General features: G+C 43.1%; 2 protein-coding genes and 2 non-coding genes across 4 annotated transcripts in view; all 4 read right to left on the reverse strand.

The window, feature by feature from the left end:
- Positions 1-12,219: 12,219 nt before the first annotated feature.
- Positions 12,220-12,291, reverse strand: TRNAG-UCC (transfer RNA glycine (anticodon UCC)). The gene has a single exon. It is a non-coding gene; the product is annotated as a tRNA-Gly (tRNA).
- Positions 12,292-27,531: 15,240 nt separating this feature from the next.
- Positions 27,532-27,603, reverse strand: TRNAR-UCU (transfer RNA arginine (anticodon UCU)). Its single transcript has one exon. It is a non-coding gene; the product is annotated as a tRNA-Arg (tRNA).
- A 2,005-nt stretch (positions 27,604-29,608) lies between these two features.
- LOC141102863 (pyruvate dehydrogenase E1 component subunit beta, mitochondrial-like) lies at positions 29,609-57,681 on the reverse strand. The gene is made up of 7 exons (XM_073591894.1): positions 57,592-57,681; positions 43,420-43,527; positions 35,984-36,046; positions 32,958-32,993; positions 32,595-32,880; positions 32,385-32,496; positions 29,609-29,886 (listed from the first exon to the last, which is right to left on the reverse strand). The coding sequence occupies exons 1-6, from the start codon at positions 57,679-57,681 to the stop codon at positions 32,477-32,479; spliced, it is 603 nt and encodes a 200-aa protein (XP_073447995.1). The 3' UTR covers positions 29,609-29,886; positions 32,385-32,476.
- Positions 57,682-69,324: 11,643 nt separating this feature from the next.
- LOC141103014 (pyruvate dehydrogenase E1 component subunit beta, mitochondrial-like) overlaps positions 69,325-72,089 on the reverse strand; it is a 17,765-nt gene continuing 15,000 nt past the window's right edge. The window contains exons 9-10 of the mRNA XM_073592130.1: positions 71,582-71,723; positions 69,325-69,870 (exon numbers count right to left, since the gene is read on the reverse strand). Of these exons, the coding sequence (XP_073448231.1) occupies positions 69,722-69,870; positions 71,582-71,723 (291 nt within the window). The 3' untranslated portion in view covers positions 69,325-69,721. The remainder of the gene's footprint in view (positions 69,871-71,581; positions 71,724-72,089) is intronic.

Raw genomic sequence — 72,089 nt, forward strand, 5'->3', positions numbered from 1 at the left:
ACGTCTCCACCCAAGAGAATAGATATAAACTGTTTTCGAAATGGTATAGGACGCCAGACAAAGTCCATCACTATCACCCCACCATAACCCCGATGTGCTGGAGATGCAAGGCATCTCGCGGCACCCTACTTCATATCTGGTGGGAGTGCACCCTTCTACAGCCATTCTGGTCAGAAATTCACCGACTCATTTCCCACATCACCACGTACACCCCAACCTTCTCACCAGCCAACTATTTACTTCACCATAACTCCATACCGTGCAGTTCCTATAAAAAGTCCCTGACTCTACACCTAATCAATGCAGCCAATCTATGCATTCCCGCCTTATGGAGGAATCCCACACCTCCAACGGTACAGGACTGGATCCGTAGGGTAGACAAAATAGCCAACATGGAACAACTCATATGCCAAGCCCATGACAACCCGACCAAATTCAATACTACATGGGCGTGCTGGTTACACTATCGGCAATCCGTCACGCAGAACGTTCTACCTATACCATCAACACCGGCACCCTGAAAGCGCCTAACTGTCCTCCAACTCAGGTCCCCTCCACCTTTTCAACCGCCATCGCCCCCCCCCCCCCCTCCAGCCCACACCCTCCTTCCCACATTAATCCGATTCTGTCCCAACCTACGAAACCCCATATCCCTGATTAAACCCTTCATTTTTCTGCAGGCTCTGACGAATTTGACCTTAACCCCCGACTCCACATTTATTATATACACACTTCTCTTATTACCTTGCCCCTCTCACCCTCCTGCGGGAGCCAGGACTATAGCCTGCCACATCGTCACCCCTCTCGATACAATTGCTAACTCTTCGTGCACCCCCCCCCCGTTCACAGTGATGAGCCCATTCGGGGTGAACGGAGAGGGGGCAAGAAAACTCCACGGTGTGGACATATCTTCCTTACTCTCCCCGCCACACACAATGCCAGACTCAATGTACAAGGGGGCAATGTCTATCAGCACTTCCGATCGACTGATTGTTTCTTTTGTTCCTTTTTAACTCTGTTTTTACGCCACAGGCAACTCATCCTGACTTCCCACTTACGTTGATCGCCTACGGCCTAGAAACATTTAACCCGCCTTTCATGTTTTGCTTTTTTTTTTTTTATATATATTATATGTCGTTTATTGACTCCATTGTTACCCTCATACGGTTTGTCAACCTATTGCAAAAGTATGTTTATACGCATCAATCACCTGTATCTTTACTTACTGCAACTGTATGCTTTGTATTACTGGTGAACTTGTAATATGCAATAAATTCAATAAAAAGTTTTGAAAAAAAAAAAAAAAAACTTAATATCGCTTCTTCTGTGTGAGATATATATATATATATATATATATATATATATATATATATATATATATATATATATATATATATATATATATATATATATATAGATATTTATTCATATATATAGACTATATCTATATATAGATATATCTATATATAGATACATCTATATAGATAGATAGATAGATAGATAGATAGATAGATAGATAGATAGATAGATAGATAGATAGATAGATAGATAGATAGATCTATATATAGTTATATATATATATATATATATATATATAGTATATATATTTTAGATGTTCACGTCTTTGACTGGGTTCGCACTTGTGCGATGCGTGAACCAACAAGATTCCTGTGCGGGTTTCCACATCGCACCTACATTGACATCTGCGCACCACTGCGGGTGTCAATGTAAAGTTAATGACACCCCCAGATCATTTCACAGATCGCAGTGCGAACTATGTAATGGTGCAGGAATCGGATCGCATGGGTTTTCACACCCATGCTAACCAATTCCAGTGCGGACCAAATAAAGGGTCCTGTACCATTTTGGTGCAAATGCAATTTGATTTAGGGCCGGTTCCCACTGCTGCGGTGTCCGAGATTGGATGTGATTCGCACCGCACTGCAGTGCAAAATCACATCCGATCTCTGTGCGATGCGATTTCAGCCATACAGATAGTATTGCTGAATTTGCATTGCACTCGGACCAAACTCATACAGGACCCTTTTTTGGTCCACAGCAGAATCGGATCGCATGGGTGTTCACACCCATGCGATTCGATTACTGTCCGTGTTTGCAGATTGCACTGCGATATGCAAACTGATTTGGGGGTGTTGTTAACTTTTAGGCCCAGTTCACACTTGTGCGATGTCGGACATCGCACAGGCATCGTATGTAATTCACAGCACACTGCTATTCACATTACATGCGATGTCTGTGTGGTGCGATATCAGCCGTACAGATAGTATGGCTGATATCGCACCGCATTCAGTGCAAACACGCAAAGGACCCTTTTTTCTGTTCAGACCAGAATCGGATCGCATGTGTGGTTAACACATATGCGATCCGATTCATGTCCGGACTGTCAGTTCACAGTGCGATATGCAAGCTGAACTGGGGGTGTCGTTAACAATGTATTGACACTCCCCAGCGATTCTCATATGGCAGTGTGAACTGACATGCGAGTCGGTGCGATGCGGTAACCCGCAGTGGATTCGCAGTGTTCTCGCATTGCACCAGTTTATCAATTTTTATGTTTATCAATTATGAAATATATTTTATTTTAATTAATTAATAAATATTTATACTTGTATACTTTATTAAAATTATTTTTTTAATGATTATAAATGTATTTTGCATTTATATGAATGGTGTATAGCTGCATTACATTCATTTACTATACACCATTCACATTTAAATAGGCACATGTATGATCTTTAAATATTGATAAAAACAATGTTTTTTTTTTATAATTAGGTTAATGTATATTGTGTAGGGGGAATTTAACTTTATTATTTTATTAATATGTTGGGGAATAATGTGTGCTGATTCGTGTTACACTTTTGTATTTTATGGTTCCTCATACTGTAATCCCGCTATATCACGCGAGATTACAGTGAGAGGAGCCGTTTTGAGGATTTCCCGGCATTTGTAGATTGCTTCACAACTCAACATGAGAAGCAATCTACACACTTTCATAAACAGGCACTCAGAGGAGAGCGATCTACTCTGAGAATGCCTGAGAACTGAAAAGCTGTATTTTACCGCAGTTTCATAAAAGGACACCTTTATCTTCCACAGTTTGAGTGTACGAAGTGCACACAGCTTTAGTAGTAGAGGTCGACCAATATAATACCTATTTTTTAATTTTTTTTTAATAAAAAATTAGGTTACGATGAGTAAATAGATACCCAATAAGTCAAGATTTAATAATTGTGCACGTCTGAGAAACAATTTTTTTTTAAATTTCATTTAACCACTTACCAACCGGCCCATAGCCGAATGACGGCTGCAGGGTGGTTGGATAACTCTGGGAGGGCGTACTATGACGTCCTCCCAGAATTCCCCTCTCGCGCGCACCCGAAGACATCCACGACCGCTGGGTCCAGAGGACCCGGCGCATCACAGATCCCGGTAAATGGCCGCTGGTCGCGGCCGTTTACCATGTGATCGCTCCGTCAAATGACGGAGCGATCACATGTAAACAGACCGGCGTCATCTGATGACGCTGGTTCCTCTCCTCCCCTCCTGTGTATCGATCAGTACACTGTGGAGGAGAGGGGGATGGATGGATGGCTGCAGCGCTGTGGGCTGGATGTGTAGTGCCCACAGCGCTGCACAGTGACATCCAGCCATCCATCCATCCATGCTCAGCCATCCATAATGCTCTGCAATGCTGTGCAATACTCTGCAATGCCCTGCACTACTCTGCAATGCCCCACAATACTCTGCAATACCCCCACAATACTCTGCAATACCCCGCAATACTCTGCAATACCCCCACAATACTCTGCAATACCCCCACAATACTCTGCAATACCCCGCAGTACTCTGCAATACCCCGCAATACTCTGCAATACCCCGCAATACTCTGCAATACCCCGCAGTACTCTGCAATACCCTGCAGTACTCTGCAATACCCCACAATACTCTGCAATACCCCGCAGTACTCTGCAATACCCCGCAGTACTCTGCAATACCCCGCAATACTCTGCAATACCCCGCAGTACACTGCAATACCCCGCAGTACTCTGCAATACTCTGCAATACCCCGCAATACTCTGCAATACCCCCCAGTACTCTGCAATACCCCGCAGTACTCTGCAATACCCCGCAGTACACTGCAATACCCTGCAATACTCTGCAATACCCCGCAGTACTCTGCAATATCCCGCCATACTCAGCCATACCCTGCAATACCCCGCCATACTCAGCCATACTCAGCCATACCCAGCCATACCCAGCCATACCCTGCCATACCCTGCCATACCCAGCCATACTGAGCCATACTCAGCCATACCAAGCCATACTCAGCCATACCGAACCATACTCAGCCATACCGAGCCATGCTCTGCCATGCTCAGCCATACTCGGCTATACTTGGCCTCTGTATGTGGCCAGGCTGTGGAAGTCTCACACATGTGGTATCGCCGTACTCAGGAGGAGTAGGAGAATCTATTTTGGGGTGTCATTTTTGGTATGTACATGCTATGTGTTAGAAATATTGTATAAATAGACAAATTTGTGTTAAAAGAAAAAAAATGCGTTTTAACCACTTCCCGCCTGCCGGCTGTCATACAACGTCCTTGACTTTGTGCGGGGATATCTAAATGATGGGTGCAGCTACAGGCATCATTCAGATATCAGCTTTTTCAGCCGGCGATTCCTTACACCATAAGAATGATCATAGCGGCTGTTCCACTGCTTGGTCATTCTTACGGGAGGCGAGAGGGGATGTCCTCCCCTCCCGCCGCCCTCCGGTGCTTCTACCGACTCACCGCTACGATCGAAGCCAGGATCTTTTTTTTTTTTTTATTTCAGGCTTCCCAACCTAGAGGTGAGATGTGGGGTCTTATTGACCCCATATCTCACTGTAAAGAGAACCCGTCATGCCATATTCCTATTACAAGGGATGTTTACATTCCTTGTAATAGGAATAAAAGTGGTCAAAAAAATGTTTTTTGGGAAAAAAGCATCAAACTAAAATAAATAAAGTAAAATGAACAATAAAAAAAAAAAAAATGTTTAAAGCTCTCCTTTCCCCGTGTGCTCGCATACGTAAGTCCCGCCCACATATGAAAACGGTGTTCAAACCACACATGTGAGGTATCGCTGCGATCTGTAGAGCGAGAGCAATAATTTTGGCCCTAGACCTCCTCTGTAACTCAAAACATGTAACCAGTAAAAAATGTTAAAGCGTCGCCTATGGGGATTTTTGAGTAGCGAAGTTTGGCGCCATTCCACAAGCGCGTGCAATTTTGAAAGGTGACATGTTGGGTATCTATTTACTCGGCGTAACTTCATCTTTCACATTATGCAAAAACATTGGGCTAACTTTACTGTTTTGTTTTTTTTTAAAGCGCAAAACTGTTTTTTTTTTTTACAAAAAAGTGTTAAAAAAATTGCTGCGCAAATACCATGCGAGATAAAAAGTTGCAATGACCACCATTGTATTCTCCAGGGTCTTTGCTAAAATAACATATATAATGTTTTGGGATTCTATGTAATTTTCTAGCTAATAAATGATGATTTTTACATGTAGGAGAGAAATGTCAGAATTGGCCTGGGAGCTCCAGAACGCCTGAAGGTGCTCCCCTGCATGTTGGGCCTCTGTATGTGGCCACGCTGTGTAAAAGACTCACACATGTGGTATCACCGTACTCAGGAGTAATAGCAGAATGTGTTTTGGGGTGTAATTTGTGGTATGCATATGCTGTGTGTGAGAAATAACCTGCTAATATGACAATTTTGTGGAAAAAAAAAAAAGTAAAAAAAAAAACTTGATTTTGCAAAGAATTGTGGGAAAAAATGACAACTTCAAAAAACTCACAATGCATCTTTCTAAATACCTTGGAATGTCTTCTTTCCAAAAAGGGGTCATTTGGGGGGTATTTGTACTTTTCTGGCATGTTAGGGTCTCAAGAAATTAGATAGGCCGTCAGTACTTCAGGTGTGATCAATTTTCAGAGATTGGCACCATAGCTTTTGGACTCTATAACTTTCACAAAGACTAAATAATATCCACCGATTTGGGTTATTTTTTACCAAAGATAAGTAGCGGTATAAATTTTGGCCAAAATATATGAAGAAAAATTACTAATTTGCAAAATTTTATAACAGAAATTAAGAAAAATGCATTTTTTTACAGATTTGTCTGTCTTTGTTTTTCTTTTATAGCGCAAAAAAATAAAGAACCCAGCGGTGATTAAATACCACCAAAAGAAAGCTCTATTTGTGTGAAAAAAAGGACAAAAATTTCATATAGGTACAGTGTTGCATGACTGAGTAATTGTCATTCAAAATGTGAGAGCACCGAAAGCTGAAAACTGGTCTGGTTAGGAAGGGGGTTTAAGTGCCCAGTTGTCAAGTGGTTAAATATATTTTTTTACACTTTAAAAAAAAATAATTTTTTTATTCAACTTTATTGATGTATAACAAACAGAAAAAAAAAGTTTTGACCAGAGATGAACCTGTAATCAATAAAGTGTATCTCATAAAATTAGAATATAATCAAAAAGTTAATTTATTTCAGGGTCAATTTGGTTGTTTTGCAGGCAGGCTGGTAAGTGTGCTTGGAAATATTTTTTTTGTGATGTGTGTTGCTCTTCCATGTGTACCTTACTGCAAAGCCTAGTTATAGGTTGGTGTGGTTGCCACTTTTTTGTACAATACAATGTAAATACCTGGAAAGGTTAGACCTACAAATTAATTAGCATTAATGCAACTAACATGAAAAAATATATCTGGTGCTGTCCGGGTTTGCTTTAATACAATAACAATTATAAGACCCCTTTCATACTGGGGCACTTTACAGGCGCTGCAGCGCTAAAAATAGCGCCTGCAAAGCGCCCTGAAACAGCCGCTGCTGTCTCTCCAATGTGAAGGCCCCGGGGGCTTTCACACTGGAGCGGTGCACTGTCAGGACGCTAAAAAAAGTCCTGCTAGCAGCATCTTTGGAGCGGTGAAGGAGCGCTGCTCCTAAACCGCTCCTGCCCATTGAAATCAATGGGGCAGTGCGGCTATACCGCCGGCATAGCGCTGCTGCAGCGAAGATTTGTGGGCGGTTTTAACCCTTTTTTGGTCACTAGCGGGGGTTAAAACCACCCCGCTAGCGGCCGTATAGCGCAGCTAAAACGATGGTAAATATAGCGCCGCTTTACCGCCGACGCCCCCACCGCCCCAGTGCGAAAGCGGCCAGCTTGCAAGAGATAAATCACAATACGTGCTTGCTGCAAATGCATTATACTTTCTGTTTAATGCTTTGCAATGTATTTTGAGTCCTATGATAATGACACACTGGGGGAAGGCATTCAATGCAATTTTTTATGTCACACAGTATTTGCGCAGCGTTTTTTTAGCTGCAATTTTTTTGGAAAAAATACACTTTAACCACTTCAGCCCCGGAAGGATTTACCCCCTTAACCACTTCAGCCTCGGAAGGATTTACCCCCTTCCTGACCAGAGCACTTTTTACAATTTGGCACTGCGTCGCTTTAACTGCTAATTGCGCGGTCATGCAATGCTGTACCCAAACGAAATTTGCGTCCTTTTCTTCCCACAAATAGAGCTTTCTTTTGATGGTATTTGATCACCTCTGCCGTTTTTATTTTTTGCGCTATAAACGGAAAAAGACAGAAAATTTGGAAAAAAAATGATATTTTCTACTTTTTGTTATAAAAAAAATTCAATAAACTCAATTTTAGTCATACATTTAGGCCAAAATGTATTCGGCCACATGTCTTTGGTAAAAAGAAATGTCAATAAGTGTATATTTATTGGTTTGCGCAAAAGTTATAGCACCTACAAACTAGGGTACATTTTCTGGAATTTACACAGCCTTTAATTTATGAATGCCTATGTCATTTATTGAGGTGCTAAAATGGCAGGGCAGTACAAAACCCCCACAAATGACCCCATTTTGGAAAGTAGACACCCCAAGGAAATTGCTGAGAGGCATGTTGAGCCCATTCAAGTGATTGAATGACAAAAAAAAAAAAATTACAAAAAGTTGTCACTAAATGATATATTGCTCACACAGGCCATGGGCATATGTGGAATTGCACCCCAAAATATATTCAGCTGCTTCTCCTGAGTATGGGGATACCACATGTGTGGGACTTTTTGGGAGCCTAGCCGCGTACGGGGCCCCGAAAACCAATCACCGCCTTCAGGATTTCTAAGGGTGTAAATGTTTGATTTCACTCTTCACTGCCTATCACAGTTTTGGAGGCCATTGAATGCCCAGGTGGCAGAACCCCCCCCCCCCCAAATGACCCCATTTTGGAAAATAGACACCCCAAGCTATTTGCTGAGAGGCATGGTGAGTATTTTGCAGCTCTCATTTGTTTTTGAAAATGAAGGAAGACAAGAAAAAACTTTTTTTCTTTTTTCAATTTTCAAAACTTTGTGACAAAAAGTGAGGTCTGCAAAATACTCACTATACCTCTCAGCAAATAGCTTGGAGTATCTACTTTCCAAAATGGGGTCATTTGGGGGGGGGTTGTGCCACCTGGGCATTCCATGGCCTCCGAAACTGTGATAGGCAGTGAAGAGTGAAATCAAAAATTTACGCCCTTAGAAAGCCTGAAGGCGGTGCTTGGTTTTCGGGGTCCCGTACGCGGCTAGGCTCCCAAAAAGTCTCACACATGTGGTATCCCCATACTCAGGAGAAGCAACAGAATGTATTTTGGGGTGTAATTTCACATATTCCCATGGCATGTTTGAGCAATATATCATTTAGTGACAACTTTGTGCAAAAAAAAAAAAAACAAATTTGTCTCTTTCCTGCAACTTGTGTCACAATATAAAATATTCCATGGACTCGACATGCCTCTCAGCAAATAGCTTGGGGTGTCTACTTTCCAAAATGGGGTCATTTGGGGGTGTTTTGAACTGTCCTGGCATTTTATGCACAACATTTAGAAGCTTATGTCACACATCACCCACTCTTCTAACCACTTGAAGACAAAGCCCTTTCTGACACTTTTTGTTTACATGAAAAAATTATTTTTTTTTTGCAAGAAAATTACTTTGAACCCCCAAACATTATATATTTTTTTAAAGAAAATGCCCTACAGATTAAAATGGTGGGTGTTTCATTTTTTTTTTCACACAGTATTTGCGCAGCGATTTTTCAAATGCATTTTTTGGGGAAAAAACACACTTTTTTAAATTTTAATGCACTAAAACACACTATATTGCCCAAATGTTTGATGAAATAAAAAAGATGATCTTAGTCCGAGTACATGGATACCAAACATGACATGCTTTTAAATTGCGCACAAACGTGCAGTGGCAACAAAATAAATACATTTTTAAAAGCCTTTAAAAGCCTTTACAGGTTACCACTTTAGATTTACAGAGGAGGGCTACTGCTAAAATTACTGCCCTCGATCTGACCTTTGCGGTGATACCTCACATGTATGGTGCAATTGCTGTTTACATTTGACGCCAGACCGACGCTTGCGTTCACCTTAGCGCGAGAACAGGGGGGGACAGGGGTGCTTTTTTTTTTTCTTTATTATTTTTTTGCTTTTTTATCTTATTTTTAAACTGTTCCTTTCATTTTTTTTTTTTTTAAATCATTTTTATTGTTATCTCAGGGAATGTAAATATCCCCTATGATAGCAATAGGTAATGACAGGTACTCTTTTTTGAAAAAATTGGGGTCTATTAGACCCTAGATTTCTCCTCTGCCCTCAAAGCATCTGACCACACCAAGATCGGTGTGATAAAATGCTTCCCCAATTTCCCAATGGCGCTGTTTACATCTGGCGAAATCTAAGTCATAAAATGCTCGTAGCTTCCGGTTTCTTAGGCCATAGAGATGTTTGGAGCCACTCTGGTCTCTGATCAGCTCTATGGTCAGCTGGCTAAATCACCGGCTGCATTCTCAGGTTCCCTGTTGAGACAGGAGAGCCAGAGAAAAACACGGAAGACGGTAGGGGAGGGGGGGCATTCCCTCCCACTGCTTGTAAAAGCAGTCTAGAGGCTAATTAGCCGACAGGATTGCTTTTACATGAAAGCCGACCGCTGGCTGAAAAGAATGATACCAAGATGATACCTAAACCTGCAGGCATCATTCTGGTATAACCACTCAAAGTCGTGAATGGCGTACCTGAAGACAAAAAAATGGTTAACAATAAAGCACAGTAAACGGTAAAGTATAAAAAATTGCATACCTGAAAAGCAAACATGATAAAACATAATAACAATAAAACATTGCAGAATAGAATACAGTAAAAAAGAACAGAACGATAGAGAGAGAATAGAGAGAGAACAATAAAACGACAACTATTTTTTTTTATTTTATATTTTTGTTTGTGGTTTTTTTTTTTTTTGTAACTAACTTTTATAACTGTAACCGGTTCCAGGTTCGGGTCTCTCAAAATGCGATGGCATCTTGGGAGACCCTGTGAAAGTGTGCCTAGTCTGTGCAGTGCTGTACCCTACGCTAATACTCAAGTAGTGAATGGTAGCATTCAAAACATTCACCAATGCAAAGACCAGGATTGTCAGGACAGGAGGGACAATAATAGCGGGTGTCACACCTATATCCGCGCTTGCTGCAGACACATCTTTTTTGGGGGGGTTTGTTGGGTAGGGGTACTCGGGAGGACATAAAAATGCCTCTCATGCAGCCGACTGCATTTGGTTGGGGATGTGAATGGGGGAAGTACGGGTGCTGCAGAAGTGGTGGGTTCCCAATTATTAGGATTGGCAAATGCAGCAGGAAGGGCACTATGGGCACGACGGGCCTGTTTGTCTTCTTCTTGGTGGCAGCGGGACACTACTTGTGCTTGCCACCTCACCAGCTTGAACTGCACTTATGGGACTTGCCACGTCACCAAGTGTTACTGCAGTGCTGGTTTGACTACGACCGGGGTGTACTAGGCCGCTGGTGCTTGCCAGTTCATCAAAACGCTACCAAAAAAAACTGTTAGCGATCGCAGGGATCAGGCCTGACTCTGCGAATGCTGCAGTTATGCGTTTAGTGTTTTGTAAGTGACAGTGATCGATCGATACTGCACTTGGGTGGGCTGGGCTGGGCTGGGCCGGGCGGAGGGGCAAAACGCAGGTGCTAGCAGGTATCTGGGCTGATCCCGCTAACACTGCGTTTTTGGGAACCCTAAACTGCTGGGGACGCTAGTATAAATCTGATCGGATCAGATATTGATCCGTTCAGATACTATACCACTAAGGGAGGTGTACGCTGCGTGCATGGGTGTTAGCGGTACTGGCGCTAACCTGACGCTGCTTGGGGCTAGTGTTTGCCAGTTCACCAAAACGCTACCAAAAAAACTGTTAGCGATCGCAGGGATCAGGCCTGAGTCTGTGAACGCTGCAGTTATGTGTTTAGTGTTTTGTAAGTGACAGTGATCGATCGATACTGCACTTGAGTGGGCTGGGCAGGCATGTTCTACTGTGTGTGTCTGTGTTTTACACTCACAGTGATGTCTTCTCTCCTCGGCGCCGGAACGGAAAATACCGAGCCGAGGAGAGATGACATAATTTCCTTTGCTGCTGTTTAGCATACAGCAGCAAAGGAAGATTCTCATTGGCTGGGAGCGATCGCGAGGGGGGGGCCACGAAGGGATGGTCTCCCCCTCACCTCTCAACGCTCCCAGTCACAAGCCGACTGCCTCGGGCACCGGGGGGGTCTGATCGGACCCCCGCCCGCGGGAGGCAGATCACGTATGGGTACGTAATTCTGCCTGCCCGTGCCATTCTGCCGACGTATATCGGCGTGAGGTGGTCGGCAAGTGGTTAATGACCAGGCCATTTTTTTGCGATTCGGCACTGCGTTGCTTTAACTGACACTTGTGCGGTCGTGCGACACTGTACCCAAACAAAATTGACATCCTTTTTTTTCCCACAGGAGCTTTCTTTTGGTGGTATTTGACCACCTCTGCCATTTTTATTTTTTGCGCTATAAACAAAAAAAGAGTGGCAATTTTGAAAAAAAAAAAAGCAATATTTTTTACTTTTTGCTATAATAAATATCCCCCAAAAAATATATATATTTATATATAGTACATTGACAGATCCCCGTTCTAGCTTTCTGTGGAGCGATCGCATGGCCCCTATGGTAGGTAGGTTGTAGAGGGAACATTGTATATACAGCTATTATAAGAAGGGGGGGGATAACACTTACCAGGTGAGGCAGCCATGTTGTGAGATTGCGTTGGCCGGGAATCGAACCCGGGTCAGCTGCTTGGAAAGCAGCTATGCTTACCACTGCACCACCAACGCGAGATAGCATGTCTTTAGGGTGTGGGAGGAAACCGGAGTACCCGGAGGAAACCCACGCAAACACAGGGAGAACATGCAGACTCCATGCAGACAGTGTATTGGTCAGGATATGATCCAAACACTCCAGTGCTGCAAGGCAGAAGTGCTAACTACTAAGCCTCTGTGCTGCCCGATCTTAAAGCAGAACTCCATCTATAAAGGGAAGTTCCGCTTTTCATCCTCTTGCTCATTCGGCTTTAAATTTCTTAAAGGAACTAGAGATACAGGTCCATATTGTAGTGTTATGAATCTTTCATATTCTGTCCTGTAGGGAGGGACTCTGAATGGTTCTCATTCCATCCACCCTACCCATTGAGCTGTCCATATTTCCCCTTGGGTCCTTCAGCTGTTGTAGGCCTCAGTGGTCACTTCTCCAATATTGGTGATGTTCTTCGTGTGGAATGGGACAAATACATGTCCTCTGGTCTGTATAGTGTCTCTACTCCATGGATAAGCTCTGTCTTATATAAGAGGACATAAGCTAGCCATGGGTGTAACCTGAAATGTAGACAGGCAGGGACAGGACAACCCACTTGAATGTGGAAGCCTGGCTCTTCATAGATGGTAGAGAGTCCATTCCCAGTATGGTGGATTGGGCAACAAGGATGCCCTGATAGTCCATTATCATTGTCTATGATTGTCTCCACCTAATGTGCCCAGGTCTGTTGGCCGGCCTCTGGTGTTTTTATGGGCATCTGAATGGTGACCACTTGAATGGGGCACCAGCGCTACTTCTTTGACGCTCACCTAAAAGGTATTTCGACTTTTGCAGCCATATTGGGATAATACCTACTTTATATCTGTTACATGTTCTCATTCACAGAATAAAACTTAATAATAATTGTAAAGTTTGCTGCTCACCTTTAAAGAGGGAATCACGTGTGAAAAATGACAAAAACATGGCTCCTACAAATCTGATACCAGAACCCCAGCCGAGCATGCAGCCTGGCAGGTCAGGAAAGGGGGGGATGAGCGTGCACCCCCTCCACTCATGAGCCATACCAGGCCACGTGCCCTCAACATGGGGAGTGGACCTTGCAAAGGGGAACCCCCCTCCCCCCTGACAAGGCACCTCTTTATTTTGAGGTCATGTGACTGGTATGGGCGAGGAGAGGAGGGCGCGGTGTATGCTCACCCCCCTCCCCCCCCTTTCCTGGCCTGTCAGGATGTGTGCTTAGGAGGGGGTCTGGATTTTGGGTGGCCATGCTTTTTTTTTTTCCATGGGGTTTCTTAAAGTTATGCTATGTGAATGGGAACAAGTAAAAAATATAAAGTAGGTGTAAAAAACGTGGCTGAAAAATTGGAAACTTTTAGGTGATCTCAGTAGAAGCGTTGGTGCAGAGATCTGTCTTGGTACAGTCATACCTGGTCCCTGGGAGGGCCGATTACCATTTCTCAAGATAGCTGAGATGGCAGATGCCAAAAGGTCATGGATGTTTCTTCGAGCCGCACCTGGTCCCTGGGAGGGCTGATGGGAAGATCCTCTATTTACTGAAGTGGCAGCTGTCACCGGTGTGGGGACCTGTGTCGGTACAGCTGTACCTGGTCTTTGGGAGGGCTGATGGGAAGACCATCTGTTTAATGGATAGGCAGGCGCCACCAGTGTGGGGACCTGTGTTGGTACAGCCGTGCCTGGTCCCTGGGAGGGTTCCTTAGACTTTTTGTTGGTAAAGATAGCTGGTGGTATTGCTCTCTTGAAGAAAGGAGCTGATGAGAATCTTTCAAGAGAGTGATGACGTAGTGGACTCCGGTGATGATGGCTTGATTTGAAGGTCTTCTTCCTCATGTTCACTAGCAAATCATCTTCTGATCCCTCCTCCTCATCTCCTAGTTTAAAATTTCTTCCAATGTTTTGGCCATCTTCATTCCCAAAAAAGCTGCACCCCTCCTATTTAGGTGCAATCCATCAATGCTATAAAGATGGTAACCGACTGAAAAGTCAGCCCAGTTCGCCATGAAGCCAAACCCCTCCTCCCAGCAATAGTTCCTCAGCCACATGTTAAGCTCCCTAAGCTCCTGCTGCCTCTCTGGTGTGGCTCCAGGTACAGGCAGTATTTCTGAAAATACTGCCTTGGAGGTCCTTTTCTTCAATATAGTCCCTAAGTCCCTGAAATCATTTTTTAGGGCGCCCCATCTTCCTCTAACTTTGTCGTTAGTTCCAATATGTATCATGACAGCTGGGTTCTCTCCAGCCCCATCCAACAATCTGTCCATGCAATCTACAATGTTCCGAACCCGAGCGTCCGGTAAACAACATACTGTTCGGCGATACCGGTCTTTGTGACAGATCGCCCTCTGTATCCTTCCAATAACTGAGTCCCCTACCACCAGTATCTTCCTGTTTTTTGCATCTTCAACGTCACATTCTGGGTTAGTCTCAGCGTGAGAATCACATTCTGGTGGGTTCTCAATGTGAGCTTCACATTCTGGTGGCGCATCAACCTGAATTTCTTCCAGCTTTTTGGTCATCTTCTCTCCCAATAGAGTGGCACCCTGCTCATTTAAGTGCAGTCCGTCCCTGCTATAGAGCCGGTAATTTGCCGAAAAGTCAGTCCAGTTCTCCATGAACCCAAACCCCTCCTCCCTGCACCAGTTCCTCAGCCATTTGTTAAGTACCATAAGCTCCTGCTGCCTCTCTGGTGTGGCTCGAGGTACAGGCAGTATTTCTGAAAATATTGCCTTGGGGGACCTTTTCTTCAATATAGCCCCTAAGTCCTTGAAATCATTTTGTAGGGCGCTCCATCTTTCTCGAACTTTGTCATTGGTACCGATATATACCATGACAGCTGGGTCCACTCCAGCCCCATCCAACAATCTGTCCATGCAATCTACAATGTTCCGAACCCGAGCGCCCGGTAAACAACATACTGTTCGGCGATACCGGTCTTTGGGACAGATCGCCCTCTGTATCCTTCCAATAACTGAATCCCCTACCACTAATATCTGCCTATCTTTTCTTGTAACCTTGCCCCCATCTTCACTGGAGACATTCCCCTGGAATTTTGGTGGAGTATCAACATGAACGTTGCACGCTGGTGGATTCTCCATGTGGAAGTCGCACTCTGGTGGAGTGGTCATGTCACGGTCGCACTCTGGTGGAGTGGCCATGTCACCGTCGCACTCTGGTGGAGTGGCCATGTCACGGTCGCACTCTAGTGGAGTGGCCATGTCACGGTCGCACTCTGGTGGAGTGGCCATGTCGAGGTCGCACTCTGGTGGAGTGGCCATGTCGAGGTAGCACTCTGGTGCAGTGGCCATGTCGAGGTCGCACTCTGGTGGAGTGGCCATGTCGAGATCGCACTCTGGTGGAGTGGCCATGTCACGGTCACACTCTGGTGGAGTGACCATGTCACGGTCGCACTCTGGTGGAGTGGCCATGTCACGGTCGCACTCTGGTGGAGTGGCCATGTCTAGGTTGCACTCTGGTGGAGTGGCCATGTCATGGTCGCACTCTGGTGGAGTGGCCATGTCACGGTCGCACTCTGGTGGAGTGGCCATGTCACGGTCGCACTCTGGTGGAGTGGCCATGTCACGGTCGCACTCTGGTGGAGTGGCCATGTCTAGGTTGCACTCTGGTGGAGTGGCCATGTCTAGGTTGCACTCTGATGGAGTGGCCATGTCACGGTCGCACTCTGGTGGAGTGGCCATGTCACGGTCGCACTCTGGTGGAGTGGCCATGTCACGGTCGCACTCTGGTGGAGTGGCCATGTCTAGGTTGCACTCTGGTGGAGTGGCCATGTCACGGTCACACTCTGGTGGAGTGACCATGTCACGGTCGCACTCTGGTGGAGTGGCCATGTCACGGTCGCACTCTGGTGGAGTGGCCATGTCTAGGTTGCACTCTGGTGGAGTGGCCATGTCACGGTCGCACTCTGGTGGAGTGGCCATGTCACGGTCGCACTCTGGTGGAGTGGCCATGTCACGGTCGCACTCTGGTGGAGTGGCCATGTCACGGTCGCACTCTGGTGGAGTGGCCATGTCTAGGTTGCACTCTGATGGAGTGGCCATGTCACGGTCGCACTCTGGTGGAGTGGCCATGTCACGGTCGCACTCTGGTGGAGTGGCCATGTCACGGTCGCACTCTGGTGGAGTGGCCATGTCTAGGTTGCACTCTGGTGGAGTGGCCATGTCACGGTCGCACTCTGGTGGAGTGGCCATGTCACGGTCGCACTCTGGTGGAGTGGCCATGTCACAGTCGCACTCTGGTGGAGTGGCCATGTCACGGTCGCACTCTGGTGAAGTGGCCATGTCTAGGTTGCACTCTGGTGGAGTGGCCATGTCACGGTCGCACTCTGGTGGAGTCTCAATTTGAATGTCACTTTTTGGCGGTGTCCCAATCTGATGATCGACAGGCCTGCCGTGTGAGCCTTGTCTGCAGTAAATACTGCAAACATCTTAAAAAAAAAAAAAGAGAGGAATTTAGATTTAGCACTTTCAACTACATTTCATATATTTTTCTTTGTACAACATCAAATTATATGACATGTGACGTGTTTGGTACCTATTTACTCAGCGCAACATCATCTTTCACATTATACAAAACAATTGGGCTAACTTTACTGTTTGTTTTTTTTTTTTTAATTCATGAAAGTGTCCCTTTTCCCAAAAAATTGCGTTTAAAACACCGCTACACAAATACCGTGTGATGTAAAATATTGCAACAATCGCCATTTTATTCTCTAGATTCTCTGCTAAAAAATATATATAATGTTTGGGGGCTCTAAGTAATTTTCTAGCAAAAAATACAGATTTTATCTTGAAAAAAAGAAAACTAACTAAATGGGACTTTATATGAGGACATTTACAAAAATGTACCTCCATCCCCAAAATGCATACAAAAAACAGAGAGGTGGGGGGGGTTTTGGGACTTTAAATGAGACATGCAGCTGGAAAGGTGACACAACATGGTAATGATATGAATATCTGATAATTGCACCATAAATGCGACCGCATCGTATTGCATAGTAATGAATGCATAAACAGTAAATTATAATAAATCAAGGAAACTTTATTTCATAGTAAGGTATATATTATTGAAACATCATAAAACAACATAATGGCATAGCAGCCCATTATGGTCATCATGGTACCATAGTAAGAATTCATCAGACTAATATTTGCATATGACTGCATCATAGTATTAATAATGTCTGATGAATGGACCACATTTGTGACCAAATAGCTTGCATGTATACAGAGTAAGAGAGTATGACATATGAATAAATATTCCATAAATATGAACCAAAATAACAAGGTGACCCATCAACATAGCAGCACGATGTAGAACGCAATGGTGAGATAAAAACAATTCAATTTTGAAGTTGTGTGTCTTCACAGTAATATAATAGCATAGCAGTTGGTGGAATCCAAACGGCATAATCTGGTAGAAATGTAGAGGGGCTGTTAATGTGAATAGCATCTAAGAGCTCTACGCGTTTCATGGATCTTTCCAATCTTCAGGAGCAGATGCAGTGTAAATGTCTATAAAAGATATTTAAGGAAATTCTCAGGGGCTGATCACAGGGCAGGTAGAGAAAATTGTTGTAATATGATCTTAAAGTAGCAATGATGGTTAGAAACCATAAAAGGTTACTTACAAGGAACCTAAGTAGATGGGTGGAGGGCACCGAGGGTGTGAGCCTGTCAGGGATAAAAGTCAAACAACCCCGGGAGCTGAGGCGGTACCTAAAGGGCGACTTTGTGAGGAATTGTTGAAAGTGAAAATCACATCTTCATGTTCTAAAAGGATGAGAATACTAAAAGTGACTATAGAGTGAAATAAATCTGAAGTAGAATAATTAGCATTGAGAAAGTGTGTGTGAATACCAGACTAAACCAAAGGGTATAGCGGTTGCAGTATTGAGAGAAAACAGAGGAAACAGTGAAAATTGTACAAATAAGTGATAATGTAATGACCGAACAGGGGGAATATAGTGAGGAGGAATAGAGTTGCATGTATATGCCTGTGCCATAGGAAAGAGTGTAACAACATTAGTGGAGGCCAAAAGAAGCCATAGTATTACCTGAGATTCCCAGAACACCAAAATGCCAGCTGAGTGGCCACCAGTAGGAAGTGTTTAGCGGGGAATGTGTATCCATTTAGGGGGAATATATATAGGTTAGAGTGCCGCCAATAGGTAACCGCCAACGCCACGTGGGCGGCTAAAATAAAGAAGGGTGACAGCTGTCGGAGCCGAACCAAGCCAGCCCGCAGCCGGCGCTTCTTATAGACGCTTGGATGGACGGCACACAGTGTCGACGTGATGGCGTCATCACGACGTCACACGCACGAAACTGGGAACGTGGCGTCGATGTGTGATGGGAAGTCCGCCCCAACCCCCACGTGACAAGGGAGGGGGAGGGCTCCCAGCACGCATCGCAGCTCCCGGGATTGCGAACCCCGGCAAGGAGACCCACCCAAAGGCCGACCACACCCCCCACACAGGGTATTGTCCGCAAGGAGGTATAAACGAGTCAAGGTTTAAAATGGTAATATAGGTACTAAATAAATACCTGTCTCTGGGAAGAAGCCTCAAAAAGGAAGAGAATTGTAGCCAAAAGTTTTAAATCATACAGGTACTAATGATGGAAGATGCCAAAATAATAGAAGTTATGATAAAACCTACGATCCTATCCACAGTAAAATTAAAAACCTTACTCAAAAAGTATAAGCCTAAATAGCACTTACATTGAATGCCACCAGTAAAAGTAATAAATATAAAAGGTAGCATGCATGTCTCCATCCCTGATATTTTGAAAAAAAGAAAACTAACTAAATGGGACTTTATATGAGGACATTTACAAAAATGTACCTCCATCCCTAAAAAAGGAATACAAAAAACAGAGAGGTGGGGGGGTTTTGGGACTTTAAATGAGACATGCAGCTGGAAAGGTGACACAACATGGTAATGATATGAATATCTGATAATTGCACCATAAATGCAACCGCATCGTATTGCATAGTAATGAATGCATAAACAGTAAATTATAATAAATCAAGGAAACTTTATTTCATAGTAAGGTATATATTATTGAAACATCATAAAACAACATAATGGCATAGCAGCCCATTATGGTCATCATGGTACCATAGTAAGAATTCATCAGACTAATATTTGCATATGACTGCATCATAGTATTAATAATGTCTGATGAATGGACCACATTTGTGACCAAATAGCTTGCATGTATACAGAGTAAGAGAGTATGACATATGAATAAATATTCCATAAATATGAACCAAAATAACAAGATGACCCATCAACATAGCAGCACGATGTGGAACGCAATGGTGAGATAAAAACAATTGAATTGAATTGAATTGTTTTTATCTCACCATTGCGTTCCACATCGTGCTGCTATGTTGATGGGTCACCTTGTTATTTTGGTTCATATTTATGGAATATTTATTCATATGTCATACTCTCTTACTTTGTATACATGCAAGCTATTTGGTCACAAATGTGGTCCATTCATCAGACATTATTAATACTATGATGCAGTCATATGCAAATATTAGTCTGATTAATTCTTACTATGGTACCATGATGACCATAATGGGCTGCTATGCCATTATGTTGTTTTATGATGTTTCAATAATATATACCTTACTATGAAATAAAGTTTCCTTGATTTATTATAATTTACTGTTTATGCATTCATTACTATGCAATACGATGCGGTCGCACTTATGGTGCAATTATCAGATATTCATATCATTACCATGTTGTGTCACCTTTCCAGCTGCATGTCTCATTTAAAGTCCCAAAACCCCCCACCTCTCTGTTTTTTGTATGCATTTTAGGGATGGAGGTACATTTTTGTAAATGTCCTCATATAAAGTCCCATTTAGTTAGTTTTCTTTTTTTCAAAATATCAGGGATGGAGACATGCATGCTACCTTTTATATTTATTACTTTTACTGGTGGCATTCAATGTAAGTGCTATTTAGGCTTATACTTTTTGAGTAAGGTTTTTAATTTTACTGTGGATAGGATCGTAGGTTTTATCATAACTTCTATTATTTTGGCATCTTCCATCATTTGTACCTGTATGATTTAAAACTTTTGGCTACAATTCTCTTCCTTTTTGAAGCTTCTTCCCAGAGACAGGTATTTATTTAGTACCTATATTACCATTTTAAACCTTGACTCGTTTATACCTCCTTGCGGACAATACCCTGTGTGGGGGGTGTGGTCGGCCTTTGGGTGGGTCTCCTTGCCGGGGTTCGCAATCCCGGGAGCTGCGATGCGTGCTGGGAGCCCTCCCCCTCCCTTGTCACGTGGGGGTTGGGGCGGACTTCCCATCACGCATCGACGCCACGTTCCCAGTTTCGTGCATGTGACATCGTGATGACGCCATCACGTCGACACTGTGTGCCAGCCATCCAAGCGTCTATAAGAAGCGCCGGCTGCGGGCTGGCTTGGTTCGGCTCCGACAGCTGTCACCCTTCTTTATTTTAGCCGCCCAAGTGGCGTTGGCGGTTACCTATTGGCGGCACTCTAACCTATATATATTCCCCCTAAATGGATACACATTCCCCGCTAAACACTTCCTACCGGTGGCCACTCAGCTGGCATTTTGGTGTTCTGGGAATCTCAGGTAATACTATGGCTTCTTTTGGCCTCCACTAATGTTGTTACACTCTTTCCTATGGCACAGGCATATACATGCAACTCTATTCCTCCTCACTATATTCTCCCTGTTCGGTCATTACATTATCACTTATTTGTACAATTTTCACTGTTTCCTCTGTTTTCTCTCAATACTGCAACCGCTATACCCTTTGGTTTAGTCTGGTATTCACACACACTTTCTCAATGCTAATTATTCTACTTCAGATTTATTTCACTCTATAGTCACTTTTAGTATTCTCATCCTTTTAGAACATGAAGATGTGATTTTCACTTTCAACAATTCCTCACAAAGTCGCCCTTTAGGTACCGCCTCAGCTCCCGGGGTTGTTTGACTTTTATCCCTGACAGGCTCACACCCTCGGTGCCCTCCACCCATCTACTTAGGTTCCTTGTAAGTAACCTTTTATGGTTTCTAACCATCATTGCTACTTTAAGATCATATTACAACAATTTTCTCTACCTGCCCTGTGATCAGCCCTTGAGAATTTCCTTAAATATCTTTTATAGACATTTACACTGCATCTGCTCCTGAAGATTGGAAAGATCCATGAAACGCGTAGAGCTCTTAGATGCTATTCACATTAACAGCCCCTCTACATTTCTACCAGATTATGCCGTTTGGATTCCACCAACTGCTATGCTATTATATTACTGTGAAGACACACAACTTCAAAATTGAATTGTTTTTATCTCACCATTGCGTTCCACATCGTGCTGCTATGTTGATGGGTCACCTTGTTATTTTGGTTCATATTTATGGAATATTTATTCATATGTCATACTCTCTTACTCTGTATACATGCAAGCTATTTGGTCACAAATGTGGTCCATTCATCAGACATTATTAATACTATTAATGCAGTCATATGCAAATATTAGTCTGATGAATTCTTACTATGGTACCATGATGACCATAATGGGCTGCTATGCCATTATGTTGTTTTATGATGTTTCAATAATATATACCTTACTATGAAATAAAGTTTCCTTGATTTATTATAATTTACTGTTTATGCATTCATTACTATGCAATACGATGCGGTCGCATTTATGGTGCAATTATCAGATATTCATATCATTACCATGTTGTGTCACCTTTCCAGCTGCATGTCTCATTTAAAGTCCCAAACCCCCCCCCACCTCTCTGTTTTTTGTGTACAGATTTTATCTTGTAAACACCAAATGTCAAAAATAGGCTTAGTCATGAAAGGGTTAAGGTTAAGTATAAAAAGGGAGAAAAAAATGCACTGGACTGCATCAAAAACACATCAAAAACATGCATGCAGAAAAGCACCTGGAACTCATCCGGACTGCGTTTCTCTGGTGTGAACCGGCCCCTAATGTACACGGGATGTTTGAAAACCTTGACAGATAGTAACCGACATTTAAAAAATGTCCCTTTTGCCGCACAAACACCTGTAAACGAATCGCAGCTAAACACAAGTTACCGCAATTACAAGCTGTTACAGGCATTTGGCATTTCAAATAGCTCTGAACATCGCATTTTTTTTTGCTTTCCAAAAAATGCTTGAAAACTCAACTGCTTAGAAAGGACTATAAATGCCCCCCCCCCCCTCGTGTACATGTACTGATAAGATAACAGAGCAGAGTTCAGGGGCAGCTGAAAAAAAATGCCCAACTGATCCTAAACGTCCGTTTACCAGCAGCTGTGTACATGAAGACAGTCGTTTTTTTTTTTTTTAATTTGTCAGTTAGAAGCAATCCCAGGTCATGTGACAGATAGAACTCTTCTGTATAGCTACTGTAATAAAACCAAATATAGAATACTGGGATAATTATTAATTAGCAGAATGATGATGGGAAGAATTACTTTGATTTTGCATTTATAATTAAAACTGGTGATGGGACACAAGTGTTTGTCAGTTACATCAGGCAGCCAATGAGATCTAGGCATTCCTCCCACACACCTGATTCATGTCTCCTGCTGCCCAACTGCCAGTTGAAGGAGTGAGATGAGATTATATTTGAATAATAAAAATGTATCCAGTATAGAATTCTCTCAAGTTTATTACATTATAATTGAATGAAATCCTATATACCTTCTGTGTGTCTCTGTCTGGGTTTTAGGTGAATGCACACAGTGTTTAAAACTGCCCTGAACCCCCGCCTGATAGCCTTACACACCCCCCTACGAGGGGCTTTGGGCTGTGCGGGGGGCTGGTTTTCCGCTGCAACCATTTTCGATTGCATAATTGGGTCTCCTTTGATGATAAACAGAAGATCCGCTGACTTTATCGCACTTCTCTCGCTATGAAAACGCGCTATTATAAAATAATAAGCAACGTGTCTCAGAGCAACAGAACTCACGTCGTTTCCACACAAGAGAAATTCTGTGAGTGAGCCCAGCTCCTGCCAGAGCTCCTTATATCAGGACTCTCCCACTGTGACATCATCAAGTGGGATGACCATATATGGGCATGTCACATGACCTTTTTTTTTTTTTTTTCTAACTGACAAAGAATTCAAATTTGTAAACGTTAACCCTTTGCTGCCCAGGACAATTTTGACATTTCTCACACACTTGTTAAAATGAACATGTTTTTTAGCTAGAAAAATGGCTTATAATAGCCAAACATGATATATTTTCTGAAAGCAGCGACCCTGGAGAATTAAATGGTGGTTGTTGCCATATTTTATGTCACACGATATTCACGCAGCTGTTTATTAAATGCAAATTTTCAGGGAAAAAATACACTTGAATGCATTTTAGTGCACACAAACACTGTGTAATACCTATTTTATTTTTATAAAATATAAAACATGAGGTTAAGATGAATAGATGCCCAAAAAGTCAAGATCTAACAATTTTTTTATTTTTTCCAACTGACAAAAAAATTCAAATATGAATATGGTCATATCACATGACTTTTTTTTTTTCTAACTGACAAAAAAAAATTCTAATTTGTAAACATGTTAACCCTTCACTGCCAGGGACAATTTTGACATTTCTCACACACTTGTTAAATCAATCATGTTTTTTAGCAAGAAAACAGCTTATAGTACCCAAACATGATATATTTTCTGAAAATAGAGATTTGGAAATTTAAATGGTGGTTGTTGCCATATTTTATATCACACAATATTCGCGCAGCTGTTTATTAAATGCAAATTTTCAGGGAAAAATACACTTAAATACATTTTAGAGCAAACAAACACCATATAATACCTATTTTTTTTATAAAATATAAAAAATTAGGTTACGATGAGCAACTAGATACCCAATAAATCAAGATTTAATAATTGTGCACGTCTGAGAAACAATTTATTTTTATTTTATTTCATTTAAATATATTTTTTTACACTTTAAAAAAATAATATTTTTTTATTCAACTTTATTGATATATTACAAAAAGAAAAAAAAAGTTTTGACCAGAGATAAACCTGTAATCAATAAAGTGTATCTCATAAAATTAGAATATAATCAAAAAGTTAATTTATTTTCAAAACTCAACTGCTTAGAAAGGACTATAAATGCCCCCCCCCCCCCCTCGTGTACATGTACTGATAAGATAACAGAGCAGAGTTCAGGGGCAGCTGAAAAAAACGCCCAACTGATCCTAAATGTCCGTTTACCAGCAGCAGTGTACATGAAGATAGTCCTTTTTTTTTTTTTTATTTGAAATTTGTCAGTTAGAAGCAATCCCAGGTTATGTGACAGATAGAACTCTTCTGTATAACTAATGTAATAAAACCAAATATAGAATACTGGGATAATTATTAATTTGCAGAATGATGATGGGAATAATTACTTTCCTATTGCATTCATAATTAAAACTGGTGATGGGACACAAGTGTTTGTCAGTTACATCAGGCAGCCAATGAGATCTAGGCATTCCTCCCACACACCTGATTCATGTCTCCTGCTGCCCAACTGCCCAACTGCCAGTTGAAGGAGTGAGCTGAGATTATATTTGAATAATAAAAATGTATCCAGTATAGAATTCTCTCCCATTTTATTACATTTTAATTGAATGAAATCCTACATACCTTCTGCGTGTCGCTGTCTGGGTTTTAGGTGAATACAGACAGTGTTTAGAACTGCCCTGATTCCCCGCCTGATAGCCTTACACACCCCCCTACGAGGGGCTTTGGGCTGTGCGGGGGACTGGTTTTCCGCTGCAACCATTTTCGATTGCATAATTGGGTCTCCTTTGATGATAAACAGAAGATCCACTGACTTTATCGCACTTCTCTCGCTATGAAAACGCGCTATTATAAAATAATAAGCAACGTGTCTCAGAGCAACAGAACTCACGTCCTTTCCACACAAGAGAAAGTCTGAGAGTGAGCCCAGCTCCTGCCAGAGCTGGTTATAACAGGATTCTCCCACTGTGACATCATCAAGTCACATGTGACATGCCCATATATGGGCATGTCACATGACCTTTTTCTAACTGACAAAGAATTCAAATTTGTAAACATGTTAACCCTTCGCTGCCCAGAACAATTTTGACATTTCACACATTTGTTAAAATGAACGTGTTTTTTAGCTAGAAAAATGGCTTGTAATAGCCAAACATGATATATTTTCTGAAAGAAGCGACCCTGGAGAATTAAATGGTGGTTGTTGCCATATTTTATGTCACACAATATTCATGCAGCTGTTTATTAAATGCAAATTTTCAGGGAAAAAATACACTTGAATGCATTTTAGTGCACACAAACACCGTGTAATACCTATTTTATTTTTATAAAATATAAAACATGAGGTTAAGATGAATAAATAGAAGCCCAAAAAGTTAATATTTATTAATTTTTTTTATTTTTTTTCTAACTGACAAAAAAAATTCAAATTTGTAAACATGTTTTTAGCAATAAAATGGCTTATAATACCCAAACATGATATATTTTCTGAAAATAGAGATTTGGAGATTTAAATGGTGGTTGTTGCCAAATTTTTTTATCACACGATATTCGCGCAGCTGTTTATTAAATGCAAATTTTCAGGGAAAAATACACTTAAATGCATTTTAGTGCACACAAACACCATATAATACCTATTTAATTTATTTTTTTTATAAAATATTAAAAATTAGGTTACGATGAGTAGATACCCAATAAGTTAAGATTTAATAATTGTGCACGTCTGAGAAACAATTTATTTTTATTTTATTTAATTTAAATATTTTTCTTACACTTTAAAAAAATAATAATTTTTTATTCAACTTTATTGATATATAACAAAAAGAAAAAAAAGTTTTGACCAGAGATGAACCTGTAATCAATAAAGTGTATCTCATACAATTAGAATATAATCAAAAAGTTAATTTATTTCAGGGTCAATTTGGTTGTTTTGCAGGCAGGCTGGTAAGTGTGCTTGGAAATATTTTTTTTTGTGATGTGTGTTGCTCTTCCATGTGTACCTTACTGCAAAGCCTAGTTATAGGTTGGTGTGGTTGCCACTTTTTTGTACAATACAATGTAAATACCTGGAAAGGTTAGACCTACAAATTAATTAGCATTAATGCAAACAACATGAAAAAATATATCTGGTGCTGGCCGGGTGTGCTTTAATACAATAACAATTATAAGACCCCTTTCACACTGGGGCACTTTGCAGGCGCTGCAGCGCAAAAAATAGCGCCTGCAAAGTGCCCTGGAACAGCCGCTGCTGTCTCTCCAATGTGAAAGCCCCGGGGGCTTTCGCACTGGAGCGGTGCACTGTCAGGACGCTAAAAAAAGTCTTGCTAGCAGCATCTTTGGAGCGGTGAAGAAGCGCTGCTCCTAAACCGCTCCTGCCCATTGAAATCAATGGGGCAGCGTGGCTATACCGCCGGCATAGCGCTGCTGCAGCGGCGCTTTGCGGGCGGTTTTAACCCTTTTTGGTCCACTAGCGGGGGTTAAAACCGCCCCGCTAGCGGCCGAATAGCGCCGCTAAAATGACGGTAAACATAGCGCCGCTTTACCACCGATGCCCCCACCACCCCAGTGTGAAAGGGGCCAGCTTGCAAGAGATGAATCACAATACGTGCTTGCTGCAAATGCATTATACTTTCTGTTTAATGCTTTGCAATGTATTTTGAGTCCCTATGATAATGACACACTGGGGGAAGGCATTCAATGCAATTTTTTATGTCACACAGTATTTGCGCAGCGTTTTTTTAGCTGCAATTTTTTGGGAAAAAATACACTTTAACCACTTCAGCCCCCTTTGCGATTCGGCACTGCGTTGCTTTAACTGACACTTGTGCGGTCGTGCGACGCTGAACCCAAACAAAATTGACATCTTTTTTTTCCCACAGGAGCTTTCTTTTGGTGGTATTTGACCACCTATGCGATTTTTATTTTTTGTGCTATAAACAAAAAAAGAGTGGCAATTTTGAAAAAAAAAAAGAAATATTTTTTACTTTTTGCTATAATAAATATCCCCCAAAATATATATATATTTATATATAGTACATTGACAGATTCCCGTTCTGGCTCTCTGTGGAGCGATCGCATGGCCCCTATGGTAGGTAGGTTGTAGAGGGAACATTGTATATACAGCTATTATAAGAAGGGGGGGGGGTAACACTTACCAGGTGAGGCAGCCATCTTGTGAGATTGCGTTGGCCGGGAATTGAACCCAGGTCAGCTGCTTAGAAAGCAGCTATGCTTACCACTGCACCACCAACGCGAGGTAGCATGTCCTTAGGGTGTGGGAGGAAACCGGAGTACCTGGAGGGTAAACACAGGGAGAACATGTAGACTCCATGCAGACAGTGTCCTGGTCAGGATATGATCCAAACACCCCAGTGCTGCAAGGCAGAAGTGCTAACTACTAAGCCTCTGTGCTGCCCGATCTTAAAGCAGAACTTCACCTATAAAGGGAAGTTCCGCTTTTTATCCTCTTGCTCATTCGGCTTTAAATTTCCTAAAGGAACTGGAGATACAGGTCCATATTGTAGTGTTATGAATCTTTCCTATTCTGCCCTGTAGGGAGGGACTCTGAATGGTTCTCATTCCATCCACCCTACCCATTGAGCCGCCCATATTTCCCCTTGGGTTATGATATTCTTAAAGCAGAGGTTCACACAAAAATGGAACCTCCGCTTTTTGGAACCCTCCCCCCTCCGGTGTCACATTTGGCACCTTTCAGGGGGTGGGGGGTGCAGATACCTGTATAATACAGGTATTTGCACCCACTTCTGGGCATAGATTCCCGCAGGAGTCTACGCCTCCTCCCGTCCCCCCTCCCCCCTGCTGTCTGCTGGGAAACACACGGGTCCCAGAGACAGCAGGGACCATCCTGATTGCGCAGTGTGGCTCACGCATGCGCAGTAGCGAACTGGGAAGTGAAGCCGCAAGGCTTCACTTCCTGATTCCCTTACCGAAGATGGCGGCGGCAGGACCCGAGAGCCAATCGACAGATCGGCTTCGGGTGCCGACATCGCGGGCGCCCTGGACAGGTAAGTGTCCATATTTTAAAAGTCAGCAGTATTTGTAGCTGCTGACTTTCAAAAAAAAATTTTGGGTGGAACTCCGCTTAAAGTGATGTAGAGATGCAGATCCATTTTGTAGAGTGACCTAGAGCTACAGAGTCCTTCAGCTGTTGTAGGCTTCAGTGGTCACTTCTCCAATATGATGAGTCAAAATGTGAAATATTTGGGTGTAGCCGGAGGCAGTTTGTTCGGAAGGGCTGGAGAGCGGTACAATAACGAGTGTCTGCAGGGAACAGTGAAGCATGGTGGAGGTTCCTGCAGGTTTGGGGCTGCATTTCTGCAAAAGGAGTTGGAGATTTGGTCAGGATCAATGGTGAGAAATACAGTCAGATACTTATCCATCATGCTATACCATTAGGGAGGTGTGTGAATGGCCCCAAATTTATTCTGCAGCAGGATAACAACCCCAAACATACAGCCAATGTCATTAGGAACTGTCTTCACCATAAAGAAGAACAAGGAGTTTGTCTGGGATTACATGAAAAGACAGAAGGATCTGAGGCAGCCTACATCCACAGAAGATCTGTGGTTAGTTGGCCATGTTGTTTGGAGCAACCTACCTGCCGAGTACTTTAAAAAAAAAAAAAAAAACACTGTTTGCATGCGTACCTAGAAGAATTGATGCCATTTTAAAGACAAAAGGGGGGTCACACCAAATACTGGATTTTAATTTCCCTTCCATTCATTTACTTTCAATTTTGTCAATTGATAAGAAACGATAAACACTTCTATTTATGAAAGTATTCTTAAAGTGTTACTAAACCCCAGCAGTAAAATCAGTCTGTATAACAAACATGGTTTGCTGCATATACAAACTGTGGAAGGGGTTAATCTTTTGCCATCTGTAAAAAGGCTGTTTGATCCTGTCTTCTCTGATCCTCCCTTTTTCCACAGTCCCCAAGCCATCTCTGGATAGTACAGAGGATAGGGGACAAGCTGCACATGCTCGGTTTGGTATGTATTGCTAGAGAGTTTGTTTTTCTTGGGGAGAGTGCATGTGATCAGCACAGGGCCAATCAGCACTATCAAGACAGAGGGTCAGGGGTCATGCAGCCTCATAGGACAGTCATGGGAGTATGAAAACTCCTCCTACAAGCCTTAACCAGACACTGATAGAAATCACAAGACAGCTCAAACTGCTGAAAGAAAAAAAAAGGTATTTAGCAGTTTCTATTTACTAAAATAATCACATTTCCATGTTCTGTGTACTGTGGGAGACCAGATATAGTGAATGCAGGCTCCTGGGTTTAGTAACACTTCACAGCATGTTTTTCACGCCTGCCTAAACTTTTGCACAGTACTGTATATGTTTTTAGAACTGAATCTTTTGGTTATAATAAACACTTATAAAAATGCTCATTTATGCAGATATTGTTACGTTCTTACCTCACAATCAATCCCTTCCTTTGCCAGCACATTGGCAGCCTCTATACAGTGACCCACAGGACGAGAGTGAGCGACCACAGTGATCTGACTGCCTGTAGATACAGCAAAGACATGTGATACATACAATGTATACAGTTCTTATTTTGTTAGCACTGCTCATGCCTAGACTTCCAAGCCACCAGCAACCTCCCCCCTTCACAATGATCCAGATGAAACTTGCAGTGGCAGTCTAAGCTGAGACAGCGATCTCCCCGCCGATTGAAGGAAAGGGAGCCGGCTTCAGTGCACCATTCAGAGATGTAAGAGCATTATCAAAGAGAAGAAAAGGCGGCACATTTATCTACATACTAATGCACTGCACTGGGGAGCGGTACCTTTTCTTCTCTTTGATAATCCCTCCCATGACTGTAAATGCACACAGACAGTGGGGTTACTATCCAGCAGTTTTCACTTTTGATCTGGTGAGATTTTTCTACTATCAGGAATAAGAGGTAGAGGTCTGGGGGAGGGAGCAGATAAAGGCTGTGGCTAGAACACTCTAATGCCCCGTACACACGATCAGAAAATCGTACGGAAAATACCGCTTTCGAAGCGATCGTACGATAATCGGATCATTAGTACAGAGCTTTCGAGAGCCGATCAGGACAGTTCATCCGACAGTATTCTATCGGACATGCAGGAAAAAAATTTTCGTACGATTTTCGATTAATCAGTACAGCTATCGTTTCGAAAATGCAATACAGATGCATTACAACACATGACATCACTTCCGAATTTTATTTCTGTCTTGCGAGAATTTTCGTGACTTTAGTAAACTCATCGGATCATTCGTCCGATAATCTCATCGTGTGTATGGGGCATAAGGGCCCATTAACACTTGCTTTGGCTTCACAAAGCGCATACCGCTTCAACATGCTTTTAATGCTTCTTAGATTGTAAGCTCTGATTCCTACTGTATTAAAGTGTATTGTATTTGTACTGTCTACCCTCAAGTTGTAAAGCTCTACGTAAACTGTTGGCGCTATATAAATCCTGTATAATAATAATAATAATAATGCTTCGTGGTGAAGCTTCCGTGATGCTCTTTTGAAGCTTGATAGATGCTGTGTGTGTGTGTAATATACACACACACACAATTTCTGAAGCTGAATTAAAGCCTCTCAAAAGCCGCAGGTGCTTCAAACAAGCTTTGTCAGAGTTCTAGGGAGGCTTTGAAGACAGTTTGAAGCACCACTAAAGCGACATGGGTTATAATTTTTAGGTCAAAGCAAATGCAAGGTGTAAACAGGACTGTAAGCTAACCATTTTATTTAGGGACAGGGGCTTTGACTGGCGTTCAGAGAGCTTTAAAGCGGAGTTCCACACAAAAATGGAACTTCCACTTTTCGGAACCCTCCCCCCCTCCAGTGTCACATTTGGCACCTTTCAGGGGGGAGGGGGGTGCAGATACCTGTCTAAGACAGGTATTTGCACCCACTTCCGGCATAGACTCCCATGGGAGTCTATGCCTCTTCCTGTCCCTCCGCGCTGTCTCCTGGGAATCTCACAGCTCCCAGGAGAGAGCGGGGACCACTTGGGACGCGCAGCACGACTCGCGCATGCGCAGTAGGGAACCGGGAAGTGAAGCCGCAACGCTTCACTTCCTGATTCCCTCACCTAGGATGGCGGCGGCAGCTGCCGAGAACCGAGCGGGTTCTCAGCGTCCCCTGCCGACATCGCTGGACCCTGGGACAGGTAAGTGGCCATGTATTAAAAGTCAGCAGCTGCAGTATTTGTAGCTGCTGGCTTTTAATATTTTTTTTTTTTGGCGGTTTAGGTGGACCCCCGCTTTAACAAAGTCTGTCCAAAGCCTTGTTATGAAGCAACTGTAAACTAGCTCCAAGTGTAAAAAATAAAAATTTGCCTCTTATGAGAGAACGCTACTTTGAATATATTCTGTACAGGCTGCAAGCATGTGCCTAGTAATCAGGGCAAAATATAGTGACAGGAGTCTCTTTAAGGGCTCATTTACACTTGCTTCAGCATTCGGCCAACGCTTCAACATGTTTTTATAATGCTTCGTGTGTGTGTGTAGTGTGTGTGTGTGTGTAGTGTGTATTTGTCATACCTGCAATTTCTCCAAAGCTAAGCTAAATTTTAATAAAGACTCTCAAAAGCTGCAGGTGCCTCAAAGCGAACTTTGCCAAAGACTTCTATGGAGGCTTTGCAGATGCTTTGAAGCACCACTAAAGCGACATGGAGTAAAATTTTTCAATTTTTCATTTTATTTTGTGACAGGAGCTTTGACTGGTGTTCAGAGAGCTTTAACAAAGCCTGTCCAACGCCTTGTTTTGAAGCAAGTGTAAACTAGCCCTAAGGGTGCAGTTTATCTCCATTCCCTTTACAGCCAGTGTCCGGAGTGACAGACGTGCCACTACATTTAAGGATTTATGTACATTTGTACAATAATTAACAAAATATTAGTTACAGAGTTTATAACCCTACTGTTAAGGAAAGGTTTTGTAAACTCAGTGGCAGACACTGGATAACTTCCTATATAAGTATGGGGCCAGAAATGGTATAAAACATCCAGAAAAAAAGAAGTGTGTACCTGGCCGTTCAATCTTTGCTTTACCAATAGGAACAACAAAGTCCTTAGACTGAGCTTCTTCGGACAGTTCGAATGGAACATCGTACATCAGTTCATTCTCCAGAAAAAACCACTGTAAAAACACAAATTAATTAAAAATACAATTTAAGCACCTCATCGAATCGATGAAGGGGAGTACTTGTCTGCCTGAATCCCTGTCAATCTTCTCACCTGGATTATCATCTCGGATTGAAGCTTTCAGCAGACCCTTTGCATCTTCGGCATTCCAGGGACTCACGACCTTCAGTCCTGCACAGTGCCCATACCAGGCGGCAAAGCACTGAGAATGCTGGGCAGCCACACCGGCCGATGCTCTGTTGGGTCCCCGGAAAACGATTGGAACAGGGACGCACCCAGCTGACATGTAATGGGTCTTAGCAGCAGAATTAATGACTTGATCAATGGCTTGCATGGAGAAGTTAAATGTCATAAACTCACATATTGGCCTCAATCCAGCCTGTAGGAATAAAGAGTTAATATACAAATATCTGCACCAAAGCAAATGGAGTTCAGTGATCTGTAATGGACACATACCATAGCAGCACCAACAGCGATACCTGCAAATCCCATCTATCAAAAAAAAAAAAAAGTCAACATTTATACATCTGACATAGAATTAGAACATTACTTTTTGTCAGCTTTTGATAAACCAGCTACACCAACACCCTAATTCAGCAGATGGCACAAAATTACAGTTTTACCTAGAAGTATGAAATGACTTCTGCCGCAGACAGCTCTTGGTTATTCTACTTTATTTTAAGAAATGTAAAATTAACAAGCTTTCCTCCAATAGTTTTCCAGGACAGCCTTCTAATGATCGATTCCTCAATCTACAAGAAAATTTATCAGAAAAGCAGATAAAAGCCCCTTCTGCCAACATCTTCCATTAATGCCAAGTGGAAGGAACTACAGAGTAATGCCATGTACACACGAGCGGACTTTACGGCAGACTTTGTCCAGCGGATGGGATTTCATCAGACAATTCGATCGTGTGTGGGCTCCAGCGGACTTTGTTTTCTCAAAAGTTGGACGGACTTAGATTTGAAACATGTTTTAAATCAATCCGTCAAAATTGAGTCCGGTCGAAAAGTCCGCTCGTCTGTATGCTAGTTCGACGGACAAAAAGCCACGCTAGGGCAGCTATTGGCTACTGGCTATGAACTTCCTTGTTTTAGTCCGGTCGTACGTCATCACGTACGAATTCAACGGACTTTGGTGGATTGTGTGTAGGCAAGTCCGTTCATTCAGAAAGTCCGTCGTAAAGTCTGTCGAAAAGTCCGCCGAGCAAAGTCTGCCGCAAAGTTCCGCTCGTGTGTACGCGGCATAAGAGAAACTAATTTAGCAAGAACAAGGAAACCAATGACTGAGATATAGGAATGCTGTCCTGGAAGATTCCTGAGAAGACCAATTACTAATGAAACATTAAAGCCCAAGTTTAGTAGGAAATAAATCAATCAGCACAAGGGACATTACTTGCAATCAAGTAGGATGTGTCCCTTGTGCTCCTGTCTGCTCTGTTAGCTGAAATTCTCCTTCATGGAGCAGCGAGTGTTAACCCCCCTGGCGGTATTCCCGAGTCTGGCTCGGGGTGAATTTTCAGTAGCAAAAGCGGTAACCCCTAGCCAAACTCGTAATCGCATCGCAGGATCCTTGTAGAGGTTACTTACCTTGTCCCCTGGATCCTGCGATGTCTCCCAGCTGTGATCTGCGAGCCGCCGTGTCTCGCTCGATTCACAGTGCCGAGCTCCGTTCCCTGCGAGCATTGCGACGCGCGGGGACGGAGTTCGGCGCCAAATTCAAAAAGTAAAACATACAGTACACTGTAATATTACAGATTACAGTACTGTATCAAATAATTACACATCCCCTTTGTCCCTAGTGGTCTGTCCAGTGCCCTGCATACAATTTATTATTATAAAAACTGTTCTTTCTGCCTGGAAACTGGAGATTGTCCATAGCAACCAAAACCGTCCATTTAAATCAAAAGTGGTTTTAGACCAGCTAGAAAACAGCGATAATAAATTAGAATCACTTGCAGAATTGAGCGATAGTGATTTGTGGGGAAATCCGTCATCAAACACTAAAAGTAAGGGAAAGCGATAATTCTGCAGCTGAGCAAATTTCAGTGTTTTTGATTTGATTACATTATTGAATAATTTTTATTATTATTATATTATTATTTGTTTTAATTATTTATAGTTATTTATTATATTATAATTTTTGATTTCATTTTTCAAACTTTATCATACCCGGGATGTCTACTAGACTCTTGTTTGGATAGATTTAAATGAATTATTCCTAAGAATTACAGGCCTACCATATAAAACGCCAAATTTCTGTGCAAAACAATTGTACCGCTTTCAGCATCAAAAATCTGAAATAATCATACCGCCAGGGAGGTTAATAGAACTGAAGATGCTGCGACTGTCATGCCATCAAGAGTCCCTGACTACACCCGCCCTTTCGGCTCAGCTCTTCCATTCATAGAAGCCGTACTACAGCAGCTCCTAAGAATGACATGTGATCTATATATAGATGGACCTTTCCAGCAATCACCTGTCCTCCATTTATAGATCACCGTGACTCTAAGTTCTACTTTAGCAAAGGGAATGACATAGTGGTGGTGGTGGGGGGGGGGTCTTTACACATAGCAGTATAAATACAGCTGTTCTGTGAAGCCCTCAGAGGTTTGTTAGAGAACCTTAGTGAACAAACAGCATCATGAAGGCCAAGGAACACACCGGACAGGTCAGGGATAAACTTGTGGAGAAGATAAAGGCAGGGTTCAGGTATAAATAAAATAATATCCCAAGCTTTGAACATCTCACTGAGCACTGTTCAATCCATAAACCGAAAATGAGAGCATGAATCAGAAAAGCCAAATACAAGGCAATGTTAGAAGAAGACCTGTACAAGACCTGAGACTGGGGGGAGAGGTTCACCTTCCAGGAGGACAACGACCCTAAACATACAGCCAGAGCTACAATGGAATGGTTTACATGAAAGCATTATCATATAATAGAATGGCCCAGTCAAAGTCCAGACCTAAATTCAATTGAGAATCTGTGGCAAGACTTGAAAATTGCTGTTCACAGACGTTTTCCATCCAATCTGATAGAGCTTGAGCTGTTTTTCAAAGAAGAATGGGCAAAAATTTCACTCTAGATGTGCACATCTGGTAGAGACATCCCCAAAAAGACTTGCAGCTATAATTGCAGTGAAAGGAGGTTCTACAAGAGTATTGACTCAGGGGGGCTGAATACAAATGTACCCCACACTTTTCAAATATTTGTAAAAGATTTGGAAAACAAATGTATCATTTTCTTTCCACTTCACAATTATGTGCCACTTTGTGTTGGTCTAACAGATAAAATCCCAATAAAATTTACATTTTTGGTTGTAACATGACAAAATGTGGAAAATTTCAAGGGGTATGAATACTTTTTCAAGGCACTGTATCTGTGAACATGGCACAACTTCAGGGATTTGGAAGGACTCAGAGATGGAATCTGACCTGAGCAAAAAATGCTTTATCCAATATACTTTTTACCACACATTACCTCAGATATAGGAGTATCCATAATCCGTTTGTCACCATACTTCTTCCAAAGTCCCCGACTGATCTAAAGGAAAGAGGGGGAAACGTTACTGATGGATTCCAAACTAAACACACTAAGCACTTTTTTTTTTTTTTTTTTGAGCCTAAACACAAAAAGTGCTGATAGAGAACACCTAGAAATGTTATTGTGCCTTGAAAGATTTACCCAAGTTCTTAAATTAATTCTGAAAATAAATAATTAAAAAAAGCCCTTTCTGTACCTACACAGCCTCATAGCTGTATATCTGCAGCTTTAAATCATCACTGTGGGGTTATTTACTAAAACTGTAGAGTACGAAATCTGGTGCAGCTCTGCATAGAAACCAATCAGCTTCCAGGTTCTATTGTCAAAGAATAACTGAACAAGCTGAAATTAGAAGCCGATTGGTTTCTATGCACAGCTGCACCAGATTCTGAGTGCTCCGGTTTTAGTAAATCTGCCCGTGCCTGCGACTGCTAGTCTCACGAGATTTGTAGTGAAGTTTGGTGATGACACGACTGTTCACAAAAATATATATGGTACTGTCCCTATCAGATTATCGGTCAGTCTGGAGGGAAACCAAGGAGAATAAACCTGCGGCTGGGATCTAGCCAGAAGGTTAAGTACAAAAAAAAAAAAAAAAAACCACAGTAGGGCCCAACACATGGGAAAATCCAGTTGCATGATATTCAAGAAGGACAAAATAGGTTTATTCCTCTCAAGGCCTTTCAAATAATGTATTTACACTCTGCATCTGGTTACAGTTGTTTTATTAAGCTTACCACTACTTTGTTGGCTTGTTTCTAATAGTGCCTTTTATGCGACTTTGTTTTTATGTGTAATAGTCTCCTTCTTTTGAGAATGAGGTATCCTTTTTTTCCCCCATATTATCTCTCCATCTATTCCCCCACAGACTTGAGAAAGAAGTGTGTTCCTCTGAAATGTGTTGCCAGCCACTACCCATTCCTCAGCTACCTGAAAAAGCCGCTCTGCATAGCATGTATGTGGAGAGCTGCAAGTTTGTGCTCTTTATCTTTGCCTTCAGCCTTTTTGCGATATCATCTGTACTATATCTTGTTCTACTATAACAATTACTATCATTCACTGCCCCTTGTCATCCTTGGCACGGACAAACCATTGGACCTTCACTCAGTGTACACAGAAGACTGAACTGCTATTTACCATCTAGTGCCTTCTGCCTCCTGAGGCTGACAGCTGACAGCTCTCCCCATAATGAACCTTTTTATGTGGCCAGTCCCTGATCCATAACTGGTTCAGGTGTACATCAAGGTTTTGTAACTTTCTACAGTCATAATGCAAGCTGCCGATTCAGCACATAGTTTCCTTGACATCTCTCTTTGCAAAAATTCGCAGCCAGCTGTGATTTACGGCTTCTGGACTCACAGACTGAACTTTCTAATCTCTAAGAGAGTGAACATCAGAGCCTGAGTATTGACAGCTCCCCCCTCACCTAGACCACACTCTGCAGATTTCTGTTATACACAGGCCAATCTGTTGGATCCTTGTTAGGAGTGCAAACTGCAGCCCTTTCACAGCCTCCCTGTATCTATTCTTCATCCTGAAATCACTCACTACTACTACTACTACTACTACTACTACTACTACGACTACGACTACGACTACTACTACTACTACTCATGGAACAATCTGCTGGGTCTCAGTCCTGCAGTATTACACACTCCTCACCGGTATTTACAGCTATGACTGACAGCTGACAATTCTACCCATCTTTCCTCTGTGGCCAATTGTGGAGCCACAGATGTGCACATGGACCAACTTCTCTGACACTATGGGGTTGATTTACTAAAACTGGAGAGTGTAAAATCTAGTGCATTTCTGCATAGTAATCAGATTTCAGGTTTTATTGTCAAAGCCTGATTGAACAAGCTGAAGTTAGAAGCGGATTGGTTACCATGCACAGCTGCATCCGATTTTGATCTCTCCAGTTTTAGTAAATCAACCCGTGTTTCAGTTTACTTACGGTCCTTCTTGCGTATCATACAATTGTGAATTGTTTAGTCTTTTTTGCAAATTATTTTAACGATAAAAACGTCCAAAAAACCACATCTAGACATGTTCAGTGGCAAGGATCATAGAACAGAAGGGGATCAAATAGAAAAACAAAAGTCACAACACTCTGTAAAAGATACGATAATGCATAATGGTAACAAGTACAAATCATCCAAAGAGAGAAATAGGGAAGCCAGAATCACAAGCACTCCTCCATATGGAGCAGGGGGCCATGAAATGGTTATTTAACCCAGAATTTAATGATCCTTGTGCCAGGAAATACAGTTTTTTTTTATACACTATTCCTGTCGCTAGAAAGAAAGGTTTACACGAGGCCTTGCAAGGATTTTTTTTTTTTACTTTGACTTATTTTGTGGCTGTATTTCCCTCCACCTCTCTTGTGGGTTCTTGAATAATCTCCCACCAATCACCAGTCATTGTGGGCAGCTCCGACATGATGAAGCAAGGCCCTACCTCTAATGCCACGTACACACGAGCGGACTACATGTCGGACTGAACTCTGAAGGACTTTGACAGAGTTCCGACCAGACAGACTTGCCTACACACGATCCCACCAAAGTCCGATCGTTTCGATTGTGATGGCGTACGATCGGACTAGAATAAGGAAGTTCATAGCCAGTAGCCAATAGCTGCCCTTGTGTCATTTTTGGTCCGTCGGACTAGCATACCGACGAACAGATTTTTCGATAGGAATCAAGTCCGTCGGAAAGATTTGAAACTTGTTCTATTTCTAAGGTCCGTCAGATTTTTAGACGGAAAAGGTCAGATGAAGCCCACACACGATCGAATTGTCCGATGGATTCGTTCCGTCGGACCTTTGACAAGATAGCTGCATCTACTCAGAGAACAAAGCATGTAATAAGGAAAAGCTTGGCTGTAGGGAAAGCACAGACAATACTGGTGATGACTAGTCCTTTCACCTTTGCCTGTTTTTTTGGGCTCAGCTTTCACAGTAGAAGTCTTCTGAAATAGGTCAGCGCAAAGATAGTAGTGTGTTACTATACATATAAAATAGATATTAATGATCAAACTTGGTGTCACTTTTGGGTTGATTCTGTTTTATTCATCTTAGACTCGGATGTAACGGCCCGTGTAACAGAGTTCCCAAATCCTAATACTGCCATAGAAAAAATTATTTGCGCTGCGCTTGATATCAAAAAATTAAATAAAGTGGTATCAAAGATCCCTAGTGTATAAATATCAAATACGACTTACAAATTTCTATATGTGGTGTGTATCTTAACCTCTATATTATGCTTACATATCAAACACTAAGAGTGCAATGTGCATGTACACTCATGCCAAAGCAAACATAATCAAGTGATATATCAGATAACATGCAATATCTCACATCTAGTGTAGCATGCACAAAATCAAATCACATGAACATGAAATAACATAAAAGTGCTTGGTGCTTTTTAAACGCAGTCAAAATAATTTGAGCTTGGTGATCTCTTTATAATAAAGTGTCCATAAAATGTCCAAATTAAAAGTGCATCTGTGTTCAGCGAAATCCAACACATCAGGTGCAAATAAATCCAAGTGCTGCAATCAACTGTGATGAATCCTGGAAACCCCCCAAAGTGATTGCGCTCACCTCAAAGCGTGTGACACAGTGGCTAACTATGTCAAATCACGCTTGGTAGCCCCTCTATGGGCTCTGCAAGGTCATATAGATCCGATCTCCACTCACTTTAGGTTGACAAGGCTCCATAGACATCCATATATAGAATGAAGAGAGACTACATAGTGTAATACTATCAACCACTATTTTATTAAAATATAAAAAAATCGCTTCCCCCAAAAGGGGTACTCACATTCTCCTGGTGCTGCTGTGCACCAGACAATAAAGCGCCGTGTAAAATCGCTAGTTAATGTGCCGCAGGGAATGTTTTTCCTCCTAGCTCAGCTGTATGCTTCTCGTCCGTCCTGGCCCCTCCCCTACGCGTGTTCGACACAGGGGGGTCACGTGTCTTCATCAGGGGGATGTGATTGGACGGATGCTCTATCACCTAAATACTCTCCCGGCGGCCATTTTGCCTGAGATCGCAGACTAGATCCTAATGGGCTACATTACTCTATCTCCTGTATTGCGAATCAATACAAAGACGCTGCATAGTTATAAGCTGTCACTATGTACCCAATTTTAAACCTATACTAATCCAGGACGGAGCATTTAGGAGGAAAAAACAAGATGCCCCGCTGCACCAAACATAGCTATACTTATTACAATACATATTTATTAACATAAAACCGATCATTAAAATATATGGTATAAGCGATACAAAGGACAATCAAAACGATAAAAGTGAATAAAATAAGATAAAACAATATTAAACAACCTTACATATCACAAATTTTCTTCCTCAGAATATCTCTAATATATTGCGAACGCTACCCCATATACAATATGCTAGGGGTTGCCATATGCCATAACTGTCATGGGACCTGTATATCTGAGTGAAAACATACAAGTGCCAAATTTAAAAAACAGCAGTCCCCATACCCCATTAACCCTTACATCATTAAATCTTTTTATTAATCATCTGCAATTTCCAAATGAGGAGGAAAGGGGTGGGAGGTACGGGGGGGGGGGGGGGGGGGTGAGGGGTGGTTGGTTCGATTGCATCTCCGTCCGAGAAACAATAACAATATGAAGGGGGGTTAATATCTTGCTTGTTTGTAAAATCTTGTAAAGTAAATAAAATAGATCTATACCTTAAAGTGGCATACATAAATTATTCAACTTACTTCAACCCACATATATCTTGAGAGTAAATAAAAAATGTTAAATTCAATTAAAAATTACTTAAAAAACATGTGAGATCAAACTCTTTGTTCAAGCCGCCAGGCGACAAGGAGCCAAGCTGGTAAATCCACCAGGATTCACGTTTGCTAATGTCCCTGGTGTAATTGGAGCCTCTCCAGTTACGTTTAGGTGCTTCAATTCCCCAAAATTTCATATCTTGCGTACTCTGATTATGAACCCTTTTAAAATGTATGGAGAGGTGATGTTTATCGTGTCCCTTTCTTATATTTCTTACATGCTCCTCCATACGATAAACATCACCTCTCCATACATTTTAAAAGGGTTCATAATCAGAGTACGCAAGATATGATATTTTGGGGAATTGAAGCACCTAAACGTAACTGGAGAGGCTCCAATTACACCAGGGACATTAGCAAACGTGAATCCTGGTGGATTTACCAGCTTGGCTCCTTGTCGCCTGGCGGCTTGAACAAAGAGTTTGATCTCACATGTTTTTTAAGTAATTTTTAATTGAATTTAAAAATTTTTATTTACTCTCAAGATATATGTGGGTTGAAGTAAGTTGAATAATTTATGTATGCCACTTTAAGGTATAGATCTATTTTATTTACTTTACAAGATTTTACACACAAGCAAGATATTAACCCCCCTTCATATTGTTATTGTTTCTCGGACGGAGATGCAATCGAACCAACCACCCCTCACCCCCCCCCCCCCCCCCCCCCGTACCTCCCACCCCCTTCCTCCTCATTTGGAAATTGCAGATGATTAATAAAAAGATTTAATGATGTAAGGGTTAATGGGGTATGGGGACTGCTGTTTTTTAAATTTGGCACTTGTGCGTTTTCACTCAAATTTGGCACTTGTATGTTTTCACTCAGATATACAGGTCCCATGACAGTTATGGCATATGGCAACCCCTAGCATATTGTATATGGGGTAGCGTTCGCAATATATTAGAGATATTCTGAGGAAGAAAATTTGTGATATGTAAGGTTGTTTAATATTGTTTTATCTTATTTTATTCACTTTTATCGTTTTGATTGTCCTTTGTATCGCTTATACCATATATTTTAATGATCGGTTTTATGTTAATAAATATGTATTGTAATAAGTATAGCTATGTTTGGTGCAGCGGGGCATCTTGTTTTTTCCTCCTAAATGCTCCGTCCTGGATTAGTATAGGTTTAAAATTGGGTACATAGTGACAGCTTATAACTATGCAGCGTCTTTGTATTGATTCGCAATACAGGAGATAGAGTAATGTAGCCCATTAGGATCTAGTCTGCGATCTCAGGCAAAATGGCCGCCGGGAGAGTATTTAGGTGATAGAGCATCCGTCCAATCACATCCCCCTGATGAAGACACGTGACCCCCCTGTGTCGAACACACGTAGGGGAGGGGCCAGGACGGACGAGAAGCATACAGCTGAGCTAGGAGGAAAAACATTCCCTGCGGCACATTAACTAGCGATTTTACACGGCGCTTTATTGTCTGGTGCACAGCAGCACCAGGAGAATGTGAGTACCCCTTTTGGGGGAAGCGATTTTTTTATATTTTAATAAAATAGTGGTTGATAGTATTACACTATGTAGTCTCTCTTCATTCTATATATGGATGTCTATGGAGCCTTGTCAACCTAAAGTGAGTGGAGATCGGATCTATATGACCTTGCAGAGCCCATAGAGGGGCTACCAAGCGTGATTTGACATAGTTAGCCACTGTGTCACACGCTTTGAGGTGAGCGCAATCACTTTGGGGGGTTTCCAGGATTCATCACAGTTGATTGCAGCACTTGGATTTATTTGCACCTGATGTGTTGGATTTCGCTGAACACAGATGCACTTTTAATTTGGACATTTTATGGACACTTTATTATAAAGAGATCACCAAGCTCAAATTATTTTGACTGCGTTTAAAAAGCACCAAGCACTTTTATGTTATTTCATGTTCATGTGATTTGATTTTGTGCATGCTACACTAGATGTGAGATATTGCATGTTATCTGATATATCACTTGATTATGTTTGCTTTGGCGTGAGTGTACATGCACATTGCACTCTTAGTGTTTGATATGTAAGCATAATATAGAGGTTAAGATACACACCACATATAGAAATTTGTAAGTCGTATTTGATATTTATACACTAGGGATCTTTGATACCACTTTATTTAATTTTTTTATATCAAGCGCAGCGCAAATAATTTTTTCTATACTTGTGCACGGACATGAATACGTGAACTGCGTGTGCGGCTAGATATTCACAGTTATCTACATATATTTTGTTTGTTTAGGAGTTTCACATTTATGCACATTGAGCACTGGATCATTGTGGCTCGCAAGATTTCCCTCTTTTTGTTTTAACCTAATACTGCCATGATGGGATTTCACTCACCTAGTTGGAATTTTCATTAATTTTATATAATGAAGAAGTCAACTGAGTGAGGCTTGATCAGAGCCATCAATAAAAGTAAAACTTGTTGGAGATGAGTGATCGCGGGGGAGGGGAGGAAATGATCGGAGATATGGTTTTTCGGAATTTTGTCAGCTTTCATTGGTTTCCAGAAACTAAAATAATCCACCTATGTACTCTACCTTATAGGCTCCATCGTATTGTGCAACTTCCTCTCCTAGCATGAACACCGCCTCGTCTCTCTCCAGCTCTTCATCCAAAGCCTGGTTCAGAGCATCCCGAACAGTGATCTAAAACAAAATCATTTTTTTTTTTAAAGAAATTATTTACATTTACAAAGAAAGAAAGAAAAAAAAAACAACATGTACTGAAAGATTAAAGAAATATTAAAAAAAAAAATTATACATCAAAGCTCCAGCCATGAAAATTGGCTGAAAATTGTCAATTTGCTAAATCATATTTCTGTCACTTTTCTTCTTTCCTGTGTGCAGTTGTTTCTATTGTAGGAGAACCAATGGCAGCTTGTCGGGGTCTATCAGAGGATACATAACTGATGTATTCAAACTGGAGTAAAAGATATATTTTCCGCTTTTTAATTTTCCACGTTAGTCCCGGTTCACACTGGTGTGTTGTGGGAAACCCTGCGATTCAGTGCCGGTTCCCACATCGCACACTGACATCTACAAACCGCTGGGGGTGTCAATGTAAATGTAATGACACCCCCAAATCGGGTCGCAGATCGCAGTGTGAAATGACAAATGGCGCAGGAATCAGATCACATAGGTCTGGACACCCACGAGATCCGATTCCAGTGCGGACCAAAAAAAAAAAAAGGTCCTGCACCATTTTGGTGTGAATGCTATGCGATTTCAGCCATACAATTTGTATGGCTGAATTTGCATCACATAGACATCGCATGTGATCTGCACAGCAATGCGGTGCGAATCACATGTGATGCCTGATCACAATATTGTGAACCTAGCCTTTCCCTGAGGGATAAGATCTCAGGTCATCAGGTGTTTTCCTGCATTTGGAATGCAACAGGCACAAGTCAACAAAAATCCCACTGATTGAGTGTTACACATGGCGGTTCAGAAGCTGGGTTTGAGCTGAATTGCGCTGTATTTCATTTTGGGCAGCCTGTACTATTGAGGTGCGTTTGAATTGCAAGCAAAACAGATCACTTTTTGCCTTTGCTAGTCAAAAGCTGTGTTTTCCACTCGAACAGCAAGTGTACCATTTGAACAGAACCCCGGTTGACACGAGTTCTACAATCCGATTATACAATCTCTGTACAATCCACTTTAGATTTAACAACACTATGTAACATGAGGACCCACCTAATCTTTCCAGTCAATTTGCATCCAATCAGACAGGCCCTTGTACTATGTAGTTGTTGGTAGATCTAAAGAAGATTGTAAGGTATTTGTCAAGCATTAGGGCCGGGTCAGACTAGTGATCCTGTTGCTGATGGCGGCTCCTTAGATAAATAGAACACTTACCTGACTCTACAGAGCTGCTCCTGTGGTGGCCAATATGCTACACGATCTTTGTGGTCTCCAAGGGAACAGCATGGTGTGACACCTTATTGGTGTGGCCAGTAAGGGGGTGACCCCATACAGCAGTGATGGTGAACCTTGGCACCCCAGATGTTTTGGAACTACATTTCCCATGATGATCATGCACTCTGCAGTGTAGGTGAGCATCATGGTAAATGTAGTTCTAAAACATCTGGGGTGCCAAGGTGTGCCATCACTGCCATAGAGGCAGTTGGGTGCTATCTTTGCTCTGCTAGTGAATCTGTTACAATAATATTTGCTCATGGACCTAAAAACCAAATGGCCAACAATGCCATTACAAGGTAGATGTGTATGGATTATTTTTTAGAGAATACGAATATTCACAAAGGCTGGTGGGACTTGTAGTTTTCCATTCACAGGGCACTGTGAATGAATGACATAGCCGGGCGGGGCGAGAGAAGCCCTGTATGATCACGTTATTTTCAAACAGTGACAGCAGATGGCTGTAAAAGATGTCTCCTGCCCGCTGTATATGGGGGGGGGGGGTGTTATGAAGTGGCAGCAGATGCTGGAACAAGTTACAAGCTTCAAACAAAATAATGTAATCGGGAGTGGTGATCAGTGTCATGTCACACATAGCCCCTCCCCCCCACAGTTAGAATCACTCCCTAGGACACACTTAACCCCTGCACTGCCAATCACATTTACACAGTAATCAATGCATTTTTAATCGCACTGATCACTGTATAAATGTGAACGGTCCCAAAATAGCGCCAAAAGTGTCCGATGTGTCCGCCATAATGTTGCAGTCACGATAAAAATTGCTGATCACCGCCATTACTAGTAAAAAAAAAATATTAATAAAAATGCCATAAAACTATCCCCTATTTTGTAGACGCTATAACTTTTGCGCAAACCAATCAATAAACGCTTATTGCTATTTTTTTTACCAATCAATAAACGCTTATTGCTATTTTTTTACCAAAAATATGTAGAAGAATACGTATCGGCCTAAACTGAGGAAAAAAAATGTTTTTTTTATATATTTTTTGGGGATATTTATTATAGCAAAAAGTAAAAAATATTGCTTTTTTTTCAAAATTGTCGCTCTTTTTTTGTTTATAGCGTAAAAAATAAAAACCGCAGAGGTGATAAATGTAAGCAATCCCACATTTTTGGTCTTTTTTTCTTTTATATAGTAAGAGTGGTAATAGAGATGAAGCCATGGGGGACTCTATGCCTGCAAAACTCCATCTGCCTCTGAAATACCACATTTGTCTGAAAGAGTCCTTTAAACATTAATGTTTAGTATCTTTGGCACAATAAATTCCTTCATTTTTTTTAGATCTAGAATTACTTTACAGAAATGTACCTTTTTACTTTTGTAAAAACGTCATTAATAAAACATTTTATCTCCTGTTTTGTTTGCCAGGAGTTTTCTCGCTTATCCTTCCCAGCTGGACGACCCAGAAATCTCACCTCTACCCAGCGACCCCCCGCCCACCGACCAAGACATCATGTGGCATGAAGATTCCAAACCGGACACCAGGGGCGGATCCAGAGCCTAGTCTCGGGAGGGGCACTGCCATAAAATTTTGCGGGCAATTTGTCAGGGCAATGGCTGGTGTTGGCGCTTCAATCATCACAGCACCATGGTTGATGTGGTGTCAGGATGATTGAAGCGCATTATTTATATTATTACATTGTAATGTAAAATGAAATCGTTCAACTCACCATAATGCAGAATCATTGGGAGCCCCGAGCGTGTCACTTGCTACCGTCGCCTGCCACCAGATGCAGCGTGTCACTTGCCACTGTTGGCTGCCACAAGATGCGGATTGTCACTTGCCACTGTTGCCTGCCACAAGATGCGGATTGTCACTTGCCACTGTTGCCTGCCACAAGATGCGGATTGTCACTTGCCACTGTTGGCCAGTGGCAGCGTGTCCCAGAGTGAGGGCGGGCAGTGAGAGATAATGTAACTCATTACCTCATGTAACTCATCAGAATATGCATGCAAAAGCATGTTGCATTGCGGCCATCTTGGTACACCCTCATTTGTCAGCAGTAAGACTAGAGTTAGAAGTCGGCAAGCAGACATCTTTATACACCCACCGGAGTCTTGCTTTTCACAGTTATTTTTAACAGTAAACTCAGCTTATTTAGTGAAATATAAGTTGAGTTTACTGTTAAAAATAACTGTGATAAGCAAGACTCTGGTGGGTGTATAAAGATGTCCGCTTGCCGACTTACAAACACTAGGCTTACTGTGGACGAGTGCGGGAGTACCAGGATGGCCGCGACGCAACGTCCCTTCAGTCACATATTCAGAAGGGGAGCGGCGTCAACACCTGCCTGCTCGCTGCCTCGCTCAGCCTCAGTCACATGCCAGCCGCCGGCCCGCCCCGGGGTGGCGGCATGATTACTCGCTCACCCGCTGGCTCACCTGCTCGTATGTTCTCGGGGGGTGTAATTGCCCCGTTGCCCCCCCCTGGATCCGCCCCTGCCGGACACTTTAGTTTGAAGCAGCCAATTCTTCATTCCTCACCTCACATGCCTTGCACTAATTGCCATACCGTAGGACTTGTCGGTGCATCGAGGTATCCTTGACTGCCCAGGTGGCACAGGTCTGCCATAGCGAATTGGGCAACTTCCTACTGAATTTTTTATTGGTGTGGCACAGGCTGTGGGCTTACAAGGACTTGGATTTTATAAGTCAAACATGGAAAGCACTTTGTGGAAGACCCGTGTGCGTGATCAGGACAAAAGCTTAAAACTCTGAAATTCAGTGGATCTGAACCTGATGGCCCAAAAATAAGCTCTGTGGATTTATTGTCAAGAAGAAGCACAAACTTTGATTTGGGATCAGCATAATGAACAACAAATAAAGTTGTTTTGGCCTCATTGCAGTGAATGGGCATGTGGTTTGAAATGGTTTAAGTCAGTATTGGTTATTTTAAATGAAGGATTTTAGCAAGAAAGTTGTGGGGGTGAATTTTTTAAAGCCACCTTATTTATCAACCACCAATTCAATGCTTCCATTTAACAGAAAAAAAGAGAAAAAAAAAGCTAGTATGAGGGGAAACGACCCCAAATTGTAAATAATGGGAATGTAAATACATATTTTTCCTACTTTTTAATGACATTATATGTTTTAATATAATATTTCCATAATCCACAAGGTTGAAAGGCCATCTCTATATAAAATGATCTTTCAGTTATATGTGGTTACTCACATAATAAATCAATAAGCTTCTTATATCTCTGTGACTCCAGTGATGAGTTATCCCGGTCATAGTTCCCTCAGCTGTCCAAGTGATGCAGCTTCACTATATGGCCATACGTTTATGGACCATCACACTTATATTGGGCTTCCTATTATAAACCCTTGGGTATTAACCTCTTCCCACAGGCCATATGTATATATGTGGCCTCTCTTCGGGTGGGCTTTAATGCAGAGAGGCTGCATATATTGTAAACATTTCTGTGATGAGAGCGCTCCCAGCACAGTTTCCAGTAGGTACCAGAAAGCTCCTGATGTCTGCTTGTGATGGGGAGCCAATCACAGCAATCACATGACCTGAATGCCCGCCTCCACCTGCTTGCATTTAGAAGAATTTTGGAGTGTTTCTGCCTATTAGGCCAAAAGAGCCTTTGTATGGTCCACTATTTACTTTGGATAAGGAGATCTGGCTCACAATTGGCATTCCCAATCATCCCAGTGGTATTAAATAGGGTTGAGGTCAGGGCTCTGTGTAGGCCAGAGTTCCTCCACACCAATATGGTCAAACCAGGTCTTTATGAAGCTGACTTTTTATATACATGGACACAGTAATGGTGGAGCAAAAAAGAGCCTCCTCCAGATTCTTACCAGAGGGTTGGAAGTAAACAATTGTATTATATATACTATAGTATGAGAATATCTTATCTTTGTTTATTATTTGCTTTAGAACAATTTTTGGAACAGGAATTCCTCACGTGGTAGGTACGGGTGGAAAGCAGAAAGTGTGAAAAAAGCCGGAGTGTAGACTTGGGGTTTTTTTGGTAAATATTTTTTTTCCTGCTGATGTATACAATACGGTCTGAATTAATATTACATTTTCTTATTTCATCACTTGTGTCTTGTGGATATTCATGTCTAACTTTTTTTCTTTGTTTTTTTTTTAAGGCTTGTCCACATATGCTACAAGGACTGCCGCTGCTCTGAAAAATGATCTATGCTCAGATCACTTTTCATGGTACTTAACAAAATTACCATGCGCCCCAGCAATGCGTTTCAAAAAGTAGTGCATACAGTAGTGTGGTGTAGTACGATTTCAGCCCATTCAAATGCTGAAATCGCAATGCACAGAACTGCATGTGAATCACTGCAGAGCGTTCCTGTGCGATTCACATGCACTCACCCTTAAGCCTCATACACACGATCAGATTTCTGACGGACAAAGCCGTGGAATTTTGTCCGAAGGGCGTTGGCCTTGAACTTGTTCTGCATACAGACGGCAGAACTTTTTCAGCCAACTTTTACGAAACTACGTGGTTTTTCTGCTCTTTAGCGCCACCCTTTATGCAACTTCTGCTAATGTTGTCTGATGGTTAGCATTGGTTCTAGGCATGCGTGTTTGTACTTTGGATTTTAGTCCGACGGACTTGTGTACGCAAGATCGGATAATCCGACAAGACACATTTGTTGTCGGACAATTTGAGAGCATGGCTATCCAACATTTGTTGTCAGGAATTCCGACAACAATTGTCCGATGGAGCATAAAGACGGACGGATTATCTGACAAAACCCTTCCATCACACATTTGTTGTTGGAATATCCGATCGTGTGTACGAGGCTTTAGAATATCACCCCAACACATATATACAGTAGGTGGCATTACAGGGACATTTTTTTTGTCTGTGCCGTACATTTGCAGCACATAAATAGGTGAAATGCTGAATTTAATGCACCGCAACAGACTGGTATTAAGGGGCCTTTAAAGTAATGGCATTTAGTTTGCTAAAGCCCTGTGTGTGATAAAAGCAAATGACCATTTCTTATATAAAACTTTTTACCTTTTTTCATCCTTTGTTGCATCTCAGTGCTGCAGATCTCCTGCAGCTTTTATTTTACAGCTACTTCTTATTTCTCAGGGTGTGTTTCCTGATGATAGTAACTGGACCATGCCTGTGGACCAAACATTTTGAAAAAATATTTTTTTTACTTTCTGCTATAAAACACGATGTGTACCTCTAAACTGGCCATCATGTGTAAAGCCTTTTAACCATTTGATCTCCGAAAGATTTACCCCCTTCATGAGCAGGCATTTTTTGGGATACGGCATTACTGCGTTACTTTAAAGTGATCGTAAACCCTCCTTTCTTTTTTTTTTTTACATAACAAACCTGTCATACTTGCCTCCACTGCAGCTCGTTTTGCACAGAGTGGCCCCGATCCTCGACTTCTGGGGTCCCTCGGCGGCTCCTCTCTGCATGTGATAACCCCCTAGAAGAAGTGCTCTACCGGGGGGGGTTACCTTGCGGGCATGTTCCCACATTCAGTGTCCATAGATATGAATGCTGGACTCGGCCCCGCCCCCCCGGTGCCCACGTCCTTGGATTTTATTGACAGCAGCAGCTATCAATCTATCCAATCGAGTCGGGACCTTGTGCAGAGAGGGACAGTGCGTCCCCACCGAGGGAAGTACGGAGCTCAGACTGGGGGGCCGGTCACTACCAGAAGTTTTTTTACCTTAATGTATAGGATGCATTAAGATGAAAAAACACGAGAGTTTACAACCCCTTTAACTGACAATTGCACGGTGGTGCGACGCCGTACACAAATAAAATTTATGTCCTTTTTTTCCCACATATAGAGCTTTCTTTTGGTGGTATTTGATCACCACTGTTTTTTTTATTTTTTGCATTATAAACAAAAAAAGACCGACAATTTAAAAAAAATATATATTTTTTACTTTCTGCTATAAAACATATAAAAAAAAAATAGAATTTCTTTATAAATGTTGGCCAAAATGTATTCTGCTACATGTCTTTGATAAAAAAAATCCCAATAAGTGTAGATTAATTGGATTGTGTAAAAGTTATAGCGTCTACAAACTAGGGTGTGTATGTATATATTATGTATATATTATATATATATATATATAAAATTATATATTGGAATTTTTATTTACTTTAAATTTTTAGTTTATACTACTAATGGTGGTGATCAACTACTTATAATGGGACTGGGATAGTGTAGCGTTCTGACACTAGGAGGAACTGACTATCTACCACTGACATCACCAGTGCCATTGATACAGCGAACAGTGATAGTCCTATACACCAGTAATGGCGAACCTTGGCACTCCAGATGTTTTGGAACTACATTTCCCATGATGCTCAACTACACTGCAGAGTGCATGAGCATTGTGGGAAATGTAGTTCCAAAACATCTGGGGTGCCAAGGTTTGCCATTACTGCTATACACTGTCACTGTACTAATGACACTGAGTAGGAAAGGGTTAACATCTCTGTCAAGTGCCTAAGTGTAAAGCGTGCTGCCTTTACTAGATCTTAGTTTCTTAGCAGGGATGAAAAACTGACAGGTCGCTCCCTCTGTACAGAGCTCTGTGTTGATTACCAACACAGAGCTCTGGGCTCTGATTGCACACAGCCAATCAGCAGGTCCCAGCTGTGAATCCTTGGCCAGGACTTGCTGACAGGCTCCCTCTGTGTGCAAACCTGGAAGTAGGCAGTGGCTTTGGGTACGCTGCTTTGCCTACAGCGCCGCTCGTCCGCAGTACATTGCAGGTGGGTGCAAGTGGTTATTGAAAGCTGCAAATTATTCATAATGAAATTGGATTTAAATAAAACGTATATCAGATTTTAGTGATTGATTTACATCTACTTTAAAGTGTATTTTCACTTTTGCAATCAAATGTTAAAAAAATTTGTTTCTTATGTGTTCCCACCTAAAAAAAAAAAAAAAAAATGTTTATACAAATATTTCTTACCTTTTCTTACCTCAGGAGAAGGTGTCAGGGCTGACTGCATGTTTTTTATAACAATGTTAGAGTCTCTGGGGTTGATTTACTAAAGGCAAATAGATTGTGCACTTTGCAGTTGCTCCAGAGCTTAGTAAATGAGGTAAAGCGTCACTTTGCAAAGAATACCCAATCACGTGCATAGAAAATAAAAAGGAAAAAAAAACACAATTTTTGCTTGCACATGATTTAATGATGGAAGTCAGCAGAGCTTCTGCTCATTTACTAAGCTCTTGAGCAACTGCAAAGTGCACAGTCTATCTGCCTTTAGTAAATCATCCCATCTGAGTCTGTCATAAGTCTGTCCTCATTAAAGTGCAAGTTCACCTTTACAGAAAATTTGTAAGGTGACCTTACACTGGACCCCCCTCCCCCCTCCAGTCTGCTGTGCCAGATTGCCACGATCTCCCACCGTCGGGCGCTTCACCAATCTGGGGATTTGAAACCCCCGCGACTTAGGCTCCATTCCCACTATGGCGTTCTGTTTTGCGGGCGGAATCGCTGCGATTCTGCCCGTGATTCAGAAACGCCACAAATCACGGGACGCCCTTGTGATCCCTGCTATTTTGAATGACGCCAAATCGCGGTGCGATTGTTGCCTGACGAATCGCGGTAAAATCACAGTAAAAACACGCAAACAAACTCGCAGGACGCCCAACGCCCAAAAAAAGTACAAGAACTTATTTTGGGGGTCAGGTGTCCCACGGTTCTGTTCGTGCTTTGGTGCCATTCAAAATCACAAGAGCGTCCCACGATTTGTGGTGTTTCCAAATCGCAAGCAGAATCGTGGCGATTACGTCCACAAAACAGAACGCCATGTTGGGAATGGAGCCTTAACCACATGCCGACTGGGCCATAGCCAAAAGACGGCTACAGCGCGGTCGGCTTCTCCTGGGAGGGCGTCCATGGACATCACTTGGGGCGCGGACCCGAGAACATCCGTGTCCTCTGGACCCGGCGCATCACGGATCACGGCCGTTTACCATGTGATCGCTCCGTCAAATGAGGGACAGCAGGCCCAGATCCTACACAACAATAGAAATATGTGTATTCTAGAAAGTTTAAAAATCAGAAGATAATGATTCAATCATCCCGGCACCATGGTTGTTATGGTGTCAGGATGATTGAAGTGCATTATTTCTATTATTACATTGTAATATAAAATGAAATCATTCAACTCACCATAATGCAGAATCAGTGGGAGCCCCGTGCGTGTCACTAGCCACGTCGACTGCCACCAGATGCCATCAGGTGTCCACAGCGGAGTCCCTCCTTACATCAGGTGCCCCCAGCGGAGTCCCTCCTTACATGCAGCCTGTGTCACATAAAATGCAGCCTGTGTCACCACCAAATTGCAGCAGCCTGTGTCACCAAATTGCAGCAGCATGTGTCACCACCAAATTACAGCAGCACGTGTCACCACCAAATTGCAGCAGCACGTGTCACCAAATTGCAGCAGCACGTGTCACCAAATTGCAGCAGTATGTGTCACCAAATTGCAGCAGTATGTGTCACCAAATTGCAGCAGCATGTGTCACCAAATTGCAGCAGTGTCACCAAATTGCAGCAGTATGTGTCCCCAAATTGCAGCAGGATGTGTCCCCAAATTGCAGCAGTGTCACCAAATTGCAGCAGCATGTGTCACCAAATTGCAGCAGTGTCACCAAATTGCAGCAGTATGTGTCACCAAATTGCAGCAGGATGTGTCCCCAAATTGCAGCAGGATGTGTCCTCAAATTGCAGCAGTGTCACCAAATTGCAGCAGCATGTGTCACCAAATTGCAGCAGTGTCACCAAATTGCAGCAGTATGTGTCACCAAATTGCAGCAGGATGTGTCCCCAAATTGCAGCAGTGTCACCAAATTGCAGCAGTATGTGTCCCTAAATTGCAGCAGTGTCACCAAATTGCAGCAGTATGTGTCACCAAATTGCAGCAGTGTCGCCAAATTGCAGCAGCATGAGTCACAAAATTGCAGCAGTGTCCCCAAATTGCAGTAGTGTCACCAAATTGTAGCAGTATGTGTCCCCAAATTGCAGCAGTGTCACCAAATTGCAGCAGCATGAGTCACAAAATTGCAGCAGTGTCCCCAAATTGCAGCAGTGTCCCCAAATTGCAGCAATATGTGTCCCCAAATTGCAGCAGTGTCACCAAATTGCAGCAGTGTCACCAAATTGTAGCAGTATGTGTCCCCAAATTGCAGCAGTGTCACCAAATTGCAGCAGTGTGTGTCACCACCAAACCCCCCTCCCCCCGTTACTTACTTTGCTATGTGTTGTCCTCTCCAGCGGCGTCTCCTGTGGAGAGCTCCGTTCTTCTCATACTTCCTATTTCCGAGAGAGAGAGAGAAAGAGAGAGAGAGAGAAACAGGAAGTGACATCATACTCAGATGTCAATCAAACCGCTCGGCGATAGTAATAGATACTAGCGCCGGGCGAAAGCTAATCGGCACTTCACAAAGCGCCGCAAGGGGGGCTGTACGCCCGCAAATGCAGCGCCACGTCTGCAATCTTGTGATTGCATAGATGTGGCGCTTCCCATAAGTGCACTGTGTCCGGCGTCCGAACACAGTGAACTTAAGGACCGTTTTTTGTATATATATATATTTTTTTTAAAGGGCCAGCTTTAAAAAGTTTTTTTTTTTTTTTTTTTACATTTTTTTTTTGTGACTGCCTGGAGGGTGGGCGGCACTCAGCACCCCCTATGGGCGGGTCGCCACTTTTTTAAAGGATACGTTCACATTTCATAACACGTTACACCCATATTTGGGATTAAGGATGAGCTCCAGCGTGTTTGCAAACCACACATGCAGAGCCCGCCAGGAAGTCGGCGCTGCGCTAATCACAGGCAAAGAGACATCGTCCCGATACGCAGCTACAGAGATCAAGAAATGTGAAGTGGAAAATGGGGCCAAACCTGAAACTAATATGTCTGATGTTGCATCTGAAATTAGTGACTACTAATAAACATATAAAAGAAAAATAAAGGGCGCAACAAACATATATAATTTATGTCAAACTAATATTAACCACTTACGGACCGCCCGCCGCAGTTTTACGTCGGCTGTTTGAAGGAGGATATCGTTGTTATGGCAGCAGCTAGCTGCCATAACCCTGATATCCTCCTTTTCAGCAGGCGGTCCGCTACAAGATGAAAGTGGTCTCTGCGGCGGATTACCAGTGCCCTCCGCCGCTTACCGGAGGCGTCGGCAGTGGCGGAGGTGATCGCGTCTTGTCACTTGCTGTGCATGGAGACAAGTGAGGGGAAGATGGCCCCCACCCGTCTCCATGATACTGCAGTTTTTCAGCTATTAAAAGTGTAAGAAAAATGCATTGAAGATCTGTGGAACTCTTCACACTGGTCAGTTGCATTTTTAAGAGTCCTGTTTGCTGAATTTTTGGTGTGTGTTAAAAAAGAAAAACTCCCCTTCCTATTAAAATGAAAACGCATCAAAAACTCCCCCGCAGCTGCATTTTTGGTGGATTTTTTGAGACAGGTGTAGAAGTTTCCCCGATACATGGGACACACATGAGATATCACCGCAATGATTCCATCTCCAGACCTCCTGTGTACCTCTAAACTGGTAACCTGGAAAGGCTTTTAACCACTTGACCTCCGGAAGATTTACCCCCCTTCATGACCATACGGCACTTCGTTACTTTAGCTGACAATTGCGCGGTCGTGCGACGCTGTACACAAATAAAAGTGCTGTGCTGCCTGCTCAGTACCCGCCTATCAGTCTTATCAGAGAACATCAGTGGAGGAGAAAAATTACCTGTGTGCAAAATTTTATGACAAATGTTTTTTTTTTTTTCAAAATGTTCAGTCATTTTTCATCTGTTTAGCAAAAAATAACCCCCCCCCGAGGTGATTAACCATTAGCCCCCCCCCCCCCGTCCGCCGCCGGATGACAACCATAGAGATTTCTGGTAACCAGTCATCTCTATGACCGTCAGAGGCCTGGGTGCGAAGTTATGACGTCACTTCTGGGTTGGGGATGTAAACAAAGCCGCGATCGCGGCTGTCAGCATGAGATTGTGAATTTTTTTTTCGATCTCATGCTTTCCAGCCTGGAGGAGAGATGTGAGGTCTTATTTACCCCACATCTCTCCATAAAGAGGACCTGTCACAATAGATTCCTATTATAAGGGATGTTTACATTCCTTGTAATAGAAATAAAAGTGATAAAAAAAAAATAAAATGTAAAAAAGTGTAAAAAAAAATGTAAAAAAATAAAAATATAAAACGCCCCTGTCCCCGGTAGCTTGCACTCAGAAGTCCCACCCACATATGTAAACGCCGTTCAAACCACACATGTGAGGTATCGCCACGTGCGTTAGAGCGCGAGCAACAATTCTAGCACTAGACCTCCTCTGTAACGCTAAACTGGAAACCTGTAAAAAAAATTTAAAGCATCGCCTATGGAGATTTTTAAGTACCGAAGTTTGGCGCCATTCCATAAGTGTGCGCAATTTTAAAGCGTGACATGTTGGGTATCTATTTACTCGGCGTAACATCATCTTTCACATTACACAAAAAAATTGGGCTAACTTTACTGTTTTGTTATTTTTTAATTCTTGAAACTGTTTTTTTTTTCCTAAAAAAAAAGCATCTTGAAAAATTATTGCGCAAATACCGTGCGAGATACAAAGTTTCAACGACCGCCATTTTATTCCCAAGGGTGTCTGCTAAAAAAACATATATAATGTTTGGGGGTTCTGAGTAGTTTGTGATTTTTACATGTAGGAGAGAAGTGCCAGGATAGGTCCGGTATGGAAATGGTTAAATGCCACCACAAGAAAGTTCTCTGTGTGTGAAGAAAATAATAAAAATGTCATTTGGGTTCAGCATTGTATGACCGCCCAATTGTCATTCAAAGTGTGACCGAAAGCTGAAAATTGGCCTGGGCAGGAAGGGGGTAAAAGTGTCCGCTAGGTAAGTGGTTAAAGTAGATTTTTTTTCCCCCATAATAATTGCGTTTGAAAAACATTGTGTGATATAAAAAAATTGCACCACCCACCATTTTATTCTCTAGAGCCTCTGCTTAAACCGATATGTAATGTTTGGAGATTTCTAAGTCATTTTCTAGCAAAAAAAACCTGTAAGGGGTAATTGTCCATTTATGTCCAGAGGAAGAATAAAAGGAGAGGTACTTACCTGATCCTCCTCCCCGCACCATCCGCACCCCAACACTACAAAGGTGATTGGTGACCAGAGCAGGGTCCATAGTCCTGTATTGGATGTCAGGACACCAAAGGACAGTCCAGTGGGGGATGGTATGGGGGGCACCTCGTGCTGGGGGAGGGGTGGAGGATCAGGTAAGTGAAATGTTTTCTCCTCTCCCCGGGGTAATACTAGTGATTAATCATTACAGAGAGGCTGCAGATGGTTCCGGATGAGCTCCATGTGGGGGAGGGGAACCTAGAAGAAGCGGATTATTCTATAATGAGATCTCACCTATCCCCCCTGAGCAGATAAATCTCCGCTTCCTCTGAGCCCGATCCGTGTAAAATAGAACACAATAAATCCAGAAATCAGCGGCCTGCTTTTACTACCCCCCCAGGTGTAGGATTGGGGTGTAGAGGAGACTCTGATAGTCAGCGATGTTCTATGGTAGAAATCCCCACACTGCCCCCTATAGTACATCACCTTCTCTGATTACCTCTACATAGAGGCACTAGGAAAGGCCTGCTGAATGTGGATGTGTGGTGGTGAGAGGGGGGATGGGCCCCTCAGCACACATCATAATACACATCTTATCATTCCATATAATATCATATAGAGACATAGACCCCTCCCCCTCTGTACCTGGGCGGAGTCATTATGGAGGATCTTCTCACTTTTCCCGGAAACGTCCAAACAAATCCAAACCAATGAGATCGTTCCAAAAAACTGCATGCGCAGTACGATCGCGGCAAAACCGTCCCCCAGTGCGCATGCGTCGGATTCCCGGCCGACGCATGCGCCTTAGGATCGCTCGAAAACCAGCCCCTAGTACGCATGCGTCGGATCCCCTGCCGACGCATGCGCAGTACGATCGCGGCAAAACTGGCCCCCAGTGCGCATGCGTCCGATTCCCGGCTGACGCATGCGCAGTACGATCGCGGCAAAACCGGCCCACAGTGCGCATGCGTCCGATTCCCGGCCGACGCATGCGCAGTACGATCGCGGCAAAACCGGCCCCCAGTGCGCATGCGTCGGATTCCCGGATGACGCATGCGCAGTACGATCGCGGCAAAACCGGCCCACAGTGCGCATGCGTCCGATTCCCGGCCGACGCATGCGTAGTACGATCGCGGCAAAACCTGCCCCCAGTGCGCATGCGTCGGATTCCCGGCCGACGCATGCGTAGTACGATCGCGGCAAAACCGGCTCCCAGTGCGCATGCGTCGGATTCCCGGCCGACGCATTCGCAGTACGATCGCAGCAAAACCGGCCTCCAGTGCGCATGCGTCGGATTCCCGGATAACGCATGCGCAGTACGATCGCGGCAAAACCTGCCCCCCAGTGCGCATGCGTCGGATTCACGGCCGACGCATGCGCAGTACGATCGCGGCAAAATTGGCCCCCAGTGCGCATGCGTCGGAATCCCGGCCGACGCATGCGCAGTACGATCGCGGCAAAACCGGGCCCCAGTGCGCATGCGTCGAATTCCCGGCCGACGCATGCGCTTTAGGATCGCTCGAAAAACCAGCCCCTAGTACGCATGCGTCGGATCCCCTGCCGACGCATGCGCATTAGAGTCCCGCGAATGGCGCATGGTGCAATCCTTCTGTCATCTTTATAATTCGCTGTATGTTCTGTAGTTTATCTCTCGGTAAACACAGTGCGGACTCTGCGGCAATCACATTACTCAGCGCCTTCATGTTTCAACCTGAGGGAGAGCAGGAGAAGATCGGATGATAACTGCTAAAAAATCGGAGATTCCGCCCCCCCTATATTGCTATGTTGGTATCTTCCTTCTCTTCAGCGGTCACACAGTTCACTGCGCCCTCTTGTGGTGGCTCTGATCCTCACACCCCCTGTGTACATTCACATCTATGTGATGGCTGTGTGTGTATTCCTAGGTAGTGACAGGACACACAGGAAAGGTGATCACAGGGTGGGGGAGGGGCTCACATTCATCATTATACTAATAAGAAGAGGGATGTGGGGTGTAGATACTACAGCAGGGACTTTTGGTGAGCGGTGAGAAGATCTCTCTTATTTTATATGACAAAGCGAGTTTGTATCAGTTTTTACTATTTAACACTTTCACACTGCAGCGGCGCTTTGCCGGCGGGTTTGCAGCTCTGCCCCATTGTTTTCAACGGGAAGGGGCGCTTTAGGAGCGGTGAATACATCACTCCTATAGCGCTGCAAAGATGCGGCTTGCAGGACTTTTTTGACCGTCCTGCAATCGCTCCGCTCCAGTGTGAGAGTCCTCGGGACTTTCACATTGGAGTGAATTGAGCGGCTCTTTCAGGGCGCTATTTTTAGCACTATAACGCCTGCAAAGCGCCTCAGTATGAAAGTACCCCAAGGCCCCTTTCACACTGGGGCGGTGGGGACATCGGCGGTAAAACACCGCTATTTTTAGCAGTGCTTTGTCGCCAATTTCGCGCCGCTATTCGGCTGCTAGCGGGGTGCTTTTACCCCCCACTATAGCGGCCGAGAAAGGGTAAAAACCACCGTAAAGCGCTGCTGCAGCAGCGGTATATCCGCGCTGCCCCATTGATTTCAATGGCCAGGAGCGGTGTATACACCTCTCCTTCACCGCTCCAAAGATGCTGCTAGCAGGACTTTTTTAGCGTCCTGCCAACGCACCCCTCCAGTGTGAAAGCCCTCGGGGCCTTCACATTGGAGACACAGCAGCGGCTCTTTCAGGGAGCTTTACAGGCACTATTTTTAGCACTGTAGCGCCTGCAAAGCGCCAGTGTGAAAGGGGTCTTATAAAGGTTTTATGAACTTGTCACACAATGCTTCTGTGTTTTTCTCTTTCTTTCTGATGTGGACAGGCACCATATCATATCACCTGAGAGCAAAAAGATGAATGGACTACAGGAGCGCTCATCATCACCCTCGCAGCTGTTTGTGAACTACAAGCCATCAACTGCAATGGCTGACAGTACTTGTAGTCTATTTATTCACAGAAAACTGAATGAATGACCCCCCCGTGTGGGTGGAACCCCACATGGCTGAGATGTTTTAAAAATTGTGACAGCGAGTGTGGGGAGAATAGTCAGCTGTCACAGAGCGGGAAGTGTTGGCAGCGGGAGGTGGGTACATAAGAACATGTTACACCCTCAATATGTATCATGCACCTAAAGGTGACCTTATCCTTTAATATATAGAAAACCACTATATGTTTATGTTTTGCACTATGAAAATGGGTATGAGAAAAGGACCTCACCACCTCCAAGGTCAGGATCTCTTATTGTGGGGGGGGCATTGCAGTTGGCCTATACAGCAGGCCCCCACATGTCATTTTATTGGATGTCTTATTTATTATCCACTCACCAGCTGCAATACGTAAATATACGTTGCGGCTTTGAAGTGGTTTACCAAGGTTATGGTTGGTATATAGCAGCTATAACCCTGGTATTTTTTTTTCAGTTGGCGATTGTTTCCATAAAAGTGATGCTGGATCGCTTTTAGATGCAGTATGGGGGGGGGCGCCCTCATCGGAGCGATCTCTCAGCACCAACACAGAGGCCCATCCGCATGAGTACCACCCGTGGAGGGGGGGATGTTGGGGTGGTTTGTTTGACGCCCCCCTGGCTAAGGTACCAGCCACCACCAGTATAGACCCCAGATCCCTCCATAAAGAGGACCTGTCATCCCTTTTTTCTATTACTAGGGATGTTACTAGTGCAGGGTTGAGGAGTGCGCTATATACAAAGTATGGAGGGTTCAGCTTCCGTTCACTTCTCACTTTCACTCCTCCTCGGCTCCACTCCCATCCCCCAACCCTGCACACATCTCTCTCCACAGTCCCCCCCCCCCCCCAAATCTTCATCATATCTCATCTACCCAGCTCTAGTATCTCCCAGCAGTGTAGGTGGCCTCTCTTTGTCACTTGCAGGTCACAGGATCTGTGCACCCGGGGGATCACAGTGCAGCTTACCACGTGATGCCCCACCCCCACATTGCACCCACATCCCCCTTGCCATGACTGCAGGGCAGGCAGAGATCTGTGAGAGCTGCTGAGAGGAAAGTTGTCCTTGTAATCACAGAACTTAGCCGGCTTCTGTGTGTACAAGTGACAGCGGTAAGCTGGGAGGGGAAGGCAAGAGCCGGAGGTGGTGCATGTTCTGGGTAATAAAAAAAAAAAAAAAACCCTGCGTGCAAGGGCCACATGAAATGGCGGGGGGGGGGCTGGATTCGGCCCGTGGGCCTTGTGTTTGACACATGTGGCTTCAAGTGACCCTAAGGCTACTTGCACACTGAGGCGCTTTGCAGGGGCTATAGCGCTAAATATAGCGCCTGCAAAGCGCCCTGAAAGAGCCTCTCCTCTCACTCTGGTGTGAAAACCCCGAGGACGGATGGTAAAAAAAAAAGTCCTGCTAGCCGCATCTTTGAGGTACTGTAGGAGCAGTGTATACACCCTTCCTAAAGCACCCCTGCCCATTGAAATCCATGGGCAGCGCCGCCAAACCACCGGCAAAGCACCGCTGTGGGCGGGTTTAACCCTTTATCGGCCGCTAGCAGGGGTTAAAAGCACCCTGCTAGCAGCCAAATAGCACCGCAAAAATGACGGTAGAGCGCCACTAAAAATACCGGCGCTTTACCGACGCCTCAGTGTGAAAGTAGCCTTAGATCCATGACTCAAAAAAGCCAATCACAATCAAGCTTTTTTTTTTTTTTTACATTCAAGATGTTTCCAGAACAGGGAGGATTATAACTTTTGCTGGTTTCTTTGGGTATTTGTGTCTCCAGTTGTTAGGTGAACAATCCTGACGTTCTCTGCACTCCCAGGACAAGAAAGGATCTTTCTAATAATCACACATATAGCAATTTATTACTAAGAAGATCATCAATTAAATGTCATGTCATCAATTTAAAAAAAAAAAAAAAAAGGTGCTCAACAAGACAGGAAATGGACAGGGAAAGAGCAGTAAAAGTATGACATCCAACCCGTCCTCACTGGATCCCAATCCCAAGTCTCTGAAGTACAGAACTCCTCCTATTTGCACCCTTTTGGTCTGATAATTATGACATTGTTTGTTCTATTGGTTCAATTAGTGCGCAAAGAAAAAAAACCAAAAACTTCTGATTCTGCTAGAAATCTAGTGAGCAGAACTTCCTGCACACTGTGCCTGTACTGCACTCGGATTAGTTAGAATTGTTCTGTATTATCTCTGAGAAATACAAAACAACTCCGAACTAGGAGACAGGGAGGTGTTCTGTAGTCCTGTCCTAGGGTGAAAAGGCTGCTCCTCTATACAGCATGATGAGTGAGCACCCTAGAACAAGAAGTGTGTTACTGGCAAGATCAGCAGATTTGGGGGAGGGACTAATGCAGACACCACCTTGAACCAGTAATGTATTCCATTCTTGTTCCTGAGTTTAGATACATATTACAGCTCTTCTTTCAAAGACTCGTGTCATGGCACGGACATTTACATAACTTGTATGGCAGTAGGTGCCGATACAACCACATGTGCCTAATTCAGACAAGCATTGTGAGTGTTGCTGTAACACTGCTGACATTTGCAACAAAATCATGTAGGTCTTACTACCACCGCTTCCCGCACATGGTCTAGTGTGGGGCTCGACCAATCCCAGGCACTGGGGTGAAATTGCAACTAGAAATTGTCAGGCCATTAACTGTTCCACTCTCACTCCTGAGCTGCCAGCTCCGCTACAGCATCCTTTGTTTGGCTGGCGAGAGCAGGTGGGGAGTCGGGGGGTCACATGACTGGTGGTAAAGTGCAGTTCAACGCCACTGACCAACTAAGCTCCAATCCTGACTCAGAGATGCAACATGCAGCTCTTCAGTCAGTTTGATGTTGCATCTCTGAGTCAGGATCGGAGCTTAGTTGGTCAGTGGGGGTGACGAGGAAGGGGGGAGCTTTCGTGGACTGGCCCGTCCATTGCTGCTGATGTTTTTGGGCCGTCTCTTTGCTGAATATATGGGGCAGCCCAATTCCTATTGGCCCAAGCCTCGGCCATGCAGTTCCAGGCAGCTGGTTCCTAGAATCAAAGCAAATTTGTCAAGCCCTGGTCTAGTGCCCAATCACTCATACCTTTCCCCATTCAGTTGCCAGCTAGGGGATGACACAAAAGAGGCAGACATATTGACTGATGTCATTATAGGGGTGGGTGGAAGTTCAATCATGCTGAGCAGCACTGATTTAATTAAATTAACCACTTCAGCCCCGGAAGGTTTTACCCCCTTCCTGACCAGAGCACTTTTTACAATTTGGCACGGCGTCGCTTTAACTGCTAATTGCGCGGTCATGCAATGCTGTACCCAAACGAAATTTGCGTCCTTTTCTTCCCACAAATAGAGCTTTCTTTTGATGGTATTTGATCACCTCTGCCATTTTTATTTTTTGCGCTATACACGGAAAAAGACCGAAAATTTTGAAAAAAAATGATATTTTCTACTTTTTGTTCTAAAAAAAATCCAATAAACTCAATTTTAGTCATACATTTAGGCCAAAATGTATTTGGCCACATGTCTTTGGTAGAAAAAATGTCAATAAGTGTATATTTATTGGTTTGCGCAAAAGTTATAGCGCCTACAAACTAGGGTACATTTTCTGGAATTTACACAGCCTTTAATTTATGACTGCCTATGTCATTTCTTGAGGTGCTAAAATGGCAGGGCAGTACAAAACCCCCACAAATGACCCCATTTTGGAAAGTAGACACCCCAAGGAATTTGCTGAGAGGCATGTTGAGCCCATTGAATATCCATTTTTTTTGTCCCAAGTGATTGAATAATGACAAAAAAAAAAAAAATTACAAAAAGTTGTCACTAAATGATATATTGCTCACACAGGCCATGGGCATATGTGGAATTGCACCCCAAAATACATTTAGCTGCTTCTCCTGAGTATGGAGATACCACATGTGTGGGACTTTTTGGGAGCTTAGCCGCGTACGGGGCCCCGAAAACCAATCACTGCCTTCAGGATTTCTAAGGGCGTACATTTTTGATTTTACTCCTCACTACCTATCACAGTTTTGAAGGCCATAAAATGCCCAGATGGCATAAAACCCCCCCAAATGAGCCCATTTTGGAAAGTAGACACCCCAAGCTATTTGCTTTGAGGCATGTTGAGTCCATGGAATGTTTTATATTTTGACACAAGTTGCGGGAAAGTGACACATTTTTTTTTTTTTTTTTTTTGCACAAAGTTGTCACTAAATGATATATTGCTCACACAGGCCATGGGCATATGTGGAATTGCACCCCAAAATACATTCAGCTGCTTCTCCTGAGTATGGGGATACCACATGTGTGGGACTTTTTTGGGAGCCTAGCCGCGTACGGGGCCCCGAAAAAACCAATAACTGCCTTCAGGATTTCTAAGGGCGTACATTTTTGATTTTACTCCTCACTACCTATCACAGTTTCGGAGGCCATGGAATGCCCAGGTGGCACAACCCCCCCCCCAAATGACCCCATTTTGGAAAGTAGACACCCCAAGCTATTTGCTGAGAGGCATGGTGAGTATTTTGCAGCTCTCATTTGTTTTTAAAAAATAAAGAAAGACGAGAAAAAAAAAAATTTTTTTTTCTTTTTTCAATTTTCAAAACTTTGTGACAAAAAGTGAGGTCTGCAAAATACTCACTATACCTCTCATCAAATAGCTTGGGGTGTCTACTTTCCAAAATGGGGTCATTTGGGGGGGGGTTTTTGCCACCTGGGCATTCCATGGCCTCCGAAACTGTGATAGGCAGTGAAGAGTGAAATCAAAAATTTACGGCCTTAGAAAGCCTGAAGGCGGTGCTTGGATTTCGGGGTCCCGTACGCGGCTAGGCTCCCAAAAAGTCTCACACATGTGGTATCCCCGTACTCAGGAGAAGCAACAGAATGTATTTTGGGGTGTAATTTCACATATTCCCATGGCATGTTTGAGCAATATATCATTTAGTGACAACTTTCCGCAAAAAAAAATAAAAAAAATAAAAAATTGTCTCTTTCCCGCAACTTGTGTCACAATATAAAATATTCCATGGACTCGACATGACTCTCAGCAAATAGCTTGGGGTGTCTACTTTCCAAAATGGGGTCATTTGGGGGGGTTTTGAACTGTCCTGGCATTTTATGCACAACATTTAGAAGCTTATGTCACACATCACCCACTCTTCTAACCACTTGAAGACAAAGCCCTTTCTGACACTTTTTGATTACATAAAAAAATAATTTTTTTTTTGCAAGAAAATTACTTTGAACCCCCAAACATTATATATTTTTTTAAAGCAAATGCCCTACAGATTAAAATGGTGGGTGTTTCATTTTTTTTTTTTTCACACAGTATTTGCGCAGCGATTTTTCAAACGCATTTTTTGGGGAAAAAACACACTTTTTTAAATTTTAATGCACTAAAACACACTATATTGCCCAAATTTGCTGTTTACATTTGACACCAGACCGACGCTTGCGTTCGCCTTAGCGCGAGAGCAGCGGGGACAGGGGTGCTTTTTTTTTTTTTTTTTTTTCTTTATTATTATTATTTTTTATCTTATTTTTAAACTGTTCCTTTCATTTTTTTTTTTTTTTAAATCATTTTTATTGTTATCTCAGGGAATGTAAATATCCCCTATCATAGCAATAGGTAGTGACAGGTACTCTTTTTTGCAAAAATTGGGGTCTATTAGACCCTAGATTTCTCCTCTGCCCTCAAAGGATCTGACCACACCAAGATCGGTGTGATAAAATGCTTTCCCAATTTCCCAATGGCGCTGTTTACATCCGGCGAAATCTAAGTCATAAAATGCTCGTAGCTTCCGGTTTCTTAGGCCATAGAGATGTTTGGAGCCACTCTGGTCTCTGATCAGCTCTATGGTCAGCTGGCTGAATCACCGGCTGCATTCTCAGGTTCCCTGTTGAGACAGGAGAGCCAGAGAAAAACACGGAAGACGTTGGGGGGGGGCATTCCCTCCCACTGCTTGTAAAAGCAGTCTAGAGGCTAATTAGCTGCTAGGATTGCTTTTACATGAAAGCCGATCGCTGGCTGAAAAGAATGATACCAAGATGATACCTAAACCTGCAGGCATCATTCTGGTATAACCACTCAAAGTCGTGAATGGCGTACCTGAAGACAAAAAAAATGGTTAACAATAAAGCACAGTAAACGGTAAGGTATAAAAAATTGCATATCTGAAAAGCAAACATGGTAAAACATAATAACAATAAAACATTGCAGAATAGAATACAGTAAAAAAGAGCAGAACAATAGAGAGAGAATAGAGAGAGAGAACAATAAAACGACAACTATTTTTTTTATTTTATATTTTTGTATGTGTTTTTTTTTTTTTACACTTTTTTTTGTAACTAACTTTTATAACTGTAACCGGTTCCAGGTTCGGGTCTCTCAAAATGCGATGTCATCTAATACTCAAGTAGTGAATGGTAGCGTTCAAAACATTCACCAATGCAAAGACCAGGATTGTCAGGACAGGAGGGACAATAATAGCGGGTGTCACGCCTATATCCGCGCGTTCTACAGACACGACATCTTTTTTGGGGGGGTTCGTTGGGTAGGGGTACTCGGGAGGACATAAAGAAAATGCCTCTCATGCAGCCGACTGCATTTGGTTGGGGATGTGAATGGGGGAAGTACGGGTGCTGCAGAAGCGGTGGGTTCCCAATTAGGATTGGCGAATGCAGCAGGAAGGGCACTATGGGCACGACGGGCCTGTGCTTGCCACCTCACCAGCTTGAACTGCACTTATGGGACTCGCCACGTCACCAAGTGTTACTGCAGTGCTGGTTTGACTACGACCGGGGTGTACTAGGCCGCTGGTGCTTGCCAGTTCACCAAAACGCTACCAAGAAAACTGTTAGCGATCACAGGGATCAGGCCTGACTCTGCGAACGCTGCAGTTATGCGTTTAGTGTTTTGTAAGTGTCAGTGATCGATCGATACTGCACTTGGGTGGGCTGGGCCGGGCGGAGGGGCAAAACGCAGGTGCTAGCAGGTATCTGGGCTGATCCCGCTAACACTGCGTTTTTGGGAACCCTAAACTGCTGGGGACGCCAGTATAGATCTGATCGGATCAGATATTGATCCGTTCAGATACTATACCACTAAGGGAGGTGTACGCTGCGTGCGTGGGTGTTAGCGGTACTGGCGCTAACCTGATGCTGCCTGGGGCTGGTGCTTGCCAGTTCACCAAAACGCTACCAAGAAAAATGTTAGCGATCGCAGGGATCAGGCCTGACTCTGTGAACGCTGCAGTTATGCGTTTAGTGTTTTGTAAGTGACAGTGATCGATCGATACTGCACTTGGGTGGGCTGGGCCGGGCAGAGGGGCAAAACGCAGGTGCTAGCAGGTATCTGGGCTGATCCCGCTAACACTGTGTTTTTGGGAACCCTAAACTGCTGGGGACACTAGTATAGATCTGATCGGATCAGATATTGATCCGTACAGATACTATACCACTAAGGGAGGCGTATGCTGCGTGCGTGGGTGTTAGCGGTACTGGCGCTAATCTGACGCTGCCTGGGGCGACGCATATCACCGCCGGGCGATCAGGGGGCTAAACCTTTATTCGGTAAAAAAACGGCGGGTGCCCTGACACTATAAAAAATAAACGAACTAACCAGGGTCACCCGTAACGGTTATACGGTGATCAGTGGTGAAAGGGTTAACTAGGGGGCAATCAAGGGGTTAAAACATTTATTAGGTAGTATATGGGGGTCCCTGTCGCTATAAAACGCTGACGGCGAACCTAAATATTTACCTCCCTAACTAGCGTCACCAGTGACACTAATACAGCGATCAGAAAAATGATCGCTTAGTGACACTGGTGACAGGGCGTGATCAAGGGGTTAAAACTTTATTAGGGGGGGTTGGGGGGTATCCTAGACCTAAAGGGGGGGTAATACTCACTGCCCTAACACTGTAACTGTCACAAACTGACACCATGCAGTAATCAGAAAAAAAAAAAAAAAATACTGCTTGCTGTCAGTTTGTGACGGGGGGGGGGGTGATTGGGGGGGGGGGAATCGGGGGTGTAAAGTATGCCTGGCATGTTCTACTGTGTGTGTGTGTGTTGTGCACTCACATGTCTTCTCTCCTCGGCGCTGGGACGGAAACTGCCAAGCCGAGGAGAGATGACATCACATCCTCTGCCTGTGTGAAACTACACACAGGCAGGGGAGGATTCCGATTGGCTGGGAGCGATCGCGAGGGGGGGCCACGATCGGATGGTCTCCCCCTCGCCTCCCGACGCTCCCAGTCAAATTCCGACCGCCGCTGGCACCGGGGGGGGGGGGGGTCCGATTGGACCCCCCGCCCGCGGGAGGCAGATCACGTACGGGTACGTGATTCTGCCTGCCCGTGCCATTCTGCCGCCGTATATGTGCGTTAGGCGGTCGGCAAGTGGCTAGAGAGTGCAAAATCTGGTGCAGCTCTGCCTAGAAACCAATCAGCTTCTAGTTTTTATCAGCAAAGTTTAAAGTGTTTGTAACCTTTATAAATCAATTCACTGTCAGTCCCTCTCCTTTATCAGGTGATAATGCACAGTGTAAGTGCAATAGATGCCTCTAAAAACATTTTTTATTTTAAAGAGATCTTCAGGCCGGTCACGTGACTCCCTGCTACTCCGATCCCCGGGCTACAGCGGGAGGGGCCAAGCTCTCACTGTGATGTTAGCCAGGAGGTCACATGACCAGCATGCTGGCTGCTCTGCCCCTCCCGCTGTAGCAGAATGACTGGGAGTCACATGACCAGCTTGAAGATATCTGAAAAAAATTTATTTAGAGGCTTCGTTTTCAATAAATACTTGCACTGTAAGTTGTCGCTGCATAAAGGAGCTGACAAGGACGAAGAGGAGAGAGAGCTGCGGATGACGGAGGTATGTAGTAAACTGACCACAATGTCAGGGCTCAGCAGCCATTATAAACCAAGAACAGTTTCCAGGGGAGGGCAGTGCCAGGCAGGTTTTGTACAGTTTAGTGATGGGAAGGTTAGAGAGCACAAGCACTGTGCTGCTTAACCTGCTATAAGGGAACAGGATCCATTCTTTGGGTTACAAACTCTATAATTGAACAAGCTAAAAAGGTAGAAGCTGATTGGCTACCATGCACAGCTGCACCAGATTCTGCTCTCTCAAATTTTAGCAAATCAACCCTCATAGTATGGACTATCCCACCACCTCCTATGTCAGATTTAGATAGATCTAAATAGACAGATTTAGCTGGTACAAACAGGTACATGAATGTCACACACAATTTCAGTGCAGAGTGTCTACAAAACTCTTTATGAATTCCTCCCATACTTCTCAATCAACTGCATCAAAGAAAAAAGCTGTCAAGGGCCAAGTTGTACTCAGCCATAGTGATGTGGATAAACCTTTACAGTAAAATAATACAAGACTCAAAGAAACAAATAGTGGATTTTATTGTGGTAGGAAGGAACAATGTGTGTATTCCTTCATTGTCAGGACAGTTAGAGAGAGAAGACATTTTATACAGAAGTACTTGAGTTACTCTAATAAATATTGTCCATCTTTTAAAACATCTCTCACTATAAGGAGGACAGATTGGATGGAGTGTTGGAAGAGGCGATGCTGCCACTGGACAAAGCCCCCAATACAGGAACACCCTCCAGGATTTAACCGGTTTGTCCTTTACCCGGCATAGAATGAAATGCTTTCTTCCTATAAAACATTTTTCCAGGGACGTAAAATAGAACATAGATGTCAGGACTCCTAGGTTTTAGAATGACATGTAAATGACCTTTAAATGACTTTTTATATACAGTATATACACATTTAGATAAGATTTAGAGTCTTTTTCACTGCAAATATGATATCCTTTACTTGGGGTGTGCAGTTTTCTTCCAAGGTCTTGGCATAAGGCATGGGAAGATCAGCTCCAGTTACACGGAACACAGGAGAATCCAGGTAATTGAATGCAGGACCTAGAAAAGATTAATAAATAAATATGGTATCGTAAGACAAGACAATTGACACTGATATAAAATGTAAATTCCATGGAAGGAAGGAAAAAAAAAAAGGGGGCGGGCTTCACAGTGACTGATCACTTTGATAGCCAATCAGAGGCCATCACAGCAATCAGGTGACCTGGAACCAGCCGCTCCGAGTCCTGATCGTTAGAACGGGGCTCTCGATGAGATCCCGGTCTCTGTGCTGGGAGCGGGCCATGGGAGATACAAATATGCCGCATATTTGTGTACAGTGGGCAGGAAGGGGTTAAGCAAACACTTCACACTGCTACTGGAAAAGGCCATAACCTCTTGGCTTTATCAGCAGTGGAGCTGTGAAAGGTGGTGCTTGATCTGTATTTTATGAGTCAGTGGCATTAAATAAATATCTAGCTTAAATAATATCTAGCTATTACAGCAGATAGACAAAAATTGATTGCCAGGATGGTAATTTTCCCCTGTGGGCACCTGCGTGGCTTGGCCCTTTCTTCATCATCATGACACTGTTATAGAGATGATGAAGGCTGGAGGTTCATATAAGGGGAAAAAAAAAAAAAAAAAGAGAGAAGATCGTTCTGAATGTAGGCAAAGAGACTCCATCCTGCAGATACTAAATCTTGTGTGACACTTTGAATGACAAGTTATTGTTTGGTTTTATTTCTGTAATAAGGGACAGCTCAGAAATGTTACCATGCAATGAAATAATTACTTCCTGGGTGAAGTGAATAGACAATGCAGGTTTGTAGGCTCCCAAGACACAATCAAATATATAAGTTAGCAAGTGGCAAATGCATCAAGGGTTCTGTGTATATCTGTGTGCACTCACACATCTCATCATAGATCTATCAATCCATTTATCTTCCACACATGTTTGAGTGTTTGAAGTGCACGCAGCTTTAGTAGTAGAGGTCGACCGATATGGGTTTTTCCCTGGCCGATATTTAGAATTCAGGGCGGCCGATATATGATGCCCATTTTTGTAGCCGATTTTTCCTTTTTTTTGGCAGGCGACACTGGTTGCCACTGATAGGCGACACTGGTTGCCACTGATAGGCGACACTGGTTGCCACTGATAGGCGACACTGGTTGCCACTAAAATGGGGGCGACACTGGTAGGTTTCACACTGAGCCGATTTGTCAGTTACACTATATGTAACTGAATGCAGAGAGAGACCAGCTGTCAGAATTCAGCGGTGATGTCGGGGTGGGCGGGACCCTGCAGCTAATACCAGACAATGATTGGGCTGCTTAAGAAAGGGGCAGGGCCACATACACGTAGCGGACTGCCCAGATCCCATTGGCTGGTGTTTGACAGTTGCTGGGTCCCACCCACCCCCGACATCACCGCTGAATTCTGATAGCTCCTCTCTCTCTCTGCATTCAGTTGCAAATGTCAGTTTCACACACTGAGCAGCAAAACTGCCAGTGGAGTGTGGGGAAGGGAGGAGTGCAGTCAGTAATCGGCCAAATTTGCACCAAAAAAAAAAAAAAGGCAAACCTCTATTTAGTGGGTCAGTAGAATAGCATGTATGAAATGGAGAACGCAAAAACAATTCCAATAAATCTATAAATTAATAAAAGTATTAGTGCCAAGCTTTACTCCAGCTGGTATAGATAGCGGCACCATGATGTGTATTAGGAGACCTTTTCAGAAACATGTAAATACACATCTTTATTGTAGTCTTACCTTCCATAATCCTGGCACAGATTTCAGCTCCTACACCAAACTGAGGCCACCCTCCCTCGATTGTGACCAGATGGTTGGTCTTCACAATGCTGGCCTCTATAGTTTCAATGTCCATTGGTCGGATTGTGCGTAAGTTGATGACCTACAAAAAAGGACAAGGATTTAAGGCCTCATGCACACAGGACATTTATTTTTATTTACCTCTCCTAGAAGCCAGCAGCGTTTTTTGCAGAAAAAAATGCCTGACGTTTGTGAAAGTGTCCAAGCTTTTACAGGCATCAAGCTCTTGGAACATTAATTCATTTCATTGGCCAGAATAATTAAATTTATTCAGGCCAGTGAGATGAATTAATGCTCAAGCACTAGCTTTTAGGCGCGTTTAGCAGAAGCAAGTGTTTTTTCTGCCCAAACGCTGCTGCTCCTGGACACACCAGTAATGGGTTTATTTCCCCCTCTATAAGCCTCTAAAAGCTCCTGCCACTAAATGCTGCTAAAAGCCTATGTGTGC

The sequence above is a fragment of the Aquarana catesbeiana genome, linkage group LG07, assembly GCF_042186555.1.
Source record: "Aquarana catesbeiana isolate 2022-GZ linkage group LG07, ASM4218655v1, whole genome shotgun sequence".
In the NCBI taxonomy this organism is placed as follows: Eukaryota; Metazoa; Chordata; class Amphibia; order Anura; family Ranidae; genus Aquarana; species Aquarana catesbeiana.

Coding starts and splice junctions, on each gene's coding strand:
- LOC141102863 (XM_073591894.1), bottom strand. CDS start 57,681: ATGCAGTTTTTTGGAACGATCTCATTGGTTTGGATTTGTTTGGACGTT. Junction 32,994..35,983: donor TGGATACTCCTATATCTGAG/GTAATGTGTGGT, acceptor TTTTTTTGATAG/ATGGGATTTGCAGGTATCGC. Junction 32,497..32,594: donor AATCCGAGATGATAATCCAG/GTGAGAAGATTG, acceptor GTGTTTTTACAG/TGGTTTTTTCTGGAGAATGA.